The following is a 56,040-nucleotide window of genomic DNA, read 5'->3' as shown; positions in this document are numbered from 1 at the left end:
TGGTAAAAAATTTATTTATAACAGATGTTTAAATTACTTTCATAACGCAGAAAACCTTAAAAACCACGAAGTGCTTTGTTCCACATTAAATGAATACAAAATTTCTTTTCCAAAATCATACAATTCAATTAAATTTAAAAATTTTGTTTATAAACAAAAGACCCTATTTATTATATGTGGCGATTTTGAATCATTGTTAAAAAAATATAGCGATAATTCAAAGTCTCAAATCGTAAAATATCAGCTACATGAAGCATTTAGTGTGGGATATTATTTAAAATGACGATGATTCAGTCATGTAATGGATCATGATCATTTTACGGGGGGTTAAACGGGGTTGGGCTCACCAAAGTTGTAATTGAAATTATCAGAAAAAATACATTGTAACTGTAGTATTTCATAATCTTAGCGGATACGATTCACATTTAATGATAAGAGATTTATCGGTGTAAGGTCATATATGCGTACTACCAATGAACAAAGAAAAATATATATCGTTTACCCTAACAGACGACATAACAAATATAAAATTTAGGTTTATTGATTCATTTAGATTTTTGGGATCATCTCTGGATGAGTTGGTAAACTCTTTAGATAACAATAATTTCGAGATTTTAAGAAAATAATTCATTGACTTGGAATCTGAGAAATTTGAATTTTTGACACGAAAAGGTGTTTTTTCCCTATGATTATATTGATTCTATGGATAAATTCCTCGAAACTGAGCTACCCGCGATAGAAAAATTCTACAATAAATTATATGACAAACGTATTAGTGAGGATCACTATCGTCATGCGCTAAAAATATGGCAAAACTTGTTAAAAATAATACTTTTCTGGTTTGTATTTAATAATATAGGTATTAGTTTTTTTACTTTCTGGCCTACTGTTAAGATATATGAAAATAAAAAAGAAGTCAGTTAGTGAGAATCATAGAGAATTATCGAGAATGATTCATCATTAAGGTTAAGATGATATATTAATATGATTTGTATTGTACACGGAGTTGACAAATAAAGGTGTATAAGAAGGAAGACTATAAGTTAATTATTTAAAAAAAAACAACAGGTTATGGGCCCAGGTGATTCTGTGGATAATTAAAATATAAAGAAAATGGCTAATTCACAAATAAAAAATATTTATAACATAGAACTATTGAATGGTGAAAATTATTACTCATGGAAATTTAGAGTGAAAATATTACTAGAAGAAAAAGATGTGGCAGAATGGATAGAAAAAGAATTTGTGGAATCAGATTATACAGTGGAAAAAGACAAAAAGGAAGCTATGAAAAAAGATAAGTTATGTAAGTCATTGATAATACAATGTTTGGATGATAAGCAATTAGAATTTGTAACGGAGAAAAATACAGCCTATGGTATATGGCAAGCTTTAGGAGATATTTATGAAAAAAAAGGATTACCCGGGCAAATGATGCTAAGAAGAATGTTAATGTCATTAAAATTAAAAGAGAATGAAGATTTGGAAGGTTATTTGACAGAATTTGATGACCTTGTTAGGAAGATAAGAGCTACAGGGGCTGTTATGAGTGATGAGGACATTGTATGTATGTTAATGATGGGGATGCCTCCAAGTTTTGAAATAGTTATAACAATATTAGAGAATATGGATCCTAAAGTGTTAACAATAGATTTCGTCAAAAGAAAATTTAGAAGTGAAGTAGAAAGAAGAAAAGCATTAAAATCTGAACAATCAACTTATGAACAAAAATCAGCAGTATTTAATACTACAAATACTAGAAAAATAGTGTGTTTCCGGTGTCACAAGGAAGGACATATGCAAAAAGACTGTAAAGAAAGTGTACCAGGGCAATCAAATTCAAGAGTTGTGCAAGGTGGTTTTACAAGAGGTAGTTTCAGAGGAAATTATAGAGGTGGTTATAGTAGAGGAGGTTTTCGAGGATATGCAACTCCAAGTAGAGGTTTCACTCGAGGTAGAAGTTATCATACAAACTACAGAAATCAGGGAAATCATGTAGAGGTGAACAAGAAACAAAGTTCAGAAGATCAGGAAGAGCAAGATGGAATATGTTTTTTGATGAATGGTAATGAAAGTAAGATTGTAAGTAACGATAATATCTCATTCTATATAGATTCAGGCTGTACAGATCATTTAGTAAATAATAACAAATATTTTTATGAATATTTAGAATTAAAAACACCAATTAACATAGCAGTAGCAAAGAATAATGAATATTTGAGGGCAATAGGTATTGGAAATATTAAAGTTTTGAGTAAAATAAATGGAAAGATCATTGAATGCATAATAAAAAATGTTTTTTACGTTCCAAATTTAAGGAAGAATTTATTATCAGTAAAAAGATTAGAAATGTCTAATGTATCTGTAGTTTTTGAGGGTGGTCAGGTTAGTTTATATAATGAAAATAAATTGATAGGAGTAGGATTTAGAAACAGGCTTTATGAGATTATTTTTGAGTATAAGATAGAAAATCGATGTTTTATGATTGAAAATGATGACAATGAATCAATGATGTGGCATAAAAGATTAGGGCATATATGTAATGCAAATTTAAAGTTATTAGTTGATAAAAGAATGGTAAAAGGTTTGGAAAATGTAAATGTAAATAAAATTGATTTTTGTGAAGCCTGTGTAAAAGGTAAAATGACAAAACTTAGATTTGAAACAAGATCACATGCAAAAAGATTATTAGAGATTGTTCATACTGATGTTGTCGGACCAATAACGCCACTAAGTCACGATGGGGGTAAATATTTTGTTACATTTGTGGATGATTTTTCTAATTTTTGTACAGTGTATATCATAAAAGGTAAAGATGAGGTGTTTAAGTGTTTTGAAGAATATTTAAATATGGTACAATCAAAATTTAACATAAAATTAGCAGTGCTAAGATGTGACAATGGAGGGGAATATATTTCCAAAGATATAAAAGATTTATGTAAATCAAATGGAACTGTTTTAGATTATACAATACCATATACGCCACAGCAGAATGGTAAGGCTGAGAGGTTTAATAGAAGTTTGTTGGAAAAGGCAAGAACAATGATAGAAGAAGCCAACCTGCCAAAAACATTTTGGAATGAGAGCATTAGAGTAGCTGCTTATATTTTAAATCGTAGCCCTAGCAAACATTTAGAAAATGTTACACCAGCAGAATTGTGGTATGGTAAAAAACCTGATATAAAAAATATTAAGATATTTGGATGTACAGCATATGCTCATATACAAAAACAATTTAGAGAAAAGTTTGATCCAGTTTCTGAAAAAATGATTTTTATAGGATATACAAATACAGGTTATAGATTGTGGAGTATAAAAGGAAAAAGGGTGATAGTAGCACAAGATGTTATATTTAATGAAACTTATTTTATTTATAAAATAAAAAAGGCAAGTATTGAAATAAATAATAGAGAACAAAACAGTTTAGAAGAAAACGCTGAAATAGAATCCGAAGAAGATGAGAGTAATGATGAAGCTCATAAAAGAAAAAATTTTGAAAGAATAAAAAGGAAAGTCAAAATTCCAGAAAAATATAATGATTATGAATTATATATGGCATTTGATGCAGTATCATTTGTAGAAAAAGTACCAGAGACAGTGGAGGAAATAGATAATAGAAGTGACAAAAATATGTGGATACAGGCTATGAAAAGGGAAATTGATTCAATTGAGAAAAATGAGACATGGAATGAAGTAGAGAAACCGGAAAAAGCAGAAATTTTGACAGCTAAATGGGTATTTGCTAAGAAACCATTAGAAACAATAATGGAAGACAGATACAAAGCGAGATTAGTTGTACGAGGATGTGGACAGAGAAATACTTATGATTATGATGATATATATTCACCTGTGGCAAAAATGACAACAATAAGGACTCTTCTAACAGTGAGCAATCAATATGGATATTATATAAAACAACTTGATGTGAAAACGGCATTTCTAAATGGAGATTTAAAAGAAGAAATATATGTTTATGCGCCAGAGAGGGTAAATTGTAAACCAGGATGTGTTTTAAAATTGAATAAAGCTCTTTATGGCTTAAAACAAGCTGCAAAATGCTGGAATATAAAAATAAATACATATTTATTAAATTTAGGTTTTACAAGATCAGAAACTGATTATTGTCTATATACAAAAGTTGATGAAGATAAACAAATTATGTATTTATTACTCTACGTGGATGATATCATATTAGCAGGGCAAAAATTAAATAAAATTGAAATTTGTAAAAATGATTTAATGAGATGTTTTGATATAAAAGATAAAGGAGATTTAAAGAGTTTTCTAGGACTTGAAGTAAATTATATTAAAGAAGAAGGAATCTTGGAATTAAGTCAAAGAAGATATTTACTTGGAATATTAGAAAGATTTAATTTTGATAATTGCAATCCCACAGCAACACCTATAGATCCAAAGTTTAATATTTTTGAAAATAAAGATGATGAATGCACACTACCAGTAAGACAACTAATTGTATGTTTAATGTATCTGATGCTTGGAACAAGACCAGATATCAGTTACTCAGTAAATTATTTAAGTAGATTTCAAGATAAAAATAATAGTTTGGTGTGGACAGGATTAAAAAGAATTTTAAGATATTTAAAAGGAACAGTTAATATGCATTTAAAATTTGAAAGAAAAAATAATGAGAGTTTGTTTGAGTGTTATGTGGATTCTGATTGGGGAAGTGAAGTGGTAGATAGAAAATCAGTGTCAGGATATTTAATTAAATTATTTGGTAATATAGTGATGTGGGTAACAAGAAAACAAAATTGTGTGACTCTTTCAAGCTCAGAAGCTGAGTTAGTGGCATTATGTTCCGCAGTACAAGATTGCTTATGGTTTAAGAAATTATTGTTTGATATGAAAGTCAATATTCAAAATTTTAAAATATATGAGGACAATCAAGGATGTATAGCTTTGATAAAAAATCCCGAAAATAACAAACGTGTAAAACATATAGATATAAAATACAACTTTGTGTGTGACATTTTAAATACAAAGAAAATGGAATTAACTTTTATTGGAACTAAAAATCAAGTAGCAGACATTTTAACAAAGGGGCTCCACAAAAGACAGTTTTATAAGAATAGAGATTATTTAAATTTATGTTAAGATATTTTGTTTATTATTAATGTTAATAAAAGAAAAAAATCAAAATATAATATTTGAAATTTCATAGAAAAGTATTAAGAGAGGGTGTTAAAAATAATACTTTTCTGGTTTGTATTTAATAATATAGGTATTAGTTTTTTTACTTTCTGGCCTACTGTTAAGATATATGAAAATAAAAAAGAAGTCAGTTAGTGAGAATCATAGAGAATTATCGAGAATGATTCATCATTAAGGTTAAGATGATATATTAATATGATTTGTATTGTACACGGAGTTGACAAATAAAGGTGTATAAGAAGGAAGACTATAAGTTAATTATTTAAAAAAAAACAACAAAACTTTGTTATAAAAACACTTAAAAATTTTTCAGATTTATACATGAAAACTGATATTTTAGGGAAAAGTGTTACTAATCTTATGGATTAGATCCGGCATGGTACTATATAATACCCGGATACACTTTTGACGCAATGCTGCGTTACACAAAGTGTGAGCTTGAATTGCTTAAGGATGTTGACAAAGTGTTGTTCATAGAAGAAGGAATACGAGGTGGTATATATGGCTGAGTAGGATCCATTAAAACCAAACAAATTTTTACTTTATTTTGATATAAATAATTTATATGGTAGAGGAGAAGGTGGTATTATGGAACCCTGCTGGTAATATAGAACCCCATAATAAAATTGGAACTTAAAGCGGCATCTAGTGTTCAGAAACAGAAGCGAGATACTCATCCACGGGCGAAGCCACACAGGAATCTACAAATCCAACGGCTTGCTTATAGTTGAATAATTTGAGGTTAAGCGAACAAACGAAAACGTAACTTTTTAAGTGGCCGAATGAATGCATAGTCTTAGAAGTAAGAACTTTTTTCACTTACTTATGTGTTGTTGCTAATATGGAACCTCATACATGGCGGAAATACGAAACCGGGTTCCATATTACTTACCATAGTTCTATTTCGTGAAGCTAGCATGTTAATATATTTTTCAGTTTTAATCAACATGCCTAGAAAACAACTAACGAAGGAAATTAATGTACGGGAAAGACTTGGGACAAGGACAATATGGCAGAGGCTGTGCGAATGGTGCGGGCAAGAAAAATGGGACTAAAAAGAGCCGTGAAACAGTTTAGAATACCAAAAACAACTCTTCAGAGGTACGTGCATGAAACCGATTTTCCGGCGGAACAAGTTGTTCGGAAGAAATTAGGACGGAAACCAGTGTTTCCAGCTCACCTTGAAGAACAGTTGGTTCAGTAGTTGCTTGTAATGGAAAGTAAATACTACGTCTTAACTCGACATGACGTAAAAAGTCTAGCTTATAAGTTGGTTGTACGGGATACGAAACTATCGATAGTATTGATAGTTTTTGACTATCGATACTATCGAATACTATCGATAGTAATCAAGAAACGAGAAGTTGGAACATGATAAGTTCAAGTTAAGCATACAGACACTTATTTCAAAAGAATACATTTTTCAAAATCTATCTTCACTGCAAAGTCCGGCTGAATTTGCTAAATGATACATATTACTGTCTGCATGCACAGGTAGAGAAGCAAGAAGAAACAAAAAAAGAAGAATAGCCGCGAAAGGCGGTTAAAGGAGACGTTAAATGTAAAGGTTAAGGTTCCAACCTGTGGCGTGAGGCTTGGTTTTTGGTTTTGGTTTTATTTCAACTTTGATCTTTGATCAGATACCTATTAGTTGTGCTGTGCAATAAGTGTAGATGGATAATTGAAGGTTATATTACTCGTATAGTGTTTTGTGTAATTTTTTACTTTGTAATATTAAAAAAATGAAAAAATTCTTGAATATGAATATTTCTGCCAGTTTCAACAAGAAGCGAACCAGAGGTAAGTCGATATTCTTTGGTATTAAAAAATCGGCAAACAATATATACTTTGGTTGTTTTAATAAAAAAAATATATATGACAATAAGAATTAATTTTGGTGTAATAAAAAAAAATTAAGAGGTCATGATGCATATGGTCCGATTGATCATAAAATTTGCCATCTAATAGTAAAATGGCCCTTAATAGGTGCCATTTAGAAAAAAGTGACATTTCGGCGAAAACCAGGTTTTACAAATTTATTTTTTATCTGGATAATTTATTTTAACTTTAATTTGTAAATTATTTTTTAATTGAGCATTAGAGGTTACTTAAACATATTTTTCAAGTTTGAAGCCAACCAATTGAAAAAAAATTTTGTTTAGAAAAATTAAAATTTTGCTTTAGTAATTTTAACCGTAGATTCCAAAAAATCTAAAATACATAGGGTGAATTAAACTTGACCGCATTTCCGTTGATACCGGAAGTCGGCCATTTTGATTCATGTATCATGGATAATTCAAAATTATGTCTAGAATGTGTCTCCCAGATTTTATTCGAATTTTTTCATAAATATGGGAGATATTTACATGGCCCAAGTCTTATTGTCACCCTGTATATATTTTTCTATTTTAGATAACAATAGTGGTTCCGATGAGAATGAAAATTCTTCAAAAGTCAATCCTGGAGAACCCATTTTTTGTTCCCACAAGTTCTAGTAGTTTTACTAGTGTTAGCCTTAATAATATTCAAACTGAATTAACTGAAGTCGACAGGAGCAGAAAGAGAAATAAAATATCTACTGTGTGGAGATATTTTAAAGCATCCACTGACAAGAAGCTGGCTAAATGTTGTGAATGTGGCAAAGAATATAAGACTAGTGGAAACACCAGTAATCTCTCTGATCATTTAAAAAGGTTTAATCCGACACTTTTGTTATCCAAATCATTCGAGCAAAGTAAGTATCTACATCAACATAATTATTCATGTATTTAAAAATAAATTTTAGGTGATGAAGAAAGAAGCTCAATATCTGAAGGTTCTTCAACTCGATCCACCCATACAAAGTTGCCGATGGTCAACTATTCTCCGATGATCGGCCAAAGTACGGCTACTAACGCTCGGCCAAGCATTGGCATTTTTCAACGGCTTATCATCGTCCGCCGTATAATTATACACACTATAAATAATTCGCGATCCTCAGCCGATCCTTGGCCGATGCTATGACGTTTTTTTTGGCTGCGCATGCGTATTGAAAATTACATCAGCTGTTCGGTAATAAGCAGTTATTGAGGAACTAGAAACTATATGTGGACATACTGATGTGGATATTTCTAATGTTAAAATATTTTATTGATAAATAAATAAAAATTTTTTTAAACATGTCTGATCGCGTCAAAAAATTTCGTGCTATAAAAAAAATAATTAACAAAAAAAAATTAAAAAGTAGAATTTTATCTCATATGAGAATTGTAAATAACATGAGTCATGGTGACAGTAATAATAGTGTAAATAATAAAAAAACAGTTGATACTTCTCTGAACAGTGAAAATAATTATTGTATAGTTCATAATGATGTTACTGATGAAAATAGTTTATCAAGTGATATTTTTGTTGAGAACTATATCGAATCTGAAAATGCGTTGGAAAGTGAGGTTATAGTGACTGGTGAAATGGAAACAACTGATGACTCTAGTGAAAATGAAAATGTGACTCTGGAAAACGGTGAAAATTCAGACAGACTGCAAGAAAGACTTCGCGAATGGGCTTTGAATAATAGAGCTAGTCTTCAATCAAATACCATTTCAGAATTACTTGTTTTATTGAGGGAAGAAGGTCATCCTTCCCTCCCTAAAACGGCACAAGCATTATTAAAAACAAAATCTCAACAAGTCGTAGAGTCTATACCATCCTTAAAAGAAACAGACAGTGATTATAAATATCTCGGCGTAGCTGAAGGACTGCAAAAGATGATTGTACCAAAAATATTTCTTGAGGATACTATTGAAGTCCTGATACATATTGACGGAATGCAAGTTTATAAAAATTCACAAATACAATTGTGGCCCATCTCTGTTAAAGTTTTCAATCCTAATTATACAACGCATCCATTTGTTGCTGCAATTTATGGTGGTGATTATAAACCCGCCAATGTTAAACAATATCTGTCAGATTTTGTGAAAGACTGTAAGACATTAATTAAGCATGGAATCACAATTGATAATAAAAAATATGCTTTCAAAATTATCGCTATAGTTGCTGATTCGCAAGCTAGATCATTCATTAAACGTTGTAAAGCTGCAGGTACTTTTTATGCATGTGAAAGGTGTACAATTAAAGGAAAATCTGTAGGAAAGAAAAGACATAAAAAAAGAGTTTATCCAGAAATGGATTGTGAACTTCGTACCCGCGAAAGTTTTAACAATCGTACTCAAGAAGAGCATCACAAGGAGAGAAAAAAATCCCCTTTACGGAAGCTGCCTGATTTTGATCCTGTGGGTTCAGTTGTTTTAGATTCGATGCATTTATTGCACCAAGGAGTTATGAAGACTATGTTGGAATCTTGGATCTTGAGAACGAGTATTGCGCGATTAAAAGTAAAGAAAGTTATCAAACTCCGAGAAAACTTTTTAAAACTAACTAGTTCTGTACCTTGTGAATTCCAAAGAAAAAAATTCGATACAAATGACTTAGCAAGATGGAAGGCAACTCAGTTTCGTTTTGTGTTATTGTATTGTGGACCAATAGTGCTGAAAGAAATCTTAGATGAAGAAATGTACCAACACTTTTGGCTCGTGTTTGTCGCTGTTCGAATTTTACACTCAAAAGAACTCATGATAAATTTTAATAGTTACGCTAGAAATTTGTTACGGAAATTTTTTTATTTATTACCGTCATTCTACGGCGAACAGTCTCAAACATTGAATATGCATAATGTAATACATGTACCCGATGATGTATTAAATTTAAATTTATCTCTAAGTCTAAGTGAATCAGCGGCGTTTTGGGGTGAAAATTATATTGGCAAAATGAAAAAACTAATAAAATCGCCTCTGACTCAAGTACTCAATAGATTATCTGAGCTGGAAAATGAGGCGGTAATTAAAATAAAGAAAAAAAATAATGTTGAAAAGTGTTTGATAGATAGTTCATCTTTTTTTAACTTTGAAGGGATAACGTACTTCAGTGTTTCAAGTGTGATTATTAATCAAAATTATTTATGTGACAAACATCCAAACAACATTATTTTATTAAAAAACAATCATGTGATTTTAATTAATAAAATATTGACAACAAAAACAAAATTACCTAAAAAAAGTGAGATTTACATTCATGGTCATAAAATGTTGAACACGACTGATTTTTTTAATTACCCTAGTGCTTCATCAGACGTCGGAATTTTCATGGGAGAAGAATTTTCAGAATCTTGTGAGATATACTCGACAGACTTAATAAAAAATAAATGCATACTGTTTGATTGTGATGACATGAAGTGTGCTGTGTCTTTATTACACGAATAATCACGTAAAATTACTAAATGGATAAATATAAAAGTATAAATAATGTTCATTGTAAAATAAACGTAGTTTGTGGTGACACTGAAGTTGTCAGACATTAAAAATTTTTTTAGAATTTTATAATAATTAAATTATAATAAAAAAAAAATTAATTAAAAAATTCCACATGTGAAAATTAATAAAAATTAAAAGTGAAAATTTTTCGAAGCATTTCCTTATGGTAATTAATTTGTCATTAAAATTTTTTAATTTGACAGCTGACGACTAACTTCAGTATTATATTTTGCGTATTAAAAAAAAATAAAATTATTTTACAGAAAACAAATAAAGTTTAAAACTCAAGTGTCGACATCTGTATACATGCGGTGTATATGTCACGATAAATATATTTATGTATTCAAATTAATAATATTAAAAATATTGTTGTGTATAACCTGTAAACATTTTCGTGAACAGTATAAAAAAAGTTTATATACTCATAATTATGTGTATAATTAAAATATACTGAGTTTTTTAACTAAAATAAAGTAGCAGTGTACGTACTACGAGTGTAGGTAAATAACAACCACACGAACATAAATATACACGCATCGATAAGCTATAGATGAAACTAAACAGTGTGTATAAAGAGATGTCAGTATGTAGGTGTGTGCGGTGGTAAAAACTCAGTAAATGTATAGTAGTGTGTGTAAATACGTGAAACTATAAGTAGCTATCGAGACGTGCTTTCCCTCGCATTTGTTAAAGCTTTGCGACATTCAACGTACATTTTCGCGGGTGAACCATCTTGCCTCGTGATTATAACCTAAAATCCTATTATTATTTTCATGTAAAAACATACTTATTATTAATAAAAATTAAAATTTTGGAATAATATTGTTAATTAAAATTATCGTCTGTAAAATCTAATTGATATTTTTGATATTTAGTTTAGTTTGAACATTAAAACGGATATAATTTACAATGTAAGTATACTTTCATAATTTATGATGATTTCGAATTAATTATTTTAAAATTATAATTATCAAAATTGATTTTTTTTTTAGATGACCGAAATTGTTGATGATAATGAACTTGATGATGTAGAGCAAGCTACTCTGTACGCAATGATTTGTTTTTTGAAGAAAAGTTTGGAGATCATTAAGAGTGAAGCTTCGCCGTTTTCTTGCCAATGCAGGGGACAGAGATGGAGGTCGCCGTCAACGAGCTATTAACCGCGATAACAATATTAACAATAATAATAACGAAAACAATAATAACAGCCAATAATTAATTATTATTTTAAAATTACTTATTTTCTTTTTTAAAAACTTAATTACTTTTGCATTATTTAAACTTATTATTGCGGTGCAATATTCTTTTAAAATATTTAAAATAAAAATAATTTAACATTATAAATTAATATATTTATCAAATAAATATAAATGTTTCTAAATAAAAAATTTTTTTATTTCTAAATTAAAAATAATTAATAATAATAATACGTTCGGCAGAGCTTTGTATGCAATGCTTGGTCGACATTCTAATGTTACGCTCGGCCGCTGCTTGAATCCTATGCTCGGCCGATCACAGGATCCGATATCGGGATGGCGTTACAACCCGATACTCACCCAGTCTTCGGCCGACGACATATTCGGATACTTGGCCGATACTTTTAAATCGGCTGCCTGGCTTGGCCCATTAATGGGCCGATCCTCATTCTTTGTATGGGCAGTGGTCGATCAATCAGTCCTTATATCCGGAGAACACTGCAATATGATAATAACTCTCAAAGAAAAAAGATCTTAGATCAAGCTCTTGTGATGATGATTGCTGAAGACTATCAACCGTTCACAATTGTAAAAGATGAAGGTTTTATCAAATTTGTACAGTTACTAGACCCAAAATATGTACTTCCAAATCCAGATACAATTAAGAATAAGCTTTTATTACAACTATATGTGAAAACTTCTCAAGTGCTAAAAAACCATTTAGAAAATATAAAATATGTTTCATTGACTACTGATATCTAGACATCTACAGCAAATGAAGCTTACATTTGTTTATCTTGCCATTACATTGATTCAAATTTTACCCTTAGGAGAGTAATATTAGCTACTAAAAAAATGGATGAATCCCACACATCAGAAAATATTGCAAAAACTATCAAAGAAATTTGTGATAAATGGGATTTATTCGACAAAGTTACCTGCATAGTTACAGATAATGCAGCAAATATGACAAAAGCCTGTGATTTATTAAAAAAACGACACTTACCTTGTTTCCCACATACAATGAACTTAGCAGTGCAGGAAAACTTTAAAAACACAGAAATACAACCAATTTTAAAGAAGTGTAAAGAAATTGTTACATTTTTTAAAAGTAGCAATCTGGCCACAACTAAATTTAAAGAGGAACAAAGAATTTTATGGAGAGGTACTGTTAACGAAAATAAAACTCCTTACAAATTAATCCAAGAAGTGACAACACGATGGAACAGTTGTTTTCAAATGATTAAAAGAATCTTATCAACTTCCAATGCTCTTAACTCCACACTACTAAAACTAAAAAATGCACCTACACCATTGACTGCAGATGACATTGAAATATTAAAAGACTTAGAAAAATGCCTTTCTGTATTTGATGATGCCACGGAAAAAATTAGCGGTAGTAAATATGTGCTTGTATCATTAATTATACCTATATCATTTGGTATTTATAATTTTTTGAATACTGCTAATATTTCTACAGACCTTGGCAAATTGTTTTGTCAAGGGTTGATTGAATCAACAAGAAATCGACTGTTTCCCTACGAATCCAGAACAATTACCAGAATTAGCACTATTTTAGATCCGAGATGGAAAAAAGATGGGTTCCGAAGTGCAGAGAATGCTAATAGGCCTCCTGTTTCCTGGATCAAGAAATGAGTCCTTTAATGAGAAATTTGAAAAACAATGAAGGAAATGAAGCCAACGGTTCAACCAACTCCCCAAAAAGTTGTCTTTTCAGATTATGCATGAAAAAAATCAGCAAAAATCAAGAAATCACATTGCTGATGCAATAATTATCAAAAGGCAATACTTGGAAAGACAAAATCTGCCTGAAGATGGTGATCCGTTACTCTATTGGAAGGTAACTTATCTATTTCATTGAAATGGTCTAGAAATTGATTTTGCTTTGTTTATAGCTCAATAATGGTGAACTAAATCCTTTGCAAGAGTTAGTGGTTAGGTATTTATGCACGCCGGGATCCTCGGTTGAGTCTGAAAGAAACTTCAGCTCCGCAGGCCTTATTAAAAATGAAAGAAGATCAAGAATCAAAGAAAAATATGTTGATCAATTAATATTTGTCACTAAAAATGCGTGGTTATTAAGCTAACTGAAGATAGTTTTTCGTTTTTTTTTTGTAAATCCAAAATCCAGCATTTATTTAAAATATTAAACTATCGGAACTATCGATGGTTAATGAACAGACTATCGATAACTATCGATGGGCCCAACTATCGATATTTTCGTATCCCTTAATTTCATTATGAAATTAAGCATCCAAGTGGTCCACTTGAGACCAGCCCCTCCACTCTACTTTTCATAAGTCACGTGACCACGCCTTCTCGCATATGATTGGGTAGATAGTCAAAGCGGGTTCAAGAATGGCACGTGACCACGCCTTCTCGCATATGATTGGGTAGATAGTCAAAGCGGGTTCAAGAATGGCACGTGACCACGCCTTCTCGCATATGATTGACTCCTTATATGGTATCTGTAAAATGAAGCAGTTTTGGTAAGATGGCGCTACCGGTAAAGTAAGTAGAGATATGGTAAGATGGCGCTACCGGTGAAGTAAGTAGGGAAAGATGGAGCGCTAGCGATAATAATGGTAGGATATCTGTAGCATGGAAAGCAAGTAAGATATGATAAGATGGCGCTACCGGTGAAGTAAATAGAGATATGGAAAGATGGAGCGCGAATTCACTTCTAACATATTATAATTATTTGAAAGGAAATATCTTTTATGGTTTTGGAAAAAACTTTTTGTCGAATATACTGTTTTTATCTCTTATTTGGTTACTATTATTTACTATTATTATTTTAAGAGGAAATTGGGTTGAATAAATTCCACTTTTGGTTGAAATGTGGTAGATGTAAAATTCTTTTGGTTTGTTAATTATAAAAAATATAAGTAGTTGTATCTACCACTTTTTATTTAATAATTATTTTTTCGTTTTTTCAAAATTAGATGATTTATGCTTTTAAAAGTAACTTAATTTATGTATTATAAGGGTTTTTAATAACACATGTTTCGTATTTTAAAAATTAACTATCCTGCTTAACTTTTTATTAATTTATTTGTTTATTTTTGTAGTCTAAGTAAGTGTATAGTGGAGTGGGAAAGAAAGTTTATTTAACGCTTTTGTTTCATATTTTAAAAATTAACTATCCTGCTACATTTTTTATTAATTTATTTGTTTATTTTTGTAGTCTAAGTAAGTGTATAGTACGTATATTAAGTTGCGGCAGCTTTTTTAGGGGGAAGCGCCCTGACTGGTACCATAATTTTTTACTATTTAATTGCTAATTTATTACCCAAAAAGCGATTTTATTGCTCAAGCGGTTCACGAGAAACGCGACTCCCCCCTACCTTAATATTAAGCTACGGCAGTCATATGCATTATCTCGGCAACGGTGAAAGCTATCGAAACGAGCTAAGCTAATTAATTGCTGAAAGATGGTGTGGGTGCCGGATCCCGAAAGCCACCCCCAAGACTCGAACTCGACCAACCCTCGGCGGTCTTAAGCTACGGCCGCCCGGAAACGCTATCTCAGCGACGAAAATAGTTACGGACGCGCGCTCTTCAGGGTAATTTATTGCTAATTAATTGCTGAAAGATGGCATGGGTCCCGGATCCCGAAAACCACCCCCAAGACTCGAACTCGACAACCCCTCGGCGGTCTTAAGCTACGGCAGCCCGGATTTGATAGCAAAAATGAAAAAGCCTTTTACTATTGGGGAGCAACTTTTACTACCTGCAGCTATAAGAATTTCTGAAATTGTTCATGAAGAACAGTATGCTGCTGAAATTAGTAAAATTCCATTATCAAATGACACTGTGTCCAAAAGAATTTCAGACATTAGCAATGATCAATTTCAACAGCTTCTTATGAGGCTTAAAGACAGCTCAAAGTTTGCAATACAACTGGACGAGTCGACAGACATTTCAAAAATGGCACAGTTGTTACTTTTTGTAAAATATATTTATGAGGGAAGCATTCATGAAGATATACTGTTTTGTCGTCCTCTGGAAGGTCATACTCGTGGAAAAGATATACAGTGCGGTCGTAAAGTATGGAATAAATTAAATAATTTCTAATCCAAGAGATGTTTTCAAAAACCCTCGGACACGTCAAAGCTGGGCAGGTAGCAACTTTGTTTTTTTAAATAGACACCGCCAATTTTTTTTACATTTTCGGATTCCTTGTAAAATTCTAAGCATTTTTCATGTAATACTCCCTATACCTAACTTTAACCGTTTTGAAATTAGAGGAATGAACAATTTACTATTAAATTATAAGTAGGCTATGACTTTTTGACACAAAACAGTACTTTATTCCATTTTGCTTTTAATTCGATATTGCCTAAAGTGTTTTTCGATTTCTAAATATCTATCAAAGTATCTTTTTGCATGGTCGCAATAGTTTTTTCTTTTTGAAAAAACATTTTTATAATTAATTTTATAAAAAAAATATCCCGATCGGACTCCAATTTCGCAATCAACAGTAAGTAAGATTCAAAAAAAATTTCGAGAAATTGGTCATGTAAGAGATGCTCCAAAGTCTGGTAGACCATCTGTCTCAGAAGAAACATAATTGGATGTTTTATTAAGTGTCCAAGAACGGCCGCATGTTACAACTAGAGAACTGGCCTCAGAATTAAATGTTAGTAAAACAGCAGTGATCAAAACATTACATAAAAGCAAATACCACCCTTACAAAATGCAAGTCCTTCAAGAACTTTATGAAGACGATTATGACAGACGTCTCGAGTTCTGCGAACGTTTACAAGCTATGTGCCTTGAAAATGAAAACTTTGTGAAAAATATTGTGTTTTCGGACGAGGCTACGTTTAATTTAAATGGAGAAGCAAAACTACCGTTATTGGTCGGACGTAAATCCGCATTGGATGCGGGAAGGCCATACTCAGTATAGGGAAAAAATTAACGTATGGGCGGGTATTGTAGGGCCCTTTTTCATTGAAGAAAGTTTAACTGGTGAAAGGTATTTGCAGCTTTTACATAACGATGTTCTACCAGCCCTAGCAACGTTATATCCGGGAGAGGATTTACCTAATGTAAACATTTGGTTCCAACAGGATGGCGCCTCGCCACATTACCATGCACAAGTTCGCGCATATTTAGATCAAATTTTGCCGAATAGGTGGATTGGAAGAAGGGGGGCGATCGAATGGGCTCCAAGGTCTCCGGAATTAACCCCTTTAGACTTTTTTCTATGGGGTTACATAAAAGGAAAAGTTTTTAAAACAAAACCTGCAGATATGGAAGAATTAAAAAATCGTATTACTCAAGAAATGCGACGTATCACACCACAAGTTATTAATAGTGTCCAGAATGAATTTATTAATCGGTTAGGTTATTGCCAGTTAACAAATGGAAGACATTTTCAACATTTGTTAAAATCAAATTATGTAAACTAGGTATTAGAGTTGAAATGTGTAAAAATTGTAATTTTCAAAAAATGTTACCTGAAAACCCGTGGATTCTATTAATTTCGTATAAATTTTTCTCTTGTTTGCAGCTGCTCATGGCCATTCTTTGACTTAAATAATATCGAGGCGAATTTTTTTTTAACACGCTCTAATTTCAAAACGATTAAAGTTAGGTATAGGGAGTGTTACATGAAAAATGCTTAGAATTTTAAAGGAATCCGAAAATGTAAAAAAACAAAGTTGCCCAGCTTTTTTGAGAACACCCTGTATATTAATTTTTTCTTCAAAAAAATCCTCGTCGAAAAATACAATTGACGTGTCCGAAGGTTTTTGAAAATATCTCTTGGATTAGAAATTAAATTTATTCCATAATTTACGACCGCACTGTATATAAAAAAGTAAATGAGTTTTTTGAAAAAGAAGGATTAAATTGGAAAAATTGTGTTGGTGTGTGCACGGACGATGCTGCAGCAATGACCGGACAAGATCTTGGTTTTACAGCATTTGTTAAAGCTGGAAATGATCATATTACTTTTACACATTGTATGATTCACCGAGAGGCACTTGTTAAAAAAATTGCACCAGAATTAAACACTGTGTTTTTTGATGCACTTAATAGTCGATTGTTTAAAAATTTGTGGATTGATATTCGGATTATACAAGTTTATTGCTACATGCTGAAGTTAGGTGGCTATCAAGAGGTCGAAGTTTGAAACGATTATTAACTTTAAAAGATGAAGTTCTTATATTTCTTACACGATTTATAGTTATTTCCCATATGGGGAAATATTTTTAGTCTTATCTATAAAGGTTGCCGTGTCCCAGCAACCAGTGCCAGTTGTGAAAGCGAAATTAATCGAATCAAAACTTATCTGGCAGGGAAAAAATTGCACAGTCTGCGCCCAGATATCTTTGTATGTTAAATTATTTGAAAGGAAAACTGCCTATAATTGCATCTGATCTAGAAGAAGCGCACAGACGAGAAGCTGAAGCGAAATCAACAAAGGAAAATGACCATGTGAACAGATGTAAAATTTGCAGTGCAAGCATTGACTGTCGAAATGTATATGCCTGTTATCACTGCCAGGATTTTGTACATAAAGAAAAATGTACAATAGAAATTGAAAATGTCAAATTTTGTAAAGAATGTAGTCAAGACAAATTAGCTGTCAGGAATGCAGCATCTAATTGTTTAGAAAATTGAGGAGGGTTGGGTGAAGCTCGGGTAGTTACGAAAAAACGGAAAAATGAAATTGCAAGTGAAATCAGAAGTATAACTGAAAATAGCAGTCAGCAAATAGGTTATCAGTCTAGCGAGTATTGATTTGGAAAATAGTCATGAGATTGATTATACTGGTAAAGATCGCTCAGAGGGCGAAATTCAAATAAAAAGACGAAAATTGAATTCAAGTGCAAACCCAAAACAGGCAACTAGTCAATGCTTTGCATGTGCAAATGGTCATCTTCCTCCTGGAGGTCATACGTGCTACAGGTGCAATAAAAATGTTCACCTCCTCGAGGGCTGCTCTTATTCCATTGGTGATGAAGAAGGTTATGGGGAAAACGCTTATGCGTTGAATGTTATGAAAAATCATTTAATAATGTGCAAGCACACATAACCTCTTCTGGAGAAAAAGATGATATTAATGATAATCAAAAGGAAAAAGCTATAAATTATTTGAGTGAAGAAAGAAATAAATACAGACGTCCTGCTAAGTACCATGGCAAACGAGCTGATGACGTGAAGGACTCAATGAATTGGAACAAAAGTTGTTCAATATCAGTTATTAAAAATGGAAATAATTCTAGTCTGCAAAAAATAAAAATAGCTAAAAAGTTTCTCCTCTTGAGAAATACTTGTGCGTATGACTCTCTTGCATATCTCGCTTTGTTTGCTGCTGTAGATTTTCTTAACGTGAAAGAAACGGTATGTATGTATGTATTTTGTATTTTTTTATTAGTAGATTATTTTACTTAGATTATATCAACTACATTTTTTTCATAAAAGTGTATGCACTACTTGCGTACTTATTTTTATTTTGTCTTGCACTATATGCTGTTCTTATTGGGACATTCTTTAATGTGGTTGATTATCTTAAAATAAAAAAAATATGTTTGCAATCAGTATTGGAAATCAGTTCTTAGAATAAATATGTGAATATTGCAATGTTCCCGTTTAGGTGAGTTTTTGGTGAAAATTTTACTTTTTGTATTCTATTTCTTTTCTATCACGTAAATCGAGAATTGGAACCTTAAGTTTTAAAATTTTTATCATTCTTCATAGTACAACACGCGAATATTTAAACGTTAATTGGGGTTTTATTGGCATACTTGTATCCTTAATTATAAGCATACAAATTTGTTTATTGCATTTTGGGAAAGTCCTCTTGTAAAGTGAGCCCTTTAATAAAACGACACACCAAAGTTTACATGGTAGTATTTACTAAAAAAAAAGTGGCACCCATTTGAAGATTTTATAGTATTAGAATTGCAAAGTGATTTATTTCTAAATTACCATAAATTTGTTAGTGATTTGCCCGTAATCAGTCTAAAAAAATAACTTGAGTTTAAAAATGTTGTTTTTTTTCTAAATATTATCGAATCGTAAATTTTACAAAATGTAGATAAAAAAAACGAAAACCACTACTCTTTTTCTACAAACAATTTTTTTTCACACATATATTCTTTAATCAGTTTCGCTCAATATAATTGAATATTGCATTATTTTCATCGAAATCGTAGTCGGTTTATAGTTCAATACAAATAAAACTAATTTTTGATTTGTATTAATCCAATTTCATGAATCAAGCTAAGGCGGTCGTAAATAATTTTTCTAAATTTGCCTTAGAATCCCCTTTATATAACGCCACATTGTTTATTTAATTCATGTTTATTTTCAATTTCTCGCATTGATCTCTTTTGTTGCAGAGAGAATTTGAAATTTGTCGGAATAACGGTAGAGATGTTACGGTGCAGATGTTACTTGCACCGTCAGATGACGAACTAGAACCTGATGTTGAGGCAATATTCATAACCAAATGTTCTTTCAGAAGAAGACAGTGCGGAGGAAGATGAGGGTGGATTGCTTGACAATCTGGGTGGCAGGCAATTAGCGGCAGATGCAGAAATCAGACTGGTGAGCAGAAAAGATGAAATTGATAAATCAGTGCTGGGTTTCGTTCCTACAAGCAAAAGAAAATGGATAGAAGGAGACCTTTTTTCTCAACCAACCGATGCGTTCGGAAAATTCAGTTATGATGAGTACAAAGGCTTAACACCAGCAGACTTTTTCGAATTATTTATTGATGATGAGATAATTCAGCTCCTCCAAGAAGAGTCGGAAAAATACGCCCTTTTCAAAAACTCTCCGAGTCCTCAAATAAAAAAAGAAGAAATAAAGGTAGTAATAGCAATTATTATTCTCTCGGGATATAACGTTTTGCCTGGGAAAAAATATTACTGGGATACGAAAGATGACATGCATAACGAATTGGTGGCAAACTCAATGCGGAGGCATCGGTTCATACAAATAATGAAATATCTACATATTGCTGACAACAGCAAAGGAGCATCGGCAACAGACAAGATGTGGAAGCTTCGTCCTATGATGGACATATTAACAAAGAATTTTCAAAAACACTTTGTGCCCTTTGAGCACTTGGCTTTTGATGAAGCCATGATCAAATATTACGGAAGACATGGCTGTAAAAAGTTTATTAGTGGAAAACCAATCCGATTTGGATATAAGGTGTGGTGCCTGAACACTAATTTTGGATACCTGGTCAACTTTGATGTATATCAAGGAAAAAATCTATAGTCTATCTCAGAGTACGAGTTGATGTTTGGAAAATCGGCTGCTCCACTTGTACAAATGCTTAATGAGCTACCAGATGCAAAGAAAAAACAGCCCTACAAGTTGTATTTCGATCATCTGTTCACGGAAATGAATTTAGTAAAACATCTGAAGGATGTTGGCTACAGTGGAACAGGGACGATAAGGGAAAATCGCTTGCCAAAGGACTGTCCTCTTCTTACCAATCAATTCATGAAAAAATCAAAAAGAGGAAGCTCAGAAAGTTCGCTAGAATGGGCCGATGGAATATTCGTCAATAAATGGATGGATAGCTCCGTAGTTACCATTGCTTCGACAGCTTACGGCTCGACACCACAATCACAGGTGAAGAGGTATAGTCGTAAAGATAAGGAAAATATTACGGTAACACAACCTAATTGTATAAATATGTACAATAAACATATGGGAGGCACTGACCGCATGGATGAAGATTTGGCAAAATGGAGAATATCCATTAGGAGCAAAAAGTGGTGGTGGCCAATATTTACATGAATGATTGATGCAGCAACAAATAATGCCTGGGTAATGTACAGGAAATCAATAGGGAATATAACGAAATTAAACTTTCGTAGAGAACTTTGCCAAACGTATTTGAAAAGGTACAAAACTGACTCAAAGTCCCTTGGTGGGTCATCATCTGTCACTTCAGTTTCGAATCGGGTGATGGAAACTTTGCGATTTGATCATTTGGATCATTATACAGTGCTTTTCAGATAAAAGTATCCACCTTTAATAACTTTTGTAATACTGGTATTTAGAAAAAATCCAAAAACACGTCAATTTATGTTGGAAGGGGCAAGCATTATGGCTTACTTAAACTTACTGGAAAAGCCACCCCCTCACCCCTAGCAGCATCCCCTTTATTTTTTTAAATTACTTATCATATTTTTTATGTAAAATTTGGATACTCCTCTTTGAGCTGATTTCAAAAATGTATAATACTTGTAGGTTAAAGTGGTTAGTTTATGAGATAAACAATTTTTCTTTTAAGAGCATAAATTTTACTCATTATTTACTTTCACCTTATTTGCCTGTACTAAAATGGGTTGTACAACAGTTCAAACTCTTTAATCTTTTTAACTGTGCTATTTATTCTACTTAAAAAATCCAAACAACAAAAAACTCTACTTTTTATTAAAGTTTGACATTGTCAACTAGAATTTGTAGTCACTATTGATAGTGTAATTTGATGAATTATTTATTTTGTTTCTCTGAAATGGTTTACTCTTTGCAAGAAAGAATTGAAATTGTAGGTTTATACTACCAAAATAATAATTGTGCAAGAGCTGCTGCTAGAATATTTAACGAATTACATGACGGAAGACATGCAACTCATAAGTATGTAATTCAACTGATGGAGAAATTTACCACAACAAGGTCTGTTTGCAATAAAGTGCATAAGCATAACGAAGCAATCCAAGTGGCAATTTTAGGGCAAGTCAGCTTAGAGGCTCAACAACCCCAATCGTTGTCAACAATAAGTAGAGCGATCGGTGTTTCATCTTCTACAGTTTTCCGAGTTCTACATAAATTCAAGTACCACCCATACAAAGTTAAGTTGGTGCACGAGTTGAATGAAGATGATTTTGATCGTCGTCTAGAGTTTTGCGAATCAATGACGCAAATTATCAATAACAATCCACAATTGTTAAACAATATTTGCTTTTCTGATGAATGCTCATGGTCATTAAATGGCTTAGTAAGTAGGCATAATTGTATATATTGGGCTGAAAGTGATCCACATATTATGCGTGAATTCCATACACAACATCCCCAAAAGTTAAACGTTTGGTGTGGTATCCTAGGTGACCACATTGTCGGACCTTTCTTCATCAACGGAAATTTAAATGGTGAATCATATCTTGAGTTACTCAGGGAAGGGGTTGACCCACATATTACAACAATAATAGAAAATGATGATAACCTTTCCGAAGATTTACTGGTATTTCAACAAGACGGAGCTCCCCCACACTATGCTATGCCTGTCCGACAATTTTTAAACGAAACATTCCCCGCTCGTTGGATAGGTAGAAGGGGGCAGATGATGGAGTGGCCACCTAGGTCACCGGATTTAACACCCTAGACTTCTTTTTATGGGGGTATTTAAAAACAAAAGTTTATGCTACCCAACCAGAATCTCTGGATGATTTACGAAAGAGGATAGAAAATGAATGTCGACAATTAAATCCAGCCGTATTAAGCAATGTCAGAGAGGCATTTCAAAATAGATTATACCATTGTATGGAAGTGAATGGTACTCATTTTGAACACTTATTGTAACTTCATAATAAATAGCACAGTTAAAAAGATTAAAGAGTTTGAACTGTTGTACAACCCATTTTAGTACAGGCAAATAAGGTGAAAGTAAATAATAAGTAAAATTTGTGCTCTTAAAAGAAAAATTGTTTATCTCATAAACTAACCACTTTAACCTACAAGTATTATACATTTTTGAAATCAGCTCAAAGAGGAGTATCCAAATTTTACATAAAAAATATGAAAAGTAATTTAAAAAAATAAAGGGGATGCTGTTAGGGGTGAGGGGGTGGCTTTTCCAGTAAGTTTAAATAAGCCATAATGCTTGCCCCTTCCAACATAAATTGACGTGTTTTTGGATTTTTTCTAAATACCAGTATTACAAAAGTTATTAAAGGTGGATAGTTTTATCTGAAAAGCACTGTACATATAACCGAAACTGAAGGCAAGAAGATGTGCAGGAAAGGACTGTAGTTCGGTTGTAAGAACAATTTGCGAAAAGTGCGATGTTTTTCGGGTTTCCATAAAAAGTGACAAAATAATCATTATTTTTGTAACAGTTATTATAAATAATAGTTTATAACATACGTAAATAGTTTATGACAGTTTACTTATACCAGAATAAAGTAATCATAGTTAATAAATGACGATTTTTTAGTTTGATTTATTTGTTTTTATTTTTACCTCTCAAGAACGAATGTGACCTTATGGTCACAGCCGTTTTCCCGCTTTCCGAGGACGAAAAATAATTTATTTTTTATTTTTCCTGTGACTTTAAATAGCTAATTAACAATTGTATTGAAAAAAAAAATAAGAATTAATTAAAAATTTTAGGCTCGTCCCTGGAGGATTAACTCAGAAAGATCATCATCAAATCTACCACTCGGAACAATACGTGAAATTTTAGGACCAAAATACAATATTACTTACCTTAAAAATCACCTTAAACAGATCTCTATCATAAAATTAATTTAACAATTATTCATAGATTAAATACTTAATCTTTACTAAATCGCTAATAACCAGTATACGGTTGGTGCGAATTTTGTAATAAAAAAAATGTTAGAAAAAGGTATAATAAGAGCTTCATATTCCCCATGGAGTTCACCCAAGCAAGAAATTGGACGCGTCCGGAAAACAAAAATGGAGACTATTAATTGACTATAGGAATTTAAATGAAAAAACTATTTCCGATAGATATTCAATCCCCAACATTACCGATATATTAGATAAATTAGGACGAGCCCAATATTTTACAACGTTAGATTTAGCGAGTGGTTTCCACCAAATTCAAATGTCGGAAGAATCAATAGAAAAAACAGCTTTTATCGTAGACAATGGACATTATGAACTTCTTAGAATGCCATTTGGATTAAAGAACTCACCTGCAACATTTCAAAGAATCATGGACGAAATTTTACAAGAATTACAAAACAAAATTTGTTTAGTATATATGGACGATATTATAATATTTAGTACGAGTCTACAGGAGCATATGCAAAATTTACAAGCAGTATTTTATAAATTAAGAGAAGCCCGTTTAAAAGTTCAATTGGATAAATATGAATTTTTATGTAAAGAATTAGAATTTCTTGGACATATCGTTACACCAGAAGGCATTAAACCCAACCCAAAAATATTAAAGCTATAAAAAATGTTCCTATACTTTACACTCAGAAACAAATTAAATCATTTTTAGGATTATTAGGATATTATAGAAAATTTATTAAGAATTTCGTAAAGATCACAAAACCAATGACAACATGTTTAAAGAAAGACAAAAAGGTAGAACACACACAAGAATTCATCAATTGTTTTAATATTTGTAAACAACTTTTAACGTCGGAACCTATATTAGCCTATCCAGACTTTAATAAACAATTTGATTTGACGACTGATGCATCAAAATATGCAATAGGAGCAGTATTGTCCCAGGAAGGACACCCAATTTCTTATGCCTCAAGAACATTAAATGATGCGGAAACAAATTATTCGACAATAGAAAAAGAATTATTAGCAATTGTATGGGCATGTAAATATTATCGACCTTATTTATTTGGAAGAAAATTTACCATATATACAGATCTATACAGACCTTTACAATGGTTAATGTCGCTTAAAGAACCAAATTCAAGATTGGTTCGATGGAGACTGAAATTAGAAGAATAAGATTAGGAAATTAAATATTTAAGAGGAAAATCTAATTTAGTAGCAGATCCATTATCAAGAATAAAACCAGATTGTGATTTAAATGCTTTAGAAACAGAATCACTAAATGTTAATATTGATGATCTAGATTCGATAATTCAACGAGAAATTGATAATTTACCAAATGATTTTGAACTGATAAATGATGATCTATTACCTGATTTATCATATTTAGATCATATCGAAGAAACTATACAGAATAAAAATATAATAAATACAATAAATGACAAAATAAATATTATATCAGACATTCAAATACGACCACCGTTAAACAGAGATTCAGATCTAGAAACAATACATTCTTCCTTAGAAAATCCAAAATTAGAAATACCAATTTCAAATAGATTATTGAACACTTACAAACATCAAATTTTAATAACAAGTGGCGAAGTAAATAGTATAAGAACAAAAAGAGAAAAATGTTTTGATAATATATGTATATGTATACGTAATTTTATCTAAGAGAGATTTAGAAAGTAACATAATTCAGTTTGTTAAGGAATATATCGATGCCTTAGTTCACAAATATGTTAAGAGCAAATTTTTCAAAAACGGGTTTAATGCATTTTTAGATCATTCAAATGGAGGTTAATACAGTGCACAAATGTTTTAAGTAACAGATGATCGGTGACGTCATAAAACCAAGTTTTCAAATGTGTTAACTGCCTAAAAATCAAGTGTTTGTGCTGCAAATGTTGTAAGCGCAGTTAACTCATTTGGACATCATACACCTCGTGTACAAATGTGTCAAGTGTCACTTGCAACATTTGGGCATCAAACAACTCGTGCACAAATGTGTCAAGTGTCATTTACAACATTTGGTTTTGTTTTGTTGGCGACATTGGTATCAAGTTTAGTCAACAAAACTGGAAGGTTATCATTAGTTTTTTTTATTCATAACTGTTCATAACCAAGATTCAACACGTGGAGTTGTTATTTGTGGTTACCTAAATTGTTTTAATAATCTGTTTGACAAAAAATGAATTATTATCATTTAAAAATGATGAAAAAGTGTTTTAGAATTTTTTCTCTTTTACTAAACGAGACAAATGGTAATAATGATATCGGTAAGTTATTTTATTATCAATAATTTAAACAAGTTGGTTTACTGTAGGTATGTGATGAGATTTTAATAATTATTGTTGGGTATTAAATTTTTAGATAAAAATAAAACTGCCAAAATAGAAGAAAAAAGTGAATTTAAAAATGAGCCACACAATAATGATACATTAGGTAAGCTACCGAATTTTTGGTTTAGTTTTTATTACCTTAATGGTTATTTCTATAAAAATTAATACTAAAACTTTTTAGATATCGTACCTGCACAAGTAACCGTGAAACCATCTCAGATTTTTATCGAAGAAAATGACGAAATTGAACAAGACCCAAATATATCTGCAGGTATTTTATTACTAAATAACATACTATCGATTCAAGGCAGGTTACCGTTGAATATTGTCGGTTGTTCTTAAACACTCTGTTTTATTCTTTCAGAATACGACGAGCTATCACTTCCTTCTGAAGACTCTTACCGACCAAGCGGATTAGACGAATCGACGTCTTCTTCAGAAACTGATTCTCAAGCTGGGCCTGAAAACAGGCCAACCGCTGCAGAAAATTTTAACGTCCTAGCAGAAGAGGTACTTACTCTAAAAACACGGCGCACAAAAGCTAACCCCGAATTATAGAAAAGGAATGTAGTTTTAAAAAAGCGTCTAACTGGACAAGTATACATAAATAGAAGTGGAAAAGAAGTGCAGAAGAAGGTTCCTCAATTTCAAAACTGCTCCAAGAGTAGATTTAGCTCTTTAATCAAGAATGTTGATGTGGAAAGGAGGTCTAAGACTATCATAAAAAACAGAAGCACATCAAGACATTTTTATTTGGTAAATTGGGATGGAGAAAAAAAACGAGTTTGTCTAAAATTCTTTTGCAGCACATTTTCTATCAGCCATAGGGTAGTTGAGCTGACTATGAGAAATATTGGTCTTGGATCTACCTATGTAGGTCACGACAGGAGATTGAGGAAGTGTCCTGTAAACAAAACAACTGATGAGAATAGAGATTTGGTTCTAGAACATATAAATTCATTTCCAACTGTTGAGGCACACTACTGTAGAAAAAACTCAAAAAAATTATACTTATCTTCTGATCTAAACCTGTCCATAATGTATCGATTGTATAAAGAATTCTGCGTTGAAAAAGATAAAGCTCAGGTGCCAGAGTATGTATACAGGAAACGTTTTTTGTACCGAAAAAGGATCAGTGCAATGCGTACCAAAGCAAAAAAATAGAAGAACGCACTGTCCCGATACACGAGGAGTGGGAACAACACAAACGAAGGGAAAAGGAGGCACTGGATAGCAAAGCAAAGGACAAGCAATATTCCAAGGATGACGGAGGTAAAACGTTTAGATCAATTTCATTTGATCTGCAAGCTATTCTCTCTATACCATTTTCTGGGGAAGTCAAATATACTATAAACGGAAATTAAACGTTTATAACTTTACTATTTTTAAAAATCATAACAACAATGGCCTTTGCTATGTTTGGGATGAGTGTGGAGGTAGTTTTGAGATAGCTGCATGTATAGTAAAATATCTTATAAACTTGCCTCCTACAGTTAAACATGTGACAACTTATTCTGACACCGCAGGGAGGCAAAATAGAAATAAATATTTGGCAGCTGCATTACTCCGTACCATAAACAATGGACCCCTTCAAACTATAGATGTAAAGTATATGGAATCGGGTCATTCATATTTGGAGGCCGATTCTATGCACGCAAGTATTGAGCGTGCTAGAAAAAACAAAAAAAATTATACAATCCGGGAATGGGCTTTGTTAATTTCATCTGCCCGGAGAAATCCAAAGCCGTATGAGGTATTTGTACTTGATTATTCTGAATTTTTTGACTTTACCGACCTCTTTAATAAGTTGGTAAAAAACATTTCGCTAAATACCAATAACGAAAAAGTAAAATGGTTATTAATCAAATGGCTACGATTTGAAAAATGTAAGCCCAACATCATTCTGTATAAATATAATTTAAGCGACGACACCTTTCAGGAAATTGATACCACTTTCAAGCAACGGAAGAGCAGGAGCTTAAACCCAAACTTGAATCATTTGTTGATCCCACTTCAACAAAAGTTCAGTGCCCCAAATCCTATATCGTACCTAAAGAAGATGGACTTGTTGGAATTGTTGAATAAAAATGTGATTCCGCAAGATTATCGTAATTACATAGAACAATTGCCATCGACGTTACGGCCAATCAGGCGTATACACGAGGAAACAACAGATTCTGATGCAGAAAGTGATTTTCTGCAATGAATGATCTTCTACTGACAAACTTATTTTTTGGTTTCAAAATAACATTAAAAGCATGAATAAACTTGTAAATCTAATTATTTAAAATTGTTTAAAATTTCTACATTAATAAATCGTTTTACTACAGAATTATTGGTTTTATTATTATCCTATTAGACTATTTTTGGTTTAGGTAATATATTATTATTTTACGATATTTTTGGTGTTATATTTTTGATTGAAAATTATTTAGGTATTTTACCACTTTCAATCACTAAAGACACCAAAATTTGATTACTAAAAAGATGGCAAATGAGAGCGTGCCAGATGTGGTAAGTGGGGGTCATCAGCGTGCCAGATGTGGTAAGTGCACAATTTGATGAAATGATGAAAAACTTAACACATATGTGAACTAAGGCATCGATATTGACCCTAAACAACTTTACCCATTATACTTTAGAGAACCTTAAAAACCAGAACAATTTATAGCTACAGTACAAAAGTATTTCAAAAATGCAGCGTTTAAATTTATTCATTGTATAAATGTAGTCAAAGATATTTTAACTGAAGAAGAACAAAAGGAAAAACTAGAATACTATCACATATACAAGAAAGGGCATAGAGGAATTAACGAATCAAAAAAATCATTAACTGAAAAATATTATTGGCCTAAAATGTTACAAGATATAGAAAATTTTGTTAATAATTGTGAAATATGCCAAAAGAATAAATATGATAGAAACCCACCAGTAATTAAATTCAATTTAACCCCCACAGCTAGTAAACCATTTGAGCATATACATATACATACTTTTAAAATAACAAATCAGTCATACTCAACTATAATAGATGCTTTCTCTCGTTACGGTCAAGCATATTCAATGTCAAGTGTGAATGGAACTTCAGTTGTTGACAATATATTGAATTACGTTACTCATCATGGTTTGCCCTATAAAATAACAGCTGATTGTGGTTCAGAGTTTAAGAATAACGAACTTCAAGACTTTTGCAGATTGCACAAAATTGAACTACATTATACAACGTCTAAAAATAGTAATTCCAATTCACACGTAGAACGTTTTCATTCTAGTTTAATTGAACATTTTAGATGTATAAAAGAAAATAATAAATATTTAACACCTGACCAATTAATAAAACATTCAATATTGGCATACAATAATTCAATTCACTCTGTAACGCAATTTACACCATTTGAAATCATTAAAGGTCAATAAACAACCCCGATCCATTTGATTTAGACGATCACCTAATAATATCCAACTATATACAAAATCATAAAGAAACATCAAAACTATTATATGAAAAACTTAAAAATAGAAACGCTAATATCAAAGAAAAAATAATAAATAAAAGAAATGAAAATAGAAATGATCCTTCTTGTTATGAAAATCAAGACATAGCTTATATCAGAACAAAATTCCGAGACAAAAAATTACCTAAATTTAAAAAAGCTGAAATCGTAAAAGACTCCGGTGTACTGTTAGAAACAAATAAAGGAACGTATCATAAAAACATAATTAGAAAACCTAAAACTAAAACTAAGAATTTGTTACAGAAAGATGAAGCTGGCAACGATACTAATATTACTACTTCTTTATAAGACAACTAAGGCAGAAGACATAACGATTACAAACGTAAACAATTTTTATTACCCGTTAATTTGGGAATTAGTAATCTTATATATACGGAACATACTTTTATATATTATATAGATTTAGAATTTATTCATAAACAAATTAATAATTTGAAACAGTACTATTATAGTTTAAAAAATAATTTATCTCAAGCGAACGCTACAAATCCTATTTCGTATCATAATCTAGCTGAACAATCATTAAGTAAAACAGAATTTTTAATTAATATTTTAGACACAAAATCAGAAAACATTTATCCGCATTTAAGATTAAAAAGAGGATTAATAAATGCAGTAGGTAAATTAGATAAATGGTTTTTTGGAACTTTAGATTCAGATGATGAAGAAAGATATAATAATGCTATAAATGTTTTACAACAAAATCAAAAACAAATAATTCATGGAGTAAATTTACAAATATCATTACATAAAAAATTAATTGATCATTATAACAAATTGATTACGACTCTATGGATTAATCAACAAAAACTTTCCGATAATTTAGAGAAATTTCACATTTCAATTGAAAATAAAATAATAACTTTGAAAAATTTTATAACATTTCAAAGTACAATTTCACAAATTAATCTGGATTGTCAAAGTTTAATTACACTGATTGATAATATTAAAAATGCAGTAACGTTTTCTAAATTAAATACAATTCACAGTTCTGTCATATCAAGTCAAGAAATTTTGGAAATGATAAAATATTTAAGTACTATTTACAATAAAGAAAAAATCTCAAGATTTAATAATATTTTGACATATTATCTCTTTCTTGGTTCACAAGTAACCTTTTCCAAATCTAAAATAATATTTGCTAACCATATTCCTATCCTAAAACCCAAAACCTATGAATTTTTCCATTTATATCCTGTAATCCAAAATCATACGATATTTATCCCTCCTCAACCTTACTTGGCAAGAAGTCAAGAAGAAGTCAATTTTATTAAAGAAGTATGTCCAGAATTAGAAGAAAAATATTATTGTAAAGAAACTTTCAAGTTAAAAGATAATTGTACTATTGAACTGTTAAACGGACATTCTGGTGAAAATTGTGTTGTTAGTGAAATTGATCTTCAAGAAACTATATTAGAACACGTAACAAATAATGAACTTTTAGTGATTCCAAGATCAGAAACTGAAGTGATATCTAAATGTGTTTCAGACCGTTATTTCAAAATCAGTGATCCATCAATTGTAAAAATTCCAAAAAACTGTAGTATCCAAATAGAAAGTGAAATTTTCTCAACCAATATACAAATTAAAAAAGGGAAATCGATAATATTACCAAAATTAAACTTCAAATTTTTAAATAATCAAATTTATAAATCTCCAAATTTAACCAATATAGATTTTGATAAATTATATGAAATCAATAAAATTGCTAGAAACATAAAACCAATTCGTGAAATTTATAATCCGCCAAACCATGTATCTAGAAGAAGGAAGACAACAGGATATGAAAAATACCTCCGTCATTTTTCATTCTTAGGGATGGAGGAGTAGAAAATTCTTGAAGGACATTTTATAAAAACGCAATTGTATCAAATATCGTAAACACTTTATCAGCATTTATTTTATTATAAATAAGACTTATTGTAAACAACTTAGCAATGTTTGTAGTTAGTTCGTTCTTGAGATTAATTATATTCATTCAATTACATGAAAATATTGTAATTTTATGTAAAATAAATTTTTTAAAAATAATTTTCGAAAACAGAAAATTATAATTCGGGCCTTTCAAATATCCAACAATAAATAATTTTATTTCATAAAAAAAATGATTTTTTATTTTATTTTTAACTTAGACGCTAAATAGTGTGGCCAAAGATATTCGTATAACCACTATTTAACAGGGTGATATTAATTTTGGATTCCAAGTTGTTCAAATAAGTTTAATTTTCGTTTTTTGAAGGCATAATAAATCGTCCCTTTTCATTTGAGTAAACAATCATGGCGAAATCATTGTATAGTAATTTTACAAATAATGGAAACCTAAAAATCACTTGTTGTGATCTTGTATAACCGATAGTAATGATATATAACTTTCGGTTGTAGTGTTTAGAGTTACTAGTAGTGTTAAAAAAAAACTTAAAGCCTCCATATATAATTAAAAGTAACATACGTTACTAAAAGTGTTGTTATATACTTAAAGTTAGGCAACCCGCGCATCGCGTTTTCAATAACTGACGTGTGAGCAGCTGAGTTTTAAAGAACATTTTAAGTTTGACAAAGGTTTAACACATATGGGCAACCACCGGCCCGCGGGCCGGTTCCGGCCCCGTGTAAGATATGATCCGGCCCGCGAGACATTTTGGAAAAACCCAATTAAGAAAATATTACACTAAACTAAGTACTTATACTTAGTACTAGTACATACACTTATACTAGTACAGAGGTTCCCAAACTTTTTTGTTTCGTAGACCCCTTGCCATATTTTATGGTTTTTATTAGACCCCCACCTGTTCTTTAAAAAAAATTAATAAATAAGTAGTTCCTATAGTGTAAAAGACAAAAAAAACACATTTTTATACATTAACTAATTTATTAATTAAATTTTAAACAAAATGTGTTGTAAAAAAAAACAAAAAAGAAATTAATTCATTCAATGCGAGGGATGAACTTGATGCTTTAATAACAAATTATCAACATTTGGCTTCAATTTAGTAACATTTAATCTCAAATCTCCTCGGTTTACTATGTCCAGTTTGTTTCTTTTTTTTGTAATAAGATTAGTAACTGCACTGAAACCTCTTTCTACGAGATATGAAGACGGAAAGGCAATTAAAAACTTTCTCATGATATTCCACACTCCGGGATATGTAGCAGGTATGTCTTTCTGAAGCCAAAATTGTTGATAACCCTTTATGAACTCTACCTTAAGTTCTTCGTTTGTACTTATTCCAATTAATTCTTCTTGTAATGAGATATCCGTCTCCTCAATATCACCATAAGGATTAATAATCCATTGTGGTATTACTAGCGTCAAAATATCTTCGAATCTCGTTTCAAAATCTGAGTAGAGTGCATTCAAATGATGCACATAGACTGGAACATCGTCTTCTTTGCAGTTTACTTGGGATAAATTGGGAAATTGTGAAAATTCGCTCCGTCCAATGTTTTGCTTCATCATTTTAATTCTGGCAAGAAACGCTGAAATGACCGACTTTGTCTTAATCAAATTTAAACTGTCACCTTGCAACTGCAAATTCATCGTATTAAATTTAGCAAATAAATCGGTCAAATACGCGATGTCCGTTTTTCTTTTTAATAAACTTTCTTTTAAATTTTCATATTTACCATCGAGAAACTCTAGAACAGTTTCAAAAAGTGCAAAAAATCTTACCAAGCATAAACCTTTCGACAGCCAACGCACATTAGTGTGAAGAAGTAATTGGTGGAAGTTCTCGTCGTTATCTTCACACAACTGCGCAAATAATCGCGTATTCAACGCATTGCCGCGGATTCGGTTTACTGCGTCAATGACAAATTGCAGAGATTCATGTAATCTTTCATTCAAATTTTTAGCAACTAGGTGTTGTCTATGGATGACGCAATGTACTGCTAATACCCCGGGTACGCTTTCTTTTAAAAAGCTTATAAATCCACGATATCGACCAACCATGGCAGGTGCTCCATCAGTAGCTACAGATATTATATTTGATAGAGGAATTTCTTTTTCAATAAAGTAATCCCTCAAAACATGAAAAATTGATTCGCCTTTATTGTCGGTTACCAAAGTTCTCGCAAATAGCAATTCTTCGTGGATATTTTGATCCATAATAAAGCGAACATATGCTAGTAATAATGCTTCATTTCCAGGTAAAGTTGACTCGTCCAGTTGTATAGAGAAATGGGTCGTTTGCAAATATATACATAGGAAGTTTTCAATATCATCACTCATTTCATCAATGCGTCTTTGAACAGAATTGTTGCTTAAGGGTATTTTCTTTATGATATCAAACGCAGGTTTGTGTAAAACAGTCTTTATAACCTCTTCAACGGCTGGCAAAATTAACTGCTCTCCAATGGTATGCGGTTTTCCGGATTTTGCTATAAGTAGCGAGATATTATAAGACGCTCGAAAACCATCATCATTTCTTTGTGACGTCAAAGTGAACATTTTGTCCAGCGTGGGTCTCTTCTGAAGATTCTCTTTGAGAGTTTGAAAATATTTCAAATCTTTATCTAATTTATCTGGATGACATCTTCTTAAATGATCTTCCAGCTTAGATGGCTTCATGGCGTCATTGCTAAATACTTTGTTGCATATAAGGCACAATGGCAGTTGTTTATTCGACAATGATGGAATAAAGCCAAACTTCAGATAATCAACATTGTACTGTCTACATTTCTTTTTTGATTGGGACATGCTTAGTATAGGTTATCTGTGGACAACGAGAGCTATTTATATAACATAAAACAATAATTAAAAATTTAATTTATTTATTTTAAATTTTTCTTCAGTTCTAACAACAAGAACAAAATTAATATTTTATAAAAAATAATGTAAGAGGTACTTACTTTTCTTCGAAACTTCGAATCAAATTAGTATTCCTTTCGTTGAGGATAACAAAGTAAAACACAAAGTGCACAGTGCTATTATTCAACTGATGTCAAACACAGCAAAATTAACACTGTTTTTGATTGAACCTTTATGGTCCGAGAGCCAGCTGTCGAAAATCGAGACGATTATTTAAAGCATGAGATTTACAAGGTAGATAGATAATGATATGAGGATTCCAAAAATCATAGCTTGCCTATTGTCCATCCACGGAATTGCCCCTAAAACGGGTTATTTCCGGTAATTATTTATAGTGCTGAAACAGTGGTATTTCGTTTTAAATTTGACTCAGATTTAAAGATCAGAATATATAAAATACAAAAAAATATATTATTTCTGAACAAGAAAATATTAAATTATCTCAGGCAAGCCTACGGAAACATAGGGCAAATTACCCTTAATTAGCCGCGCAATAGTGATACGAGAACAAATGTTGAATTTTTAACTAGTTATAATCGGAATTAAAGCACCGTGCTATCATAGATTTGTAGATTATTTAATTCTGAACAAAAAAATATTAAATTATCTCAAGCAAGCCTACGGAAACATAGGGCAAATTACCCTTAATTAGCCGCGCAATAGTGATACGAGAACAAATGTTGAATTTTTTACTAGTTATAATCGGAATTAAAGCACCGTACTATCATAGATTTGTAGATTATTTAATTCTGAACAAGAAAATATTTATTAATTATACGGCGAGTTAAAGAAAACAACCCTTAATTCGTAATTAATTAATAATTTTATTGAAATTATAGGAAAAATTAATTATATGCAATTATTTTGTACTCTTTTAGAAATTTGAAATAGATCAGATGATTGGAATTCAGTTAATTTCATTCATCATTATCTATCTACCCTGTAAATCTCATGCTTTAAATAATCGTCTCGATTTTCGACAGCTGGCTCTCGGACTATTAGTGGACCGAAGCCCTCACAAAGAATATGCTTGCACATACATAAAAACGGAGCGTGTCGTCATTGCTCTCTTATTTCTTTCTTAAAAACAATTCTGCTTAATCAAATTTCAACAACAACGGATGTTTAATATTTACAAATCGTGATTCTTTTCATTAGCTTAGATTAGAGAGTGATTTTTGCTTCGATATACATTCGTTTGCTAACGTATTTGTTTTCCTTTGATGTAACGAATACAACATAAAATATATTAATAACTAATATAAAATTATATTATTATATAAAAATTATATTAAAATTTTGTAATTTTGAAAACTTCTATCTATTGACCCCCATTTTTATTTCATGGACCCCCAATTTATTTTTTTGCCTACATAGACCCCTTGCAGGACTTCATCGACCCCTGGGGGTCGATATGGACCACTTTGGGAATCACTGTACTAGTACATATCTTTAAAAGAAAACACTTGTTTGTGCTTTTTATCTTATCCGGCACCGGATATGATATGAATAGACTATAAAAATGTGGAGTCAACAATATACTAATGAATCCCATAGCCTACACAAGTTTCCTTGTGTTTCCTTAGTTTACTCACGGTAGTGAGGGTGAGGCGGCAAACATCAAAACCTTCGATGTTTGCCGCCTCACTCTTTGATAATCACCGCCACTCGGCTTGCTCGATCAAATTCTTTGAAGTTTGCCGCCTCACGGGCTACACATCAAAAGATTTTATTTATTGCTTCTCGATTATTTTAAACTAGTTTATTCCAGATCATTCCTTCATTTTGTCTATATAAGCGGGTGGATGGCCAGAAAGTTAGTTCAGTTCTATTTGAGTTACCGAGGTGATAACGACAAGCGATATCCTGGCGAACGGCTAGAGCCGTCAACTTGCTTTGTGAATTTGTGTGCATCTTGAGTGGTTACTAACTATAGTTTGCTATTAAGTTTATTGAACGAAAAGTAAAAAAAATGATGTCTGGTGGAAAGAAACGAAAAGTAGATACAGAGGGTCGCCAGTTTCAAGAAAAATGGACTGAAGAATTCTTTTTTATCTTGCACAATAGTAAGCCTATTTGTTTGCTTTGTAACGAATCCATTTCAGTAATGAAAGAATTCAATATAAAGAGGCATTACTCAACTAAGCATACTACACAGCATCACTGACAGGACAATTAAGAACAGACAAAATCCAGAAGCTTAGAGCAAATATTGAAAAACAGCATCAAATGTTTCATAAACAAAGAACACAACTTGATAATGTTGTGAAAGCTAGTTTTATAGTTAGTTCAAAATTGGCAAAGGCATTAATACCATTTACCGAAGGAGAATTTATCAAGAAGTGTATGTTAGAAGTTTGCGGTGTTTTGTGTCCTGAAAAGAAAAATGAATTTGAAAAAATTAGTTTGTCAAGACGAACTGTTGTTCGACGTAAATGATGGCTAATGATATATAAACAACATTGACTGACCGTATGGTTGGTTTTGAATCATTTTCCATAGCATTAGACGAGAGCACCGATTTGTCTGAATCTTATAATCATTATAAGAGAGATGGCTCAAAGCTCATCCTAGACGAGTTGTGACACAGTTTCAAATTGGTGGTCTGCTAAATGAAGCGTATGGAAAAGCGGCTACAGTCCAGAATGCCACTCATGGATTTGCTAAAACAGGCATCTGCCCAATAAACCCTGATGTGTTCCCTGACTATATGTTTCAAGCATCTGAAACTACAAATATTGTAGTCGATGGTTCTGTCCAACAGGCTACAAATGGCCTTACCGATAATAATGCTCAACCTGGACCTAGTTCAGAAAATGCTTCCGTCATAGATCTTCCTGTCCAAAAAGCTGCTAATGTTCTGACTGATGATAATGGTCAACCTGGACCTAGTTCAAAAAATACTTCCGCCATAAAACCTCCACTCATCATTCCTACAGCCACTCAGGAAAACTTGCAAAATTCAACACGTGGGGTTTCAATTTTGGTTACACCGGCTGATTCAAGTCCAGTTTCGATCGGATCATTTGTTTCAGGCCAGGGAAAGCGAAAGCCAAGGAAACGTCAGGGAACTTCTGTCTTAAACTCTACCCCAAATTTGGAAGAGGCCAAAGAAAAAAGCAAACCAAAACTGATAATTCGAGAAAAAAGAAAAAGGGTGGTATCAAGAAAAGTCCTTGCAGAGCCTGACGAGTCACACAGAAAAAGAGGCTTTTTCTGCCGACGAAGATGAAGACGATTGTGCTTGCATTTATTGCACAGAAGTGTATAAATTTGCCAAACAAGGTGAACTGTGGCTACGTTGTTGTTCTTGTCAAAAGTGGGCACATGCCGACTGTGCCAGGGTACACAAAAAAACAAAAAGTTTTGTTTGTGAACTTTGTACAGACTAAAAATATATTAAAAAATATTGATGTGTCATTTTGCCTTCCAGGTGGAGTAAAATGAATTTTTCTTGTTCATTTTGATTTTTTTTTACTACAAATTTGTGTTTTATTTTATCGAGGTAAAGACTCGTCTAAGATGTTGCGAAAGGGTTATTATATGTTTTGTTTAATATTCGTTTGAAAAATGCAATTTTTTGATTAAATTTTTGTAGTTTTATAAAATGTATGTCATTTTGTACACCCTTCCCCTATCTGTAGATTTCAGATTTATATTATGAACATGTTTTTGCTTTTAACTCCTAAACTTCCTGGAAATGATTCACAATGTTAACATTTATTCCAGGCGAACAGATTGTCTAAAATCCACTACAACCCACAAGATCAAGAACAAGAAAACGTAAAAGAAATAAAAAGTACTGGAAAATAAGTCAAAGAAAGTTGAACAGAAATTCAGGATTTCTAAGAATGAAGTGACGGTACCAGGAAAACAATTTACTCACTCGGATTGCGGCTGTGCAAAGAAATGCTTCACTTTATTCACGGAAAAAAAACGAAGATTAATTTTTGAGTCGTTCTGGAGCCTTGGAGACTATGTAGCATAAAATTCATACATCCATGGTCTCGAGCAAGCTAAAAAAGTTGCTCTAAAACGCCCAAAAGATGGGTCTGGTTATCAGAAGTAGACTTCATTCTCGTATTTTTTTAAGAAATTCCAGTAATACTCACGTTGTGTGTAAGAAATTTTTTCCATCTACTTTTAAAATAAGTAATGGACGACTACATAGATGCATTACTAAGAAAGGCGTGTCACGACAAATTCCAGTCGATTAGACGATACAGATATTGTTGCCCATATACATAGGTAGTTTCCCGGCTTACCGGCTTCTAGAATCAAAAACCCTAATAGAAGAAAACAACACATAATTTAACAATAACATTAGAAATGCAATTTTGTAGGGTAATTCCGATCATGCGGAGAACTTACAAGAAGAAGGTTGGGCCTGGAGGCAAGCTGAATTATAACACAGAATATTTGAAAAATGCAATAAAAGCAATGAAAAAAGGTCACATGTCAATACGGAAAGAATCATTACAATTTGCTGTCCCGTATACAACTTTACAAAACCGCCTGACTAAACGACATGCAACAGGTGAAATCGGGAGGCCAACGGCGCTTTCCAAACTAGAAGATCAACGACTTGTGGAGGGATTATTACAGTGTGCTAAGTGGAGATTTCCCCTAAAAAGTGTAGATATGCGCATGGTGTAATAGAGACAAGGTGTGTTCTCTCCGTAGACTAATTTTCGACCTGTTCTGCGCACTTCCAAAATGCCGTCATATTGCCATGCAATCATAATATTGTTGTTTTGAAAATAATAACCTGGAAAGTCTCATGCATTACTATATACTTGCGGATTTTTATTGTGAATCTCACAGACAGCGTAGAATTGTAATAATAGTCAATATGACGTAGAAAAATACAGATAGTTTTGCAAAAAGTGGACTTTACGAGTGAGTTAGAACTTCTGCAGTTGCGAACGTTTGTATTAAATATAGTTGAAAGTTGATTGAAAATATGCCAATATGCTCTGTTGCTAGCTGTCATAACAGGAATGGAAATACAAAAAATCAAAATATTAAGTACTATCCATTTCCCAAAGATGGTGATATGCAACAAAAATGGATTAATGCTTGCAATTCCACCAAGGAAATTAACCTTAAAAATGGTTTGAAAATAACTTTTTAATTCTAAAATATATTGCATGCTTGTTGATGTTAAAAATGATAATTAATTGCAGGGCGTATCTGTTCATGCCACTTTACGCCGGATTGTTTTGAGGATACCAGCTATTTGAACAGTATAAGCGATAAACCTATTTTAAAGCTACAAAAAAATGCCGTTCCAACATTATACTTGACTGAATCTTCATGGTATTTATTATTCAGAAAGGAAATGATTCATCGATATACCAAACTATTTTGCATAGTGCAGAAATAACAATGTTGTACAATTTCAGTGAGAGAACAGAGATAGAAAACGCAAAAGTAATTGTGAAAGAGAAAATGATTTTAGAAGTTTACAAAAGAGAGCACGTAGCTCTAGTTTTTCAATTTGCTTTAGGAAAGAAAATGATATTTTACTGGATCTAACAAATCTGAGTGATATTTTAGAGTAATTTAACACTTACATAACCCAGATTCAAAAATCAATCAATTTTTTGCAGTTTTTTCAAATATGGATCTTACTTGTGATAAAAATAATAAATCGAATAAATGTTTCAAGCAAAATACTGAAAATATTGTCTATTTTTTTTTTTGAGTGCAATGTGGTGGACCCACGTTTTATCCATGGTTATGAAAGGGCTCAAAAATGCGGCTTTATTTATTTGAATCAGTGTCAAAAACTCGATGGAAACATCTTCACTACGCGGCACTCATCTTGCGCCCAGCTTTCTCATTTCCAAAGTTTCAGTTAATTGCTATGTACCGCACTTTTTGAAATGCCAATAACTGCTAGCTCGCGCACTTTCATTCGATGATCATCCAGTAACGCTAAATACCTAATCTCTATAGCTAAATATAGTTTATTAGCAACTTGTTCTCTCAGTGTAGGCATAAATTCTCCATGAAAGCAGAATTATGAAAGATTCTACAGTCCATCACAAGGCTAGTAACAATGTGTAAGTTTACAACATACATAATGAAATATATTTTCTATTGTTTGTGGTTAGCTATAATTACTTTACATTTATTTTCAGTTCCCAGGAATTGTACAATGCTGATTTACTTGAATGTCACACACCTAGGTATACTTTTGATTACACTTTTTTGAATTATGAGATTGTTACGCAACGACGTATATAAGGGGGGGTTTAGGGGTGTTCCAGAATTATATTCTCAAACCAATGAATGATCATTCGATTTTAGAATCGATGATCTTTCAAAAATGATTAATAAATTTACGACTACCTGATCTCAAAAAAAATGGGAGTGAGTTGTCAGTGCATTTAAAAATGACCTATATCACCATTATCTAATGACCCTTCTGACTTGGAATGTTTGACCCCAGGTCATTTTCTTATCGGCGCTAGCCTAACTTTCTTTCCTGAAAAAGATAATACCACCATCCCTGAAAATCGGCTGTCACTATGGCAACAATGTACAAAGTTACAATAACAATTCTGGCGCCGCTGGTCGACTGAATACTTGAATCAATTACAAAATCGACCAAAGTGGCTAAATTCTTTCCTTAATCTGAAAGTTGATTCTTTAGTTCTTCTTAAAGAGGATATGCTACCCCCTCTACAGTGGTCTACAAGAAGAATCATCGAAACGATGCCGGGGCCTGATGGGAATGTGAGGGTAGTAAAAGTTAAAACAGCAACTGGTATATACACCAGAGCCATCTCTAAAATAGTCCCTTTTCTTGAGTCTGATGAGTCACTTCTCGGTGAAAAGTGACTGATATTCAACATAGGCTTGTAAGTTATATGAACCACCTTGTTGTTTACATTTTTTTAGTAGTTACATTGGTTACTAGAATGTAGTTTCCAATAGGAATCGTTAATTTTTCTTAATATTATAAAATGCATTGAATTCCCTTTCTCAATTTTTAATTTTTACCGTGCGATATTTTCAAGTTTCAAGGGGCCCAATATGTTCGAGAATTATATTCTCAAACCAATGAATGATCATTCGATTTTAGAATCGATGATCTTTCAAAAATGATTAATAAATTTACGACTACCTGATCTCAAAAAAAAATGGGAGTGAGTTGTCAGTGCATTTAAAAATGAAAAGTCAAATTAATTTCTCTTGATGAATTAACATAGTTCTTTTATTCAATGTACGTTTCAAGTGTTATTTACTGTATTTGGGCGCAGGACAAGTTTTGTGTTTAACATTTTGTGTAGTGTAGTCATATTTTATTATAACTTTTTATCCTGAAAGTGTCTCAATTTATATCGACAGAAGTCAATAAGGCACCAACTACTGTAGCTTTACGACCTAAAGTTGTTGCTAAATAAAAGATTATTCATAGTGGCGTATGTCTTTTAGCCTTATACTAAAATACCGTTTTGTGCTACCAAAAATCAGCAACTGCTACAGTCTAAGTGCTGTACAGTTAACAAGTACGTGCAGCGCTCCTCACGCTTAGATATAAATAGGCGTGTGGGTAAAGTGGTTGAAGAACACGGTCATTTTCCAACCATCTTTGTGGTCCTTCGAGCCGGATAGCAAAAAAGGTATTTAAAGAGCCTTTCTTCATACTATTCTTCGAGATTATATGCAATTGTCACAGAAAATTCAAGTTCCTTCAAGATATTCAAGATCCTGTGTCCCTAGGCAGCAGTAACTTCCAGTATTCAAGGTAGCATCAAACCTTTAATCTTCCCAAGTGCATTGTGTGTTAAAAAAAATCAATATATTGCTAGTTCATTTAATATTTCCAAATATTCGAACTCAATTTAGTATAATTTCAAGTTTCAATTGTAAAATTCCAATCTATTCTATTTCGTACAATTGCAAGTGAAATTTCCAAAAAATGTCTCTGGAAAATTAAAAAACACAGAGAAGATCTGTGAAATCTTCTATTACCAGAATGAATAACTGGATAACTTCCCAATCTACTGTTACAAATGAAACTGCATTTATGAATGAATGTATAAACAGACGCGACAAGCTTGAAAAGTATTTCTTACAATATGAAAATATTCAAGGTCAAATTGAAATGCTTATTGAAAACTCTCAGGATGAATTATCAGATAACGAAGACATAGACTTAGTTGAGAAAAAATACTTCACAACTAATTCTGAACTATCTAGAATGATTGATGAATTGACATCGAACGATAATTCAAACTCTCAGAGTCAAACTAATAATAATTGTAATATCGACGTCAAGTTACCTGATATTTTCTTGCCTAAATTTAAGGGTCAGACGTCAGAGTGGCCTTCATTCATTCAACTCTTTGAAAATCTGATTATTTCTAACAATAGCTTAACAAATATCAAAAAATTGCTATATTTAAAAGCTTCCCTTTCTAACGAGCCCTTGCAATTGATAGACGATATAGAACTTTGTGATGACAATTTTCAAATAGCTATAGATACTTTAAAACAAAGGTATGATGATCAAAGTGTTCTACTGTATAACTTAATTGATCAAATATACCAACAAAAACCTGTGAGCAAAACTTGCCCTACGCTTTTACGTGAAATAACGGCTAAAATGTATAAAATTATACAATCAATGTCAAAACTAAATTTAAATCCAAAACAGTTATTAGATTATATTCTTATTTTCTGGATAGATAAAAAACTAGATCTACCAACTCGTAAATTATTTGAGCAAAGTAAAAAACAAGGTAAAATCCCGTCCCTTGAGAATTTTTTCGATTTTTTGAAACAACGTAGTGGTATTCTAGAGCGCACTCAAAATATTCAAGCTTCTACTTCTAATTCAAATGATACTAAACAAAAGTTTAGTCCCAAATATTCGAAAACAACTGCTCACGTGAATTCTATGATTCCTACAAACAGTCAATCAGATTGTTATTATTGTAAAAATGCTTCACATCGTATCTATACGTGTGAATCATTTAAAAATTTGTCTATCAGTGATAAATATAAATTCATACATTCGAATAATCTCTGTAAAAACTGTCTAGGAGGTCGCCACATCACAAGGGATTGTAAATCTCTAAAATCTTGTTCAATATGTCAAAAAAGACATCATACTTATCTCCATTCTGACTCTTTCCGTGCAAATGATAATGCACATAATAATAATAATGGTTCTATTTCCCAAAACCGTTATAACAACTCACAATCTATTCACTCCAATGTACATACGACAAATGGTCAGCATCATCACACCAAATCGATGAATAATCGAAATAATAACTTTAATCGTCAAATTGACGAAAATTCACATTCTCACCAGGCTACTGATAATCGACAAAATCCTTCTAGACCACAGAAGAATTATGATAATGCTGAAACCAACGAAAACTCACAAGATAATAATTCTAACGTATCTGCTATACAAACACAATCCTTATCTGCTCTATCCACTGAATGCCACGTGCTTCTAGCTACGGCTAAAATAATTATGTATGACTCTCACAATAACCCATTTAAAACTACTATTCTGCTAGACAACGGTTCCCAAAACTCATTTGTTTCACAAGAACTAGTAAATAAACTACAATTGAAAACGTTTGAAAAAAACACTGCAAATTTCCGGCATATCACAAACAGTATCAACCACAAATAAAATGGTTCATTTAAAATTCTTTCCACATTCCAATCCGATCAAACACTTTGAAATACCTTGTGCAGTATTGCCAAAAATTACTTGCAAATTACCACAAGTAAAAATTAACGTAAGCCAGCTACGTCTGCCTACTGATATTATTCTAGCCAATCCAGAATTTAACATACCATCGGAGATTCACATTCCAGTTGGGGCCGATTTATATTACAAACTTCTTACACCAGGTATCATAGATCTCGGTAAAAAATTACCTAGTTTACAAAATACTAGCTTAGGCTGGATGATTGCTGGAACTATTCCAAACAGTGCTTCTTTTAATTCCGTGAATATTCAAAATAATGATTCCGTGTTTACAAGCTGTAATCATATTTCTATATCGAACAAAGACCTAAGTTCATCTCTTTCTAAATTTTGGGAACAGGAGGAAATTCCTTCTAAGAGTATTCTCTCGTCTGACGACGAACTAGTGGAAACTATTTTTCAAAATTCCACACAAATTCTGGAAAACGGCAGGTTCCAAGTCAATTTCCCGTTGAAATCTGAAAAAGAACACCATAAACTCGGTGAATCATTTCTGATCGCTAAAAGGCGATTTCTCTCGCTCGAAAATAGAATCCATAAAAATCCAGAATTATTTTCTGAATATAGTAAATTTATTTCTGAATATGTAAACTTGGGACATGCAAAATATGTCACTCTTAACCTCACTAATTCAAAAAACGAATTAAAATATTTTATCCCACACTTATGCGTAATTCGTGAACAAAGTCTATCTACAAAACTTCGTGTTGTCTTTGATTCTAGTTGCCCTACCTCAACAGGTGTTTCTTTAAATGATATAACTTTGAAAGGGTACCAGGTGCAACCAGATCTATTCGATATTCTTTGCCGTTTCAGGCTAAATAAGTTTGCGATAACTTCTGATGTACAAAAAATGTTTCGTCAAATTTCTATAAACACAGAACATCGTTTTTTACAAAATATATTATGGCAAGAAAATCCTCAACAACCCCTGCAGTGCATTGAGTTATCAACTCTAACTTATGGTTGCAATTTCTCTCCGTTTGTAGCGACAAGAGTATTGCAAGAGATTGCAAATAATAATAGTTTCAATTTCTCTTTAGCGGCAAACGCCCTCATATCCGAAACTTACATGGATGATATAATTTCAGGTACAAATTCTGAACATGAATTGATAAAATTAATTCAAGAATTAAAAATTGTATTAGGAAATCACGGGTTCAATTTACATAAGTGCGCCTCAAATAACTCAAACGTTCTCGCTGAAATTTCTGATTCAAACAATTCTTCTTTCTTACAAAATCCTGAAAAACGCATTAGTCTTGATTTAGAAAATTCTCAAAATAAAGTTCTAGGCCTAAATTGGCTCCCAGCTTCTGATAATTTGAACATTTCTGTCCCCACTACCTTTTCAATATTCCCCGCAACCAAGAGAAAAATTCTCTCAACCATATCGCGATGTTTCGATCCTCTTGGACTTTATAATCCCATAATATTGTCTGGAAAACTTTTGGTCAAACAATTATGGCAAGCTAAACTTGACTGGGACACAGAGATATCAGATTCAGTCATACTGGAAAAATGGCATACATTCGTAAACAATCTTCCTAAGCTATCTCAATTAACTATTCCAAGATTCATTTTTTTGGACAAATCTATCAATCTCATCGAAATGCATGGTTTCTCAGACGCGAGTCTGAAAGCTTTTGGCGCATGCGTGTATTTACGAACCATTTATTCTGACAATTCTGTTTCCTGTAATTTAATTTCGGCAACATCGCGTGTATCCCCCGTTTCTACCACAATTACACTTCCTCGGCTAGAATTATCAGCCATGCTCCTACTGTATAATTTAGTGGACAAAATTTATAAAAACTTTCAAACAAAGATTAATATTATTTCTGTAAATCTCTGGTCCGACAGAGATTGCTGGCGCAATGGTGAGCCCAGCCGTTGGACAGTATTTGTATGTAACAGATATGCTAAAATTCAAGCCATAACTAAAGATCATTCATGGAGGTATGTAAATACTATCGATAATCCCGCTGATTTGGTGTCACGTGGCACTAGCGCAAATAATTTAATTTCTAATAAACTTTGGTGGCATGGACCGAAATTTCTATCAAATCCCACTCTCGATTTATCAAAATTTGATAATTTTGCATACCCAAACCTTCATCTTTCTGACATTCCCGAAACAAAAACTGTCGTCATGACTACCCCAACAGAAGAAAATTTTCTTTTAACTTTATTTTCTAAATTTTCCTGTTATAAGAAGTTGCAAAGAACAATGGCGTACGTACATAGGTTCATCAGAAATTGTAAGAATTCGAACAAATTCTCTGGTCTTTTGACAGTATCCGAATTGAGCAAATCTGAAATCTTTATAATCAAGACCCTACAACAAACTAAATTTCAAAAGGAAATTAATGAGATTAAACAGAATAAAATTTTATCTGATAAGCAAATAAATAAGCTGAAACCTTTTTTAGACGATAAAGGAATGATTCGAGTCGGTGGACGTCTTGCTAACGCTGACCTTTCTTTTAACCAAAAATATCCATTACTTCTGCCGTCAAAACATATAACTGTCAACTTAATGATTAAAGCTGAACATGAAAGGCTTGGACACCCTGGAGCTCAAGCAGTGTTGTACAATTTTCGACTAAATTTCTGGCCATTAAATGGTTTAAAAATTACCAAAAAGCTTATTCGAAGCTGTCATAAGTGTTTTCGTTTTTCAACTAAGCCATATACACAAATTATGGCAGACCTTCCACGAGATAGAGTCATCCCTGCTCGTCCGTTTCAAAAAACAGGACTGGACTTTGGTGGGCCATTTCTCATAAAATCTTCCAAATAACGAGAAGCTCCCTTGGTGAAATGCTATATAGCGCTTTTCGTATGTTTTGTCACTAAAGCTATTCACATTGAAGCTGTTACTTCTTTATCAACTGAAGCCTTTATCTTGACCCTAAAACGATTCATTTCCCGTCGTGGCAAACCTGCCAAAATTTATTCCGACAACGCCACTAATTTTCAGGGCGCTGATGACACTTTTAGAGATTTAGAAATATTTTTCAAAAATCAAAATAATATTGATTCTATTCAAAATTTTTTATCGCATTCCAAAATTGAATGGAAATTCATACCTCCTAGAGCGTCACATTTTGGAGGAATATGGGAAAGCCGAATAAAAAGCTCGAAAAAGCTCATGTCAAAAATTCTTGGAGACTCCAAATTAGCATATGAAGAGTTCTCTACAATTCTAGCCCAAATAGAGGCAATTTTAAATAGCAGACCTATATCACCATTATCTAATGACCCTTCTGACTTGGAATGTTTGACCCCAGGTCATTTTCTTATCGGCGCTAGCCTAACTTCCTTTCCTGAAAAAGATAATACCACCATCCCTGAAAATCGGCTGTCACTATGGCAACAATGTACAAAGTTACAATAACAATTCTGGCGCCGCTGGTCGACTGAATACTTGAATCAATTACAAAATCGACCAAAGTGGCTTAATTCTTTCCCTAATCTGAAAGTTGATTCTTTAGTTCTTCTTAAAGAGGATATGCTACCCCCTCTACAGTGGTCTACAAGAAGAATCATCGAAACGATGCCGGGGCCTGATGGGAATGTGAGGGTAGTAAAAGTTAAAACAGCAACTGGTATATACACCAGAGCCATCTCTAAAATAGTCCCTTTTCTTGAGTCTGATGAGTCACTTCTCGGTGAAAAGTGACTGATATTCAACATAGGCTTGTAAGTTATATGAACCACCTTGTTGTTTACATTTTTTTAGTAGTTACATTGGTTACTAGAATGTAGTTTCCAATAGGAATCGTTAATTTTTCTTAATATTATAAAATTCATTGAATTCCCTTTCTCAATTTTTAATTTTTACCGTGCGATATTGACATGCTTACAAACATTTTAATGCTATTTCAGTCCCATTTATCGAGCATTTTGAAACTTTTCAAGTTTCAAGGGGCCCAATATGTTCGAGAATTATATTCTCAAACCAATGAATGATCATTCGATTTTAGAATCGATGATCTTTCAAAAATGATTAATAAATTTACGACTACCTGATCTCAAAAAAAAATGGGAGTGAGTTGTCAGTGCATTTAAAAATGAAAAGTCAAATTAATTTCTCTTGATGAATTAACATAGTTCTTTTATTCAATTTACGTTTCAAGTGTTATTTACTGTATTTGGGCGCAGGACAAGTTTTGTGTTTAACATTTTGTGTAGTGTAGTCATATTTTATTATAACTTTTTATCCTGAAAGTGTCTCAATTTATATCGACAGAAGTCAATAAGGCACCAACTACTGTAGCTTTACGACCTAAAGTAGTTGCTAAATAAAAGATTATTCATAGTGGCGTATGTCTTTTAGCCTTATACTAAAATACCGTTTTGTGCTACCAAAAATCAGCAACTGCTACAGTCTATGTGCTGTACAGTTAACAAGTACGTGCAGCGCTCCTCACGCTTAGATATAAATAGGCGTGTGGGTAAAGTGGTTGAAGAACACGGTCATTTTCCAACCATCTTTGTGGTCCTTCGAGCCGGATAGCAAAAAAGGTATTTAAAGAGCCTTTCTTCATACTATTCTTCGAGATTATATGCAATTGTCACAGAAAATTCAAGTTCCTTCAAGATATTCAAGTTCCCGTGTCCCTGTGTAAAGTGGTTGAAGAACACGGTCATTTTCCAACCAAGGGGGTTTAACCCCCCCCCCCAAGAACCGTCCATGCATACAATTATTATCATCATTCTTCTACGTAAACAATTATTCAATCTAAAAACTAGACTTAAAGTAAACAAACTTATTTTGAATGCACTTATGTATCAGCAACATTTGTACGGCGGTTGCTGACCAATAAGGTGGCTGCATGTCCTCCACTCCGCGTTTGATTTCTGCAACGTGGGTACGTGGGAGTGGGACGTCAACAATAGTCTTAAGTCTTGTGTACTGAATCACTAGAGTAGTTGTGCGACTTATGTGTATTGTTTTTCTTTATTTTGTTTATATTGTGCAAACTGAGTAAACTTTTTAGTGCTGCGAAATTTTTTGAACTTGCAAAGTTTGTGGTGATCGCGATAAAGTAGCTGTGCGACATACGTGTGGTGTTTTTCTTCATTTTGTTTATATTGTGCAAATTTAGTAAACTTTTGAGTGCTGCGCAATTTTTTAAGCTTGGAAACTCTGTGGTAAGTATCTATAGTTTCCTAACATTTACTTATTTAATAATGTAATTGCTGTTACGTTTAAACTAACTTAAAAATCAACATAAAAAAGAATTAATGCGCTAAGGAGATGGCAAAACTCACTAAAGTTACATAATAGAGATGGTGGCATTATATATAGATGCCTATATGATTTTATCTATGGATGAAAAAAGTATTTAATTGAGTACACTTGTAAACGTTATATTCATTAGTCACTTCACATAATACTGATCTCCGAGTTATAAGTTATAATACATAGTATAGTTATAAATGTGTGATTTAATATATAAAAAAGTTCATGTTTACCTGTATTTACTTAGGTTTAAAAATGACGTTTTTGCTTAAGTTCGGCGCTCGATTTGCTAGAGTCTGCTTTTTCTTTTTTTCATTGGTAAAATGCTGATCAGTCACAAAGTCTTTATAAAAAAAGAGTGTGCATATGTATTTTGTATTTATTTACGTATTACGTAAATTCAACATATGTGGATCGGCCGATCAGCATAACTTATTATCAGCTAGCTATAAATGTTTCTATGTAAAATTAAAATCATATATATTTTTATGTAGTCATATTTCTCAAGTTTTGTTACGCCCGCGCCGACAAAGACATTCTCTTCCTACGGTGTACTAGTGGTTGAAATAGTCATGTGTTTCATTGCTAATTTGCCCAGTCGAGGGTACTGATTTTTATAGACTTGTCATTCCTGAATATAAGAACTACATGCCTGATCAATCCTACGTTACATACAGTAAAGGAAGCAGCATAATAAAAATATGTCAGCTGCTAACCAAATGTGGAGATCGATGAGGTCATAAGAAGAGCCGCCCTTTCAAGAAGTGTACAAGATAACAATAATTATTACATGTGTAGTCTGTCCATTTGCCTGAAATGTCACTGTGTCACTACCTCTGTAGCTATAAGGTGCCTAAGTCTAGCACCGGTCCTTTCATAATTCAAGCTATTTTATTATTATAGAGCAAGAGCCCGTGAGTGCCAGACCTTCGGATTTTTATAAAAGCTGAAAATTTTTCTATGTGTGTCCCTAGTACAGGTAAGAATGATCCCCACCCATGAAGCTGAGGCAGCGGTGGCTTTGGCAGGTAACAGGTAACAAAGGTGTATAAAATTCCATCTCAAATTTATCATAAAATAAAACTGAATTTTTTTATATTTGATTCATAATAATATTAAAACTCGCGTTGCTCATTGCCAGACAGTTAGTATGGTTGCAACCCTCTGCCGGACACCCTTAAACTATTATAATTTATAATTATACTTACGTTATATTATAAAACCTAAATTTTATATATAATTTTTTGGGGGCCTATTAATCTATATTTACATAATAGCCGGACAGTTTCGACGGTTCTATCATCTTGCCAGACGCATTCAAAGTGAGCAGTAATTCGGAGAGCAAGGAGCGTATACAGTAACTAGTGCGAGTGAGACAGAGCGTTTGGTCTACTGCGGCCCTTCATTGCGCATCAGCTGTTGTTTATTGTAACTATCTGGTGAACGGCTATGCTCATAATAAATGTATTATTTTTCTGTGCAGTTTATAAAATAAATGTGATCAGTTGTAATAAAGTGCTATCATGAGTGACGAAAAAATAGTTTGCTTTGTTTGTAAGAAAAGTGATGAACATATAATAATATTTTCTGAGGAAACTTTAAAAAAATGCCAGACTATTCTTAAATTACGAAAAATACATAACCTAAAGTACAGAGACATTATTTTACCCAGTGAATACACAGAGTATGTTACAAGGTATTTACAGGTCTTATGAAAAAATATTTCACCTCTCAACCATTGAGTGCTGAAAAAAAAAGGAAAAAAACAAGGGAGCTGTGTAATTACAAGCAACTCATCTTCAACCTTGTCGTCGATACGAGATTTGAGTTCCGAACTACCTGATCCACAGTCTTCGTCAACAGAATCTTCATCTCAACTAATTTTACTATCCCAGTCCACAGAAACACAACCTTCGACATCTGAAAATGAATCTCATTTACAGTCTGTATCCACAGAATCTCCTACGACATCTCAGTCAGCTCCAATTTCTGAATCAATAGATCTACAATCTGCAACTCTTCAAGATATTTCTGACGTTTTTGAACCAGAAGTTAGTGATAATAATTTTGTAACTCAAGATGTTAATATTTCGACTGATAATATTGCTGGTAAAAATGATAATGAAGTTGTTTGTATATTTTGTAATAAAAAGAAGAAAAAAGTGCGATCGAGAATGCTTCCGCTTCATGCAGCTGATGTTCAGCAATTTAAAGATAGTGTCAAACCTAATATTGAAAGTCATAAAGAGTTTACAGATTTTTCTAATAAATTGGATAATTTTTCTGGCTCAAAAATCTATTATCATACTGAATGCCGAGTTGATTTTAATAATAAGTTATCTTCATTAAAAGCAACGCCTAGCAAAAAGGAGTGGCATTATCACCGGGAGTATCATCAAAGAGTTTTTAATGAAATTAGTACAATCATTAAAGAAGACGTGATTAAAAAAGGGCGGTGTTTTTTATTAGTGTATTTACACGAATCATATATCGATTTATTAGAAAAAATTTTTCAAGAAAATTCTATTCAAATGACAGCTACTTTCACAGCACACCACCTTGAAGAAGAAATTTTAAAAGTATTCTCTAAGGATATAAAATTCTTTACTGGTCGCAATAAAAAAATACTAGCTCCAAAATATCTAGAAGCCATCGATGATTCAGTACTGGATAATTTACAACAAGAAAACATTTTACAAAAATCTGCATTGATTCTGAGAAAAATAATACTCCAGATAGAAAAAAAAAAATATCAACAAAAAATATAACATCACAGCATTTAATATCCGGAGAAGTTTCAATACCAGAAGAATTATCAGACTTTTATTCTACCCTTCTTGGTGGATGTAACCAAAAACGAAAGACTGGCCAAAAATGTTCTCGTCTAGTTCGTTCTTATTGTCAAGATGTTATTTTCGGAGTTCATGATGGTCGAGTTAAAACGTCGAAGCATATCATGTTAGGTATGACTCTAAAAAGCTTAACAAGCAGCAGAAAAATAATTGACATTATAAACAGATATGGACACTGCATTAGTTATCAAGGCGTTGAAGAATTAGAAACTGAAACTACATTTACATCAATGAAAAAGTCTAGCTTATGTCCAGAAAAAATAAAAAAAAACCAGAACTTTTTACTGGTGTGGCATACGATAATTTTGATCGTTTTGTTGAAACTTCTAGTGGTAAGGATACTTTACACGACACAGTCGGAATAATATACCAAAATATCGATGCAGATACAACTGACGAGCCTGAGATGTCCGAAGTTTCAAGTGAAAATACTTCGCCGAATAAAAAAAGAAGAAGAAGAACATTTGATGAAATAAATATAGATGAAATGCCATACCCTAAGAAACCCAAAATGACGAGTGAGTTACAATTATCCGTCGATGATATAGAATGTATAGACTCTCAAATAAACACGGAAATTGACAACATATGGATGATTAGTCACGCTTTAGAATTACCTGCTATGTGGGTTGGTTTCAATAGTCGGATTGATGATCAGGATAGTCCACAACAACATATATCTTACTTAACGCCGATAAATGCATCTCCAACCAGTACATCAATCGTATTAGAAACTATGAAACAAAGCCAAAAAATAGCTGAGTAGATGAGCAACGTATGTCTGACTACAGAAATAGGGAAACCGTGTGTTAGAGAGAGAGCAGCGAGACAATGTGTAAGAGAGAGAGACTTCGTTTTTGCGCATGCGTAAAGTTATATATTCGTTGCAATGATAACAGCGGGAGCGCTGATATACCAGGTCGGTTAAAAGTCTTTGGGTTTTAAAAAATTATATATACCATTATTATTCGCTAATCTTGTAACATAAAAGTATAACGTATAAATAAAAAGAGATTTTTGTCAATGTAAGGTATCACGCACGTAATCGAGACAGATTCGTTGCGATGATAACAGCGGGAGCGCTGATATACCAGGTCGGTTAAAAGTCTTTGGGTTTTTTAAAAATTATATATTCCGTTATTAATGTGATTGGAAATTAGTTTTTTGAGGATAGCAGAAGAGTGAAGATCATGTTAATCATTATATTAGCTGCAGTACTATGCGTTGTCGACCAACAGTATGCTATGAAGTATTTACACCGGTTCGGGTACGCAAATGAAAATGATTTGACTAAACTTGAGGATTATTTGTTGAGTTTTCAAGAAAGATATAATATCCCTGCAACGGGAGAATTAGATGAAAATACAATTCAACTTCTAAATAGACCAAGATGTAATGTGAGTGAAGCAGCTTCCGGCGATGATAATTCTTTTAGAGTTAAATCAAAATGGTCAAAATTTGATTTGAAATGGTATTTCCTTCAGGCAACTCCAGAATATCTTAAAGTAACCAAAAAGACTTTTGAAGTGTGGAGTAACAGTTCAAAGTTTAAATTTGAATTAATACACAAAATACGGCCTTATGCTCCCGATATATCTATTACAGTTGTACGGGGAAAGCACTATTTTCGAGCAAATTGCCAAGGTAGAGGTGAGTGCTCCAGTACATTTGATGGCCCCGGAAAGGTGTTGGCACATGCTTATTTCCCAAAAGGCAACAGTTGTATAGAGCTTCATATTGATGCTGATGAGAAGTGGGATTTAAGTTTGGATGGATCAAGTTCAGAAGATCAGGCTAGCCTACTTATGGTATTAATTCATGAAATTGGGCATATTTTAGGAATTGCTCACAGTGATATTGAGACAGCAATAATGTATCCATGGTATCAATTCAACATTGCTCCTAAATTGGATGAGGATGATAAAATGGCCCTTGAAGCTCTTTATGGACCAATCAATACGTATGTAAATAATCCTTTCAAACCCACATCAGCGCTGCCACCGACTACAAAGACACTTGCACATCACCCAAATGAATCGGATAAAAATTTATGTGTCATAACACCGGAGTATATGTTCATTGCCATGGCTGGTGAATTTGAAAATTACCATCTATATATTATTAATGAAAATTCCCTATGGAAAATTGATTTGAACTCGAAACTTATTCCCTCGCAACCAGAAATACTCGATGATTATTTACCTGAAGAAGTGGGTCCCATAATTCAGATTTTTCAAAGTTCTTCAGATAATTTAATAGCAGTCAATGACCGTAAATACTATGTAGCAGATTTTCCCGCTCTACAAATACTTGAGGAAAATAATTTAATTATACCTAAGAATTCTCAAATAAACACAATGTTTCAAAGCAATCATGGGAAAATATATGTATTTTATAATAACAGTAATTATATTGAATTTGACAAGAACTTGAAAACTGTTCGGAATAGAGGACAAATAAAAGATATTTTCCCTGGACTACCCACAGATGTTACAGGAGCATTCCAGTACATTGACGGACACATGTACTTTTTCAAAAACACCACATACTACAAATATAATGAGTTTACCAAAAAACTTGTTGCAGCCGGACCCTTTAATTGAAACGTGTTCCGATATTCCATGTCCAAATGGAGACCTTTTAAATCATCTCAAAATTTTATTAACAAAAATAATTTCTTTTTATCAATGATGTTGTATATTTTAAATAAACTCTTATTAAATTTTTTTTTTTTTGGAAATTCCCGAACGCCAATCTTAAGATAACTTTTACCTATTAATAAGAAATTTTTTGATAACGCAGGAAATTGATAAGAATATTTCTAAACCAAATGGACCACATGTACAGGAAATAGTGAAAATTTATTAGAATATTCGGAAACCATATGGACCACATTTACAGGAAATTACAAAATTACAAAATTGTCGCAAATAAAATATTTTTTCTAGAACATTCTATCACACTCGTATGGAGATAGTGACATGAGTATAAATAAGATGTTGCATTGTGTTGGAGTCGGTCTCTTCCACTGCCAGCAAGAGAAACCAGCTCTGAAGAACAAATACTAGTATCTGTTAAAATTGTGCCTTAACAAAAAAATGTAAGTATTTTTTTTTCTTGTGGGTTACGCGCTCTCTCTCTTTTCAGATGGATTTAAAAAAAATTAACGCAACGTCTCTAATTACAGAAAGAAAACCAATAACAAAAATACAAGATCTACCTTTGAATATTCTGAGGGCTATAAAGAAGGCAAA

At 32.4% G+C, this 56,040-nt stretch overlaps 4 protein-coding genes across 4 annotated transcripts; 3 read left to right on the top strand and 1 right to left on the bottom strand.

The window, feature by feature from the left end:
- Positions 1–12,571: 12,571 nt before the first annotated feature.
- LOC130445823 (E3 SUMO-protein ligase ZBED1-like) lies at positions 12,572–13,372 on the top strand. Its single transcript, XM_056781708.1, has one exon. It carries the CDS (start codon positions 12,572–12,574, stop codon positions 13,370–13,372), a length of 801 nt encoding a protein of 266 aa, XP_056637686.1.
- Positions 13,373–32,977: 19,605 nt separating this feature from the next.
- LOC130444910 (SCAN domain-containing protein 3-like) lies at positions 32,978–35,137 on the bottom strand. Its single transcript, XM_056780275.1, has 2 exons — positions 34,977–35,137; positions 32,978–34,840 (listed from the first exon to the last, which is right to left on the bottom strand). Exon 2 carries the CDS (start codon positions 34,822–34,824, stop codon positions 33,058–33,060), a length of 1,767 nt encoding a protein of 588 aa, XP_056636253.1. The 5' UTR covers positions 34,825–34,840; positions 34,977–35,137; the 3' UTR covers positions 32,978–33,057.
- A 7,788-nt stretch (positions 35,138–42,925) lies between these two features.
- LOC130445822 (GATA zinc finger domain-containing protein 14-like) lies at positions 42,926–44,602 on the top strand. Its single transcript, XM_056781707.1, has 2 exons — positions 42,926–43,538; positions 43,638–44,602. Exons 1-2 carry the CDS (start codon positions 42,926–42,928, stop codon positions 44,600–44,602), a joined length of 1,578 nt encoding a protein of 525 aa, XP_056637685.1.
- A 1-nt stretch (position 44,603) lies between these two features.
- LOC130445821 (uncharacterized) lies at positions 44,604–48,368 on the top strand. The gene is made up of 2 exons (XM_056781705.1): positions 44,604–46,944; positions 48,181–48,368. Exons 1-2 carry the CDS (start codon positions 44,604–44,606, stop codon positions 48,366–48,368), a joined length of 2,529 nt encoding a protein of 842 aa, XP_056637683.1.
- The last annotated feature ends 7,672 nt before the right edge of the window (positions 48,369–56,040 follow it).

The sequence above is a fragment of the Diorhabda sublineata genome, chromosome 6, assembly GCF_026230105.1.
Source record: "Diorhabda sublineata isolate icDioSubl1.1 chromosome 6, icDioSubl1.1, whole genome shotgun sequence".
In the NCBI taxonomy this organism is placed as follows: Eukaryota; Metazoa; Arthropoda; class Insecta; order Coleoptera; family Chrysomelidae; genus Diorhabda; species Diorhabda sublineata.
Note: the sequence above shows the minus strand (reverse complement) of the source record. Positions and strands in the feature narration are given on the sequence as shown.

Coding starts and splice junctions, on each gene's coding strand:
- LOC130445823 (XM_056781708.1), top strand. CDS start 12,572: ATGGATGAATCCCACACATCAGAAAATATTGCAAAAACTATCAAAGAA.
- LOC130444910 (XM_056780275.1), bottom strand. CDS start 34,824: ATGTCCCAATCAAAAAAGAAATGTAGACAGTACAATGTTGATTATCTG.
- LOC130445822 (XM_056781707.1), top strand. CDS start 42,926: ATGAATAACTGGATAACTTCCCAATCTACTGTTACAAATGAAACTGCA. Junction 43,539..43,637: donor AACTTGCCCTACGCTTTTAC/GTGAAATAACGG, acceptor TTTTCTGGATAG/ATAAAAAACTAGATCTACCA.
- LOC130445821 (XM_056781705.1), top strand. CDS start 44,604: ATGGTTCATTTAAAATTCTTTCCACATTCCAATCCGATCAAACACTTT. Junction 46,945..48,180: donor ACATAGGTTCATCAGAAATT/GTAAGAATTCGA, acceptor TTGATTCTTTAG/TTCTTCTTAAAGAGGATATG.